The following is a 72,089-nucleotide window of genomic DNA, read 5'->3' as shown; positions in this document are numbered from 1 at the left end:
TTTTGTACGCCTTTTAAATGATGAGAAGACATTATACTTGGATTATGATTTTTAAACAACTAACTTTTACTTTTTATAGTTAACATAAAATCTCTTCATATTCTATATACATGAATACAATTAAAAATATTAAACTTCACTAAATTCGTTTAGTTTTTCTAGATTTAAATAATAAATATGCAAAGACTACACTTTTTAGATTCCTAAATTTAAACTTTTAAAATTCTTAATTCAAATATTTTTTTCTTTCTTATAAAAATACTCTCTAAAATAATAAATATTTTTTTCTCAATACTAAATATATGCATTTATAGAAGTTTTACCATACTAACTAATAAATATAAGAGTTAGACAACAAAACTCTTGTTGGACATAGTTGCTGTCGGCCAAGGGCTAATTTTGGTATATTCAAAATTAATAGCTTTGACTGCCTTGTTCCAATTGTTGTTATGGTTATACTATTGGTTTGTTGGCCATAAATGTGGAAGCAAGTTTGTTTATTTATTTATTAAGGCATTTGTCCTCTTAAAAAAGTAGTATTATTTTTCTGACCTTCTGGACTGCACTGGTGAAGATTTCACATCTATGCCATACGTTTAATGGCTGAAAGTGTGTTATGACACGCGTTTTATCTGCAACTCTTTTATATTAATTCATTCAAAAAAGTAGGCCTTTTTAAACTTTAGTTACTGCATACTAGTACAATAGTAATTTTTAAGTGTTTTACATTGCTTTTAAAAAGTTACAACTAATCAAATGTTTTGATAATTAAGGAATAATAGCTTAAGAAACAAGTATAATTAAGTAATGTCATGATCAAATTAATTAATTATGTTTATGTTGATCTTTATTGCAATTTTTAATATTTTAAAAAGTTAATATATGTATTATATTATCAAAAAATATATTTTTCAATGTATCATTACTTTTTTTGTCTTTTCTATATTTAAAAATTACGTAAAAGTACTATAAATCATAATAATTCACTGCTTAAAATATTTTTTAAAATATATAAAGAATTTGGTTGACTCTCAAATTTTATTTGTGCCATATAAATTGAGAGTGATATATTATGTGCAAATTACATAAAAAGTAGTATAAATCACAATAATCAATAATTTAAAATATTTTTAAAAAAACATATAAAAATTTGATTGACTTTCTAAATTTCATCTGTATCACATAAATTGAGACAAAACGAGTGACATATATTGGGTCCGTGCTGACACAGATAACTTTTATCTAGTACTATATATAAGAGTCTACACAAGCAGCTCATGATCGACATGGTTGCTTGCCGACCAAAGGGCAATTTCTATATATTCAAAATTATTCGCTTTGACTACATTGTACCAAATGTTGCTTTTCCTCTGTTGGACAAAAATGGTAGAGCATATTTATTTAGTTATTTACTTAGTCATCTGATGTAATGATTCTGAAGGTTATTTTTAAAACTTCATGAAAAAATATTATTTTATTCATCTGATAGTTGTCCTGAGGCATGTTTGATCAGTTTATGAGATTATAATTAAAATCAGATCGAAAAGTTGAGATTTTTGAAAGTTTTAGGGTTTTGGAGATTTTTGAGTTGGAATAAGTGATTTTCGTCGTCATCCGAATCTATAAGTCTCGAAATAGATTTTAATCAATTTCATCAACTCCAGAATGCGGAATTTGGTCTAGGATTGTTGTCGTTTTTAGTTCCAGGTTTGTCTGGTGATTTGAGACCTTGAGTTGTGGTTTTAGTAAAAGTAAGGTCAACATTAGACTTTGGTCAACATTCAGAGTTTGAACGCTCGAATTGGAATTCCATTAGATTCACGAGGTAATTTTAAGCCTAGTTAGAGTTTTTGTGTATTTTTCAGTGGTTTCAAGGGTATTTTAGTCTTTTTGGTGAAAGTTAGTTAGTAGTAACTTTAATGGGTGCCAGATTAAGGAGACCTCAAATACGTATTTTGAAGGTTTTATTGAGTCCGGAATGTTGAATTTAGTACAATAGCATGTTTTGTTTGTGTGCTCAGAATTCCGAACAAATCTCGAGGGTTCATTCGGGAGATTTTGAGTCTTGGTGTTTAATTTTACTGTTGTTGTTATCTAGTTTCTTTCTTCACGTTTGCAGTGTCTTGACCGCGTTCGCGGAGGGTTAAGTTGTTGACCTTCGCAATCGCGAGGTACTGTCTACGTTTGCGAAGGATCCTGGCGGTCAGTATTTGCGTTCGTGGGGACTGGTCTGCATTTGAGAAGAGTTGGGCCATCTTCGCATTTGCGGGATGTTGATCGTGTTCGCAAAGAGTAAATACCTGACAAATTAATTAATTTCTCACATTGGGATTTCTTTCCTATTCCTCCATTTTACAGCCTAAGAATTTGATATAGGCGATCAAAGATGTTTTTCGAGAATAAATATTTGGGTAAGTGATTTGGAACCCAATCCTTCATTATCCGTTTATTATTTCATGATTTTATCACCAAATCATTATTTTTGAGTTCAAAATTTGAGGAGTTTTTCATGAACTCGAGTTTTAAATAAATTAGAGTTTAAGCATTGATTCCAACTCATCTTTCAATGTAACTTCGCATGTGAGTTTCTAAAACTTCGGGTTACATATTTTTTTTTAAAAAAATTCAGAGTTATCATTAACCCTTGGGATTGACATTTGGGTCAGTTTGGACCTGATTTTAAAAAATGACAAAATGGGTATAACAGTTCATGTTTTCTTATGAGAATTCTATATTTGTATAGATTGTGTGGATTTGAAAGCTCAACGTAAAGGAAAAGCCCAAATCTCGAGTTGATTTCTTCACTTTAAGGCAATGGGCCTCTTTGACTCTCTTACAAAGTATGTTGGATCTTGTATGCCTTATTTTTGTGATTGAGAGTAATGGAAAATGATAAGGTTATATGTATGTCTAACTTGTTAATGAGTACCATCCGAGCACTAGGGTTGAACATGCGGGGTTAATTTTACTTATTGAACTACTAATGTGTGTTATGCCTTGGACGACTATCATGATTCCTTATTGATGATGTGCACATGACTGATATGGTTTATTTATTAATGTGAACTTGACTTCCTCTTATTATGAGTATGATCTTGTTACTTGCATTAGTACTGAAGGATCTAATATGGAATAATACTATGAGAATTAATGAAAAACAAAAATAAAGAGGATATGATTTCGAGGGACATGCCCCACGCCAGAAATAATATGATATGATTTTGAGGGACATAACCCACATCGAGGATGATATGATATGGAGGGACATGCCCCACACCGGAATAGGTACATAGATAGATATTTTTCCATGTGTCCCGACTTGCTATAAAGCAGCAGGTGTGTATCAGCAAGACAGACATGCATCACTTTTTGTGATATTTGCTTTGCATTGCACCTCTTTGTCTTTGGTTGATATCTATGAGTGAATTTGTTGTTATTGTGACTATTGAATCAATATGTTGAGTTGATATGGTTGGAAACCTGATGGTGTTGTTTAATGACTGAGTTATCTATTTTGCATTACATTCCTTGTTACTATTGAAATTGCTAGGATGGGCTAGTTTCTAATATATGTGCAGGTTCTAGTATTTGAAAGTTTGGATGGTGTGTCGGGGTGTAATGTGTTCGACATTTCTTTGTTTGGGATAAGCTAGGTATCCTTGTTGATTATCATTGTTGTTTTGGTACTCACTTCCTTGCTTTTCTATACTTGTGTAGGTCACGAGCCCGGTACATCCTGATCTCCTCGTGCATCAAATTTCGAGGATTACATCTTGGAGTACGTGCGGTAGCTGCTAGTTGCTTCGACAAGTGTCATATACTCTTACTTTATGTCCTTGATCTATTCTAGATATGAAGACATTCAGACTTGTATTTCTTTGAATATGTATTACTAACTAGTGGCTTGTACACGTGACATTAGGTTTTGGGGATGTTTTATATCTATGATTTTGGATTGTGCACAATGTTCCTTAGTTACTTGATTTCTTTTCTTATTTTCGGATTTACCCTTATTGAGGATTGTTTAGACTTACCTATTTAGCTGGCATAAGACAAGTGCCATCATACTTGATTTTTGGATCGTGATATCTATCCTCTAGAGAAGTGCTATTTTTCTGACCTTATGGACCCTATCCGATACAGATATTACATCTATGCTACGTGCCTCATTCCTTTTTAATGGCTGAAAGTGTGATTTTCGATTGAATTTATTTGTCACGCGCTTGATATTCAACTCTTTTAAATTGACTCATCCAAAAAAGTGGGCTTCATTAACCTTTACGTGACAACTTACGGTTCTTCATCTCTCTCTCCTTAACATATTTAGAAAAAAGAGATGTTGCATAATAGTATTGTCTCTCAGTTTTAGTACAGTAATAATTTAATTTGAAATAGAGAAACATGATTTTTCAAAGTTACAAGTTACAACTAATCAAATTTAATGATAAATACAAGTACAATTAAGTATTGTTACTAATTGTAATTGTGTGATCCAAATAATTAAATATATTTATGATTGATGAAATAAATTATGCTGATTTTTATTATAATTTTTAATATTAATAAAAAATAAAATAAGTTTTATATTATCAGAAAGCCCCTTTTTCAATGCATTGTTATTTTTTTTAGTTTGTTATATTTAAAAAGTACTATAAATCATAAAAATTAACTTCTTAAATATTTTAAGTAAAATTTTATTTTGTACCACATAAATTGGAACAAATCGAGTAATATATGTCATGTGAAAATTACGTAAAAAGTATAATAAATCATTATAGTCAACAACTTAAAATATTTAAATATATATATATAAACAAAATTGATTGGCTCTCTAAATTTCTGTGTAACGTAAATTAAAATAAAACGAGCAACACATATTGGGTTCGTGCTGGCATGGACTCCTATAACTAGTACATATATAATAATCTAGCAAGATTTGTGTTTATTTATCTTTTCTTTGCAAAGTTATATAGTTGCTTCTATACATGCATTTATATATAGTTACATTGAAGAGGGTTCCATGAGAGTTCTTGAGTGATTAAAGTGTACTTTTAGTGATTCTATCATTAAGTTTGTTTTTATGTCTAGAAGCGCGGTATCTATGCGTGACAATTATTTCCCCCTTTGATTAGCCACATGGAGCTAGTTTTAAAAGATAAAACTTGATAATTCTTTAATCTTTATACTTCGTTTGCTAAGGTAACCATCTTGGGGCTCTTTCATGATTATTTTTACGAAGTTCTACAAATGTTTCCTTAAGTTATGATCCTATGGCAAATCTATCAATTTTAGTTAAATTATAAATTATTTATAGATGCGTATAAATTGCGTATATATAGTGTTTGTGAAGCTTAGGACGTAAGGAATAAGTTCTGTGATGAACTACGAGCATTTGAACGTTCATTGAAAAGGTATGTTAAGGCTGAGTTTCGATTTGCCTTTGAGCACGAATTTTAGAAAACTCCTAAATCGTCAAGTGCGATATTTTACTATTCTATTGCTGGAAATATCTTATGTGAAAGACATTGGGATTGCAACTGAAGTATTTTTGTGATTCTATTATGTTGATAGTCCACTCATTTGGTTATATCGGGTATTCAATATTTCTTTGTCATTTTGTCAACTTCCTTGACAATATGTCCATGTATGAATTCTTATTCTTCTTTGAGTGTTGTGACTTAAAAATATTATGAAGTATCATTACAAATTTGCAATCAGTCCTCCTTCCTCGCTAAAGTGTATTTTCGAGAACTTTAAAATAATACACTAATTTTCAATACTCTCAAATATAACTTGTATGTTTAAATTACTAAAGGATATGAATTTTTAAATACTTTCTTTCATAAACTATTAAGAAAACATGTATAGAAACTAAGTGAAGAACCATAAGCTCTTTATGAACATCTACATGTTTAAGTTACCTTTCTAAATTTGAGTTAAGTGTTCAAGTTTATTCTAAAAACATATGAAGTTCTACAAGGCATTTGCATGTTGTACGGAAGTAATTATGAGATTATGAGAATATGAGTACCAACAGTCAAAGATTGGCAACATGATTATGATGACATAGATGCATTACGAATTCATAACATGTTCATTCCACTCTCGAGCTATAATTAGGAGGTATGAGGCCAATTTCCTATATTTATATGTATGAGATACAAATGACCACAAATCGACAAATATGATGTTGATTAGCTACCGGAAGACATCATCATTGCTAACATTTATTTGGTATATATATATGACATACGATTACATGAACATATCATGTATATTTGGCTACTATGAGGTTAAATTTCGGCCGTGGAAGCTATTAGAGTTTCAGTTTCATTTGTATTTCTATTACCTTTTTTTTATAATATATATTTATGATTTTACTTTCCGTCTTACATACAACATATTTTCATTCGCATTATGTTCCGTTGTCTGGGGATGTTTCTTTTTTTATTTTGTGCCAGCAGGTCCAGGTAGAAATTTTGATTGACGCATCCGCTATGATTTGGGGTTTAGCTGTGAGTTGTAATCTCCACCTTTTTCTAGGGCTATCAGAGGATATATATTTTTGTTGTGCAGTTTGATTATAGTCAAGGCCTTGTACCGATCAATTCTTATAACACTCTTAGACGTTATTATGGACTAAATATTCTAGGTCTATTTCTGTAGCTTCTAGTCTCCAGCCCCATAGACTTTGCATGTATATATACGTATGTATGTCTTCAGTTGCGGCTTGATCGTCCAACAAGTACTTTATGATTTTTAGATTGTCTACCTTTGTTTATATGACTTATTTTATTCAGTTTATAACCTTAACGGTCCACATTAAGTATTTTACATGCCTGCCCTTACGGGCCCATAATTTAGTGTTAGTATATTTAAGTGGCAAACTCGATCGAATAAGATATTGAGTATCGAATGCCATCCCCTAATTTGGGGCATGAAAATTAGCATATACATTAGAGTCATATTATTACTTCTATTTAAAAATTTTAATCATACATAGGCTTGTTGAGTTCTTGGCTCGATTCATTCATCCGAATTCAAATAATTCTTCTTCTTTTTATGTGCGTAGCCTGAAGAGCTCATCTTGAGTTAGCGTTTGCCCAAATCTTGAACTGCAAAGAAAATGTGAAAAAAAATGAGTAAAAAAAATGTTTGACATAAATGAATTAAAAAACATGCTTGATGAGAAATACTGGTGAAAAATAGTTGATAGAGAAAAGGGCTGAAAATATTGATGGAATGAAAGAAAGTAAAGTTATAAAATAATGGATGATCAAGTCTAAAATAATGCAAGTGCTTAGGAAAGTGTAAGTCACTATTATATAATTTTTCATCCCATTCCCCAGACAACATTATAACCCATTAAAGTCCTACTTGATTCTGTCTGATCAATGCTTAAATTATTAGAGATGTACCTAATGAAAAAGTCTATGATTCTTTGTGCATACATGTGAACTCAATCGTGAATGCGAGAGTTGTGCTTTGTTGATGAGTCCTTAAAGTATATTCAATTCATAAATTGAGTGTATGAATTATTTCTTCTTATGAGGGCACTTATTTCATAATAGATAGGGGATACCATTAGCTTTCTATGAGAAGATAGATAAGCAAACTTAACTTTATGAGTTTAAGTCAAACTTGAAGGTTAAAAGGTCAATTATTTGTTAATTAAAGTATATCTTATATAATGATTAAGAAGGATGCTTGTATAAATTATACTGACCTAAATCATTTGTATTATCCAAGATAATGGTAGTCTACTGAGCTATAATGATTTGTTCGAGAACGAACAAAGATTTATGTGTCAGATTGTGATCTGGCTAATTTATATGTCCATTTTATCACTTTTTATCCATGTTTTACTTTATTTCAAGGACAATAATTATCTAATTACCTTGTATTTTATGCATAATCATAACATTATTTATAATTAGTTAATAAATTTGATTATATATATTTCAGGTAAAAAAAAGAGCCCCAAAAATTAAAAATTGCAAATTTAAAACTTAGGATCAAAGTTGGGAGGAGATCTGGATGGAACACCTTGGGGGTATGGTTGGCACCACGCGTCAGGCCAAAAAATTCATATAATATTGCACCTCCTTGGTGCACTGATTGGACCCCACAACATAGATCAAACTTTAGAGATAAAAATCCACACCCTTGGCACGATGCTTGGCGCCTAGCGCCATAGCACTGTTAGTCAGGTGTGTCACGATCTAAATCGTTGTGAGAAGTATCCATACTAAAACTCAGGTGGGAGAACCAATTACCCAAGCCAACCTGTAAAAAACTAAATAATAATTTAAATAATTAAAATCAAGTTTCATAACTAAAACCATTATCAGAAACATTTGCAGAAATATTCCCTCTAGAATCTAAAAGTTGTGGACCAAAATATCTACATAGTCTAGAATACGGGGATGCAACCTCAAAATATCTACATAGTTTAGAATACAGGGGTGCAACCTTAAAATATAAAGAAGTCTAAGTTCGAAGTAATGGAATAGAAGGAATAGATAAATCCACGACAGTCTAGAAGAAGAAGATCACCCTTGAATTTAGAGAATGTGGAAGTCACAACTGAGGTCATGTAGCAGCCGCCTAAATATATCATGTACTCAACAAAGAAAGAGAAAGTGCAGTATCAGTATACAAAATTATATTGTATCCGTAGGATCATCAGCCAACTCCAAAATACAAAATATGAACACATAACTATAACATTATAAATATAGGACAACCCATGCATAAACCAAGTCGGCACTATAATAAGACTCTGAGTCACCAACCTGACTTAATAACAACATGGAGCATGCCTAACATCATCATAAGAAATCATCTGGTTCACTCATAGAACCAATACACAGGAAACATTCAAACATGTATTAGGCGTGGTATTCGAACCAACCATATAGTAATCTATACTAGACATAGCACCCGATCCAAATAATAAGTATCACGTATTAGGTGTGGTACCCAAGTCAACCAAAAATTTATACAAGGCGTGGTATACGAGCCAACCGATAATCACAGATATCACACACAATCACAATCATAATGAATACAATCATACTTGTAAACCATAAACAATCAAGACAAGTTCATTTCATGAGATTAACCATAAGATATCATTCCACATTATCCCTTATTCCCTAACACATATTGTACAATCCATATAAATGAAACAATTAACATGCATACATAACGTAAATTAGGAAATAATTCAACCATCACCTACCTCAAATCAAGCCTAAATATTCTATTGAACCTGAGCTTTCCCCTTTAGTAATGTCTTAGCTTGATCTTGATCTAAAATAATAACACAAACACAAAATCATTCCCAAATAGCCTAAATATTCAAGGATTATACACTAATTCCAAACTCCGAGCCAATTTCATGATCTTTTCATCCAACCCATGGTTTTACCATAAATAATTCACCTAAAACTACTAGTTTTACGATTACACTAGTGAAATATGGTACTAAAATCAAGAACAAACGACTTTTATAACCAGTCCAAGGTTTTACACCTCAAAATTCTTATTACACCAATTTTCCGACTATATGTCAACCCAAACTCTCTTGTAGGTCACAAATACCACCTCTAAGGTAGAGAAATATAAGTATAAAGTTAAGAAAATAAATTGCTTATCTTTATGAAGATTTTTGATGAAAAACTAATGAAATTCACCCTAAGTCGCCTCTACACTTCCCCAAAATGTTCTTGTGAAATAATAAGCAATTTTGGAGAATTTTTTGCATTTACTGTGACTAATCCCACTATAGCAACACCATCGTAGCAGAACTGCCTACATTAGTGGGAATTTCCCTGACCGCTGTAGCAGCATGTCAACTGCTATGGTGATTGACATAAGACAAAATTTCAAAAATTCTCCCAAAATTAATTAGTTCACAACACACTCTAACGTTCTAGACCAATCCCTTCACGTCAAATTCGATATTAACAGTTCTACTCATCTAAATTTAGTTCCAAAAGGTCTTACAGATCCCCTAACATCTTAGTTAAAAGGAATACCTACTCCAACTTGGATATTTTAGCCAATTATTTTTCGAATTGTCCTAGACTTCACCTTGCTATGATTTCGTTTGAGCCTAGCCTAGCCTAAAAATTCTGTCACGACCCAAAATCTAGTGTGATGACACTTGTCCTATCTCACCAGGACAAGTCAGCCTAAACTCAACAATTATAAGAAACAATGTGGAAATATTAAATATATCAAATAAATAAAAGCGAAAGTCTTTAATAAATTAGAATAACCCCAAACATATGACTGTCATGTGTACAAGCCACTAATTAAATATGAAATGAAGATAATACTAGTCTCAAATATCTTTGTATCTCAAATAGAATAAAACATAAAATAAAAAGGGACGAAGGAGATCGCCAAGCGTCAATCAACTACCTCTCTAAGTCCCTCAAAGGATAATGGATAACTCAAACTCACTGTCCGGACTTAGAACCTACACAAGTGTACAAGCAAAAAGTGAGTATCAAACAACACAGTACTCAACAAGTCAACTAACAAAATCAGACAAATCTAAAGAATATAAAAACTCCTTTCATCTCAACCGAACGTCCATAACTACAACCTGCAAAGAAAATCATCCCAATCTAGATTTCAAAATATACAGTTCAAATATGCTCTACAATCACAGTTAAGTCATCACAAATCAGAAATCACAAGTATCATATAAATCAAACACAAGAGTCAATACACCACAAATAAGTATGCTAGGATGCTCATACAAAATCAACAATCGAGCATCAATCAGCTTTATCGGTAATGACATCGATATTACACTCTCGATGAAAATAGCCTCAGAATCACACTCTCATCGGAAATGACCTTGGCATCACACTCTTGCTAAAAATGACCTCGGCATCACACTCGCGCCGAAAATGACTTGGCATAATACTCCCACTAAAAATGACCTCACCATCATATTCTCACTAGAAATAACCTTGGCATCACACTTGCCGAAAATGATCTCGGCATCAGACTTCTAACGTAATTTACCTTGGCATCACACTCTCGCCAGAAATGACCTCGACATCACACATGTCCAAGAATAAAATGCAATTTGGTATGTTCACACAATAATGAGAAAATAAAAAGTTCAAGCAATTCACAACCATATTGGGACTACCAAAGCATATCATAATATCCACATCAGTGTCAATATCAAGCATTTCACACTTTTCAATCACAATTAAACAAATTACCTTTTTATTTGCCTCGTTCATTTATTAAGGTCAACTCAAGTGAATAAATAACTCATCACCTCATTCACATTACTTCCCAACACACACAATAAAGGAACTTCGAGGATTATAAAGATTTATGAAATTTTAAAAGTTCAGTTGCCTCAAATAATCGAACAATCACTCTAGAACTTGAGCCTTCCCCTTTCGTTGGGCGTCCAAAGCAATGCAAGATATTCAAATAAATAATTATGATATGATTTTGACATTCATATTACTATATGTCTAGTTTAGACCCAAAAATTACCTAAATCTACAATCAAGCTCCTAATCTTGATGCCAATGAATAGGTTAAAATCTTATATTTTCTAAATTTTAAGCCTAGAATTAAGTCTCAATTCCTCCAAATAATTTAAGTCTAATGGTGTTTATATAATACAGAAGAAATCTTAAAAATCGGAGAAAATACACCTAAGATATAACTACTTATATCAATATATCAGAACTTGAATCATAATGTAATAATAATAAAACAAATCTAGAAAAACCACGAAGACAAATTATGAAACATTCACAGGAAAACAACCATTTCAGAACCTCAACCCTACGCCCTATATATATATATATATATATATATATATATATCAATCCACAAACCGTTACCCAATCATAGACTAATTATTAGTTAATGATGGAAACTAAACCTTGTTCCCCTCAACCCCCCCCCCCCTCAAAAAATAAAATAAAATGTTATAGTGACTATATAAACTTTGCACTTCCAATTTTTCATCCCACCTCAATTTTAATATAATAATGGTATCATCATCTATGTATATATAAAAATCACAAGGATTAGGCTTTGGTTATATCTTTTCTTGATTCCTTATATTTCTTGTTTTTTGTCAGACGTTGCAGCTGGTTTTGAATTATGACTCAAAACATCTATCGTTATTTTTTAAAATAAAAATAGGAAAATAGTATAGGGTATCAAAATAATTATCAATTTATCCCACCAATTAAATTAGTTATCTAAAATAACCCTCAACTAATTAACCGTAGTTATTGCGTAGTCCAAAATACTCAATTTTAAATTATAGAAATGGTCTTTTATTAAAGAGAGATGGCTCATTCCCAAAATGGCCTAACGGGCTGTTACATTATCCACCACTAAAAATCATGTTCGTCCTTGTACAAGTGCCTCCGTCTCCAAAGTCGCCTATTCGTCTGAATGGTGTTTCCATTGTACCTTCTCTGAAGCTATTTTCTTGGTTCTAAGCTTACAGATTTGTCTATCTAGAATAGTTATAAGTTCCTCTTCAAATGTTAAATCTAGGTCCAACTCCACTAAATCAAGTGATAACACATGAGACTTATCCGAAACGTATTTTCGGAGCATGAAAATATGAAAAACAGAATGCACAGCCAATAAGCTAGGTGACAAGGCTAATATTTTGAGCCACCTCTCCAACTCATCCCAAAAATCACAAATGGGACAATGAATCAAGGGTTGAGCTTACCCTTCTTCCCAAACTCCATCTTGCCCTTCATGGGCGACACTCGGAGTGATACACGATCACTCTCCATAAACTCTAAGGGTTGAACTCTCCAATTTGCATAACTCTTCTACTGACTCTGGGCTATCAATAACCTACCCTAAATCATCTGGACTTGCTCCATTGAATCTCTAAGCAAGTATGTATCTAAAGAATCCATCTTAGCCAAATCAAACCATCCAATCGGAGATCATTGTCTGCCATATAATGCCTCAAATAGGGCCATTTGAATACTAGAATGATAACTGTTGTTGTAGGCAAACTGTGCTAAGGGCAACTGCTGGTCTCATCTAGCACCAAAGTCTATCACACATGCTTGAAGCATTTCCTCTAGCACTTGAATCATCTACTAAGACTGGCCACTAGTCTGAAGGTGGAAGGCTGTATTTATATCTAATTGAGTACCTAACCCATGTTGTAAAGTGCTCCAAAAGTGAGAAGTGAAAAATGAACCTCAATCAGAGACGATGAAAATAGGCACCCCATGAAGTTGGACTGTCTGATTAATGTATAATTGGGCTAACTTCTCCACCATATACTTTACTCAAACTGGAATGAAATGGGTAGACTTGGTCATTCTATCAATGACTACCCAAATAGAATCCTAACCACCCACAGTGGTAGGTAGACCCACAATGAAATTCATAGCAATTTGCTCCCACTTCCATGTAGGAATGAGCATCTTCTAAGACACACCTCCGGGATGTGGGTTCTTAAACTTGAACTGTTGAAAAGTCAAACATCTAGAAACAAAATTTGTGATGTCTTTCTTCATACCACACTACCAATAAAGTTGGCTCAGGTCATGATACATCTTCTCCAATCCTGGATGAATAGAATATCAAGAACAATGAGCCTCCTTTAGAATCAAGATGATGAATTCGTGCACCTTGGGCACACAAATTCTTCCTTCAATCCTCAAAATACCATTAGAATCAAGTACAACCTCCTTAGCCTCACCTCTCAACACCTTGTCTTGAATGAGACATAACTTTCCATTCTTGAACTGGTGCTTTTGTATCTACTCAACTAAGGAAAAATGATCCTCAATAAAAGCAATCAAACCACGACTCTCCTACGAAATCTGCAATCGAACAAGGTTGTTGGCTAGTCTTTGAGTATCTCTAGCTAATGGTCTCCTATCAAAACTGATCACGGTGAGACTCCCAATACTAAAAGTCATTCTACTCAAAGAATCGGCCACCACATTGGCCTTTACAGAATGATATACGATGGTCATATCATAGTCTTTAGGCAACTTAATCTATCTAGGCTGCCTTAAGTTCATTTCTCTCTGACTGAAAACATACTAAAGACACTGATGATAGATGAAAAAATCACAATGCGCTCTATACAAGTAATGTCGCCATATCTTAAGTATAAATACCACCGCCGCCAACTTTAAATCAAGAGTGGGATAGTTTTTCTCATGGGCCTTTAACTATCTAGAAGAGTAGAGAATAACCTTCCCTTTTTACATCAGCACACCTCCCAGACCAATACCAAAAGCATCATAATACACGGTAAAACCCACACACTCCTTGGGTAGAGTCAAAATAGGAGTCAATGCCAACAAAGTCTTGAGCTTTTAAAAGTTCACCTCACACTCATTGAACCAATAAAAATCCACAATCTTCTAAGTCAATCTAGTCAATAGAGCTTCAATAGTGGAGAAACCCAAACATGAACCGTTTGTAGTAACCAACCAACCCCACAAAGCTCTACATCTCGGTAGGAGAAGTGGGCCTTATCCAGCCCTTAACTGCCTTAATCTTGGCTGGATCAACACTAATACCCTCTTTGGACACCACGCATCCCAAGAATGCCATTGAATTAAGCCAAAACTCGCACTTGGAGAAATTTGCATACAATTTCTCCTCTTTCAATTTATATAACACCATCCTCAAGTGACAAACATGATCCTTCTTAGTCTTGGAATGTATTAAAATATCATCAATGAATACAATCACAAAGGAATCCATGTAAGGTTGGAACACTTGATTCATCAACTTCATAAATGTCGCGGGGGCGTTAATCAGCCCAAAAGACATCACCAAAAACTCATAGTGGCCACTACGAGTTCGAAAAGTTGTCTTAAGGATATCAGATGCCCTAATCTTCAACTAATGATAGCCTGACTCAAATCAATCTTAAAGAAAAATGTTGCTCCCTGAAGATGATCAAACAAGTCATCAATATGGGGAAGAGGATACTTGTTTTTAATAGTTTCCTTGTTCAACTCTCTATAATCAATACACATCCTCATGGACCCATCAATCTTCTTTACAAATAAGACCGGGGCACCCCAAGATGACACACTAGGGCGAATAAACCCTTTTCTCAACATGTCTTATAACTAATCTTTCAACTCTTTCAACTCAGCCAGAGCCAAACAATATGGAGAAACATAAATGGGCTTAGTGCCCGGCTCCAAATCAATAGAAAGTCAATGTCTCTATTCGGGGGAACACCTGGAAGGTCAGTAGGGAATACATTTGTATACTCCTGAACTACGGGAATAGACTCCATAGAAGGCAACTCAACATTAATGTCCCCGATAAAGGCTAAATAAGACAAACACTCTCTATCAATCAACCTCTCAGCTCGAATGAAGAAAATAATTCTACTAGGGTAAGAATTACTGGTACCCTTCCACTCAATCTTCAGGACACCAAGCATCACTAAGGTAACTGTCTTAGCATAATAGTGAAAAATTGCACGATAAAGAGAGAGCTAGTCCATACCCAAAATAACATCAAAATCTACCATCTCCAAGATAATCATGTCTACCCAAGTGTCATACTTAGCCAAAGAAATAACACATGATCGATACACTCGATCCATCACTAAAGGTTTACCCATGGGTGTAGAAACATGTATAGGAACAGGCATAAGATCATATATCAAATCAAACCCACAAGAAAAATAAGTAGATACATAGGAGAAGGTAGACCCTAGATCAAATAACATTGACTTAGGTTAATGACAGACGGGGATGATACTTGTAATGATAACATATGAAGCCTCGACCTTTGGTCTCCTCGAAAAATCATAAATCTAGTCACCTTTACCACCTCCAGTCTGAACAATACCTCTACCTCTATGCTGCACAATAACACAAATACTAGAAGCTCTACCACCTCTACATGTCTGACCTCTGCCCCAACCCCTGGAGGGAGGCACTACATCTTTATCTAGAGTAGCTGAATAAGTAATATAGAGTCTTGAATAAGTCTACAAAGGGCACTAATGGATCATGTGTCTTAGATCTCCACACCCAAAACAAGACCTCGATATAGATGACTATTATTGTGCACCAAATAAGTTACCATGGCCACCTCAGCCTGAACTATAAGATCCATGGGACATCTTCCCATTATTAGTCGCTGGCATAGATATATGTACGGGTATATAACACTGGGAAGAACCACCACGTCTGTGTGAACCCTTGTCTCCAGATGAGGCATCAGAAAATTAACTGAAAGTATGATCCTTTTTGAGGTCCCCAAACTCCTCTCGAACTATCAACTATGCCTCATTAGCGGTGCTCATAATGGATTGGAAGGATGCGCCCTCATGGCTAGTCTAAACACATAGGACCTAACAGGTAAAGTCAATTCTCTCACAAACCCACGGACCCTCGCTACCTCATCTGGAATCAAAGCCATAGCATGTCAAGATAGCTGACATAAACGTGCCTCATACATAGTGATAGACATACCACTCTGTGTTAAGTCCTCAAACCTGAATCGAATCGTCTCAAGCACGCTCCAAGGGATGAACCAATCCTGAAAAGCACCGAAAATCATATCCCACTTTACTAGAGGGGATCCAAATCATATAGACCTCAAATAAGTCCTCTAGTACTCTCTGGCAGATTCATAGAGCTGGAGTGTAACAAAACAAACACCATGGACATCAACCATACTCACCGCCTCTGGCATGACATGGCATAAAGTAAGAAACTCATAAGTACCCTCGTTGTTACCTTCTTGAAACTGAGGTAGTTTCATCTTCTGAAACCTCTCATAGCAATGTTGATTGCCCACTGTCAAGACTATCTCTAGAGCAACCTGTATATCGACAGCCGGTGCGGGTACTGCTTATGGCTGACCCAGCTAATCTCGAATAACTGGACCATAAGAAAGAATCCAGTACACCTAACACCCTTATCAAAGTATCCTAAAATGAGGGAGCTTGTCATGACCCGACCTAGGACCTAGTTGTAACACGGCAATCGAAATATGAGGGACCCCAACCATAAGCCATCTTAGCATTCATTGCATACATAAGGTAAAGAACAATATAAAAATAAGCGGAAGTAATCATAAGTGGGATAAGGGACTTAGGAAAATCCAACTCCATAAATATCCAAATCGAACTACACCAATACATCATCTAAACATGCCTCTAGTTTAACCTTCGATGGGGGCTTAGGATAAGCTCCTAGCTCACCCTAGAAATAAAAGAAATGTCTAAGCAATAGAAACATGAAATAAAGTCTTGTCCTTGGTATAATGAGGACTCACCAAATCCTTAGAAATCTAAATAAAACTCTAGCCACGAGTATGGTAGTCGTGAGTGTCATTCGTCCCTACATTATGAGACAATATAGGCAAAATATGCGGTAGTACGTTTGAATGTACTAAGTATGTGAGGTATTCATGACAAGTAAGAGAACATAATCAATATGCCATAAGATGCACGACCAATCATAAAATGCATGAGTATAGCTTAAAAGCAATTTTTTAAACATAAGAAATTCTTGGTCAATGCATATCATAAAACTTCAAATTTCAACTCATAACTTGATATCTTAAAGATTAACTTGAACTTGTGTGGGATAAGACCTTTAACCAAAAACTAAGACCATGCGAGCTACTACGTGGAATCTAGTGACTCTTGCATTGAGACAAGCTGATGACTACTGCATCAAAATAGGGGAGGCTATATAGCCAGGGCATACTCTAATAATAACTCAACTTAACTCAACTGGGCTATGTGGATCCACTAACTATGCCATGAAGGCAACCTACGTAAGCAATGTAGTTTGAGACTTTAGGTTGCTTCTAGGATTTTCTTGGATCACCAACTGCGCTATCCGAGATCCCCACCTAGAAGTCTTCTCAGTGCTTAGTCAATATCCTAATGGAAACTCATAAACATACTCATAACATAGTAGGGAAAGATAGTAACCACCTATAAATCCATCTTTAAAACATTTAAGAATAGCTCTTCTAACTTGGTGATTCATAAGAATTTATAACTTCGATGAGAATTATCTTTATCACCATCTTTAAACATCTAATGATCTTAACTCTGATCATTATCTCAAAATATCTAATTATCTTAACTCTGATTATTATCTCAACTTTAACTTCAAAAATATAATCTTAGTTGTAGCTCATTTGAAACTATCTTTATAAATCTTTTAACTCATGATTAACTCATAAAAAATATTTTTAACTCATGATCATAGCTTGAAAATAACTCTTATGCATGGTCATCTATAATTCAACTTGAAATCATGCAATTCATATGAAAACATGCATATAAATATCATTGATAACATCTAAAAATGAAATCAACTCAGCCTAATGCAATTCATCAAAACTAGGATTCATAATCAATTGTAAATTAAATGAAACTTTGAGAAAACCTAGGGACTTCATGGGTGAAAGAAACCCATGAATCAATCCCCACATATCTTGCTTGAAAACCTTGGGACTTGATGGGTGAAAGAAACCCATGAATCAATCTCCACATACCTTGCTTGAATTCATTAGGAATTGAAGAAGAACCTTGAAAAAATATGGAAACCCTAGCTTGGAGATTGGAGAGAAACCTTGAGAGACCTTTTGAGTCCTTACCTTGGCAATTTTGAGAGAATGAATTGAATAGGAGGGGATTTTGAAAAAAAAATATTTATAAACATTGAACTTGGCAATAAAAATATCTAGATTCATTGAACCAAACTTTGGAAAAGACACAATTGCCCTTCATTAATTCTAGAAAATTGACTCTACGGAACCTATTATACGGGCCATCTTGTCAACGATGAGTTATCTAAATGACTCATCTTGCAGGTCTAAGAAAAGGTCTGAAAATAGAGTCTCTGAAGTTTGGGAACGAGCAGGCTTTACGAATCTGTCGTCAAGGAAATGACCCATCTTTTAGACTCATCTTGTAGGCCCCAAAACCCTATAAAATTCAAGTCTTTGAAGGTTTTTGATGGGTGGTCTTTACGAACGGTCCTTACTTCTATGATTCATCTTATCAAGTCATCATCTTAGATTGAGGGATCCTTGAAACTTGGCATCTGAACTTGGTTTATAAAGGCTTTCTACGACCTGTCATCTTAAGGACGACCCATCCTAACAAGCCGTAGAACCTCTCCTGAGGAAAACATCAAACTTTGCTCGAAAGGTCACTCTACGACCCAACCTTACGAGTAGTGGAAAACCCTACAAGCCATAGAGGGACTTGTTCATACGGATGGATTTGTGTAATGACCATTTAGGTCGTTTTAATTACTAGGGCTTTTTATTTCATAAAAGACTCACCCCATAAATTTTTAATGGATATTTTGGACTAATTGATAACTTCGGTTAATTAGTTAAGGGGTAAATTTAATAACTAATTTAATTAGTGGGTTAAGTTGATAATTTATTTAATACTCTATACCAATTATTAGAATAAAAGGATAGGGTTTATGAATTGTAATATACAATTACTTTTATCAGAAAAGAAAAGAGAAGAGAAGGGTTTGAGAAAGAACTTACCTACGGCGACGGACGAAGAGACGATCGAAGACTTCTCTAAGAACAAAAATGTTTCAGGTAATGACTTGCTTTGTGGATCACTTGTTAGGATATGCACTTATATATTAGTATATTGCTAGCATGATTAGATTATAAGTGGGGGCGGATAAATATATAAATGGTTTTGGTTAATGTTCATTGGGCCAAAAAGAAAAAAAAGAAAAAAAAAAGGAAAGAAAACAAAGTGTTACTTCCTGTCTCATATTTGTATATAAAATATCTCAATTTTGTTTCTTTGCAAACCTGCAACTGATCAAGTTTTGCTGTCCGTTAATATTTCTTGTTGTAACCGTAGAGGCAAAACATAAGGTTCCTTATAATATGCTCGTTAGTTTCTTAGAAGTCCGTAAGTGTTTCATAGTTAATTTGGTTTTGACATGCTGGTATATATTGAAATAGTAGGGATATTGTATTATATGAATACCATTAAATTTATGTTATTTAGAGGAATTAAGACTTGACCCTAGGCTTGAAATTTTAAGAAATTGATTATAAAATTAGGTGAGTTATTGGGTCTAGGTTAAACATATAAATAATATTGGTGTCTACGGACTAGTTACTTATAAATATTATATAATTGATAGATTGGAAACGTGAGGCTTTGAAGAAAGGAAAGACATTCGTGAATTAGCTTGCTTGGATTCGGTTCTTCGATTGATGTAGGTTATGGTTTTTATTCTATATCATAGATAGACTCTTAATAGTGATTGATATTCATTGAGTAATGTGTGAAGTTAACTATGCATTTAATTATTATAGTTTGGATGGTTGATATGTTGTTGTGATTGGTCTGAAATTTCGAGGCCATGAAATCCATAATCTTGAACTTGCCCTATCAAAAATGGTGCCTTGAATAAAGAAGGCTTGATGAAATATTGTTAATGAAGTGGAATGTAATCATGAAGAATGATAAATTAATTATATTTGGATCGGGTGTCATATTCCGACATGGTATTATTGGATCGAGTATCACGTTCCGACATGATATTATTGGATCGGGTGTCACATTCCAACACAGTATTATTGGATCAGGTGTCACATTTCGACATGATATATTTGAATCGGGTATCATATTCTGGTATGGTAAAATTAAAGGAAAATAAAATAAAATAACTTAATACTACCCAATCTCCAATAACTCATTTTCCAAAAGAGTGTGATGTGGAGGCTTGAGTCCTTACGTGTGATCTTAACATTGTTGATTGGCTATAAAAATATTCATTGTGTTGTCACTTGATCTTGTTGATTGCTACCTGTTAAGTGCTACGGTTGATTTCCCGCTATTACTTATGCATATTGATTTTTATTTTGAGTTGGCCGATGATACCTACTTAGTACATGTTATTCTGTACTGACCCTACTTGTATCTTTTCTTGTTTTATTTTGTGGAGTGCAGCGAGTATTTCACCGACTTTGACTCAACCTCAGCTCTAATCAGTCCTAAGATCATCGGATTTTAGGGTGAGCTATCCTTCTAGCTCGTGATGGATTCTCTCGGTTATGGCATGGTGTCTTTAGTTTTCGGACACATTTTGTTATTTTTTTATTCTGGTGTTTGTTATTTTCAGACTTAGTTTTAGAATTTATATGTCCTTCATGTGATGACTTTCAGATTTTAGGAAACGTCAAGTAATAGATTTTAATGGCTTTTATTATTTCTAACTTTAATAAGATTGAGCTTCCACAATATTGTTGTGATTTATAAGTTAAATCGTTAATGTAAGTTGGGGTTTGTATCGTTGGTTCTTCTACCTAGGAGATTAAGTGTGGGTGCCACTCATGACCTATTTTGGGTCATGACAAACTTGGTATCATAGCTTTAGGTTCTACGATCTCATCACACAAGGAAAGGTCTAGTAGAGTCTTGCGGAACAGTATGGGGATACCTTTACTTTTCTTCAAGAGGATATGGGACTTTAGGAAAACTCTATTCCTTCTTTCTTTCATGCTATTACTTGAATTCAATTGGTATCTAGGTGATACAAATTGGTATCTGACCTTCTTCACTTTACTTTCGCATATGGTTAGAACTAGAGCAACAAGAGCACCTGAGCCAGCCATTGGGGCTGTAGGTAGAGGAAGAGTAGCAATGAGAGGCCGTGGTAGAGGTCGTAGGAGAAAGCCCACCAAAGGCAGGGTCCAGACAGCTAGGCCAGCTAGGGAGAGAGCAACGACCCCTCCATCGGCTGATGAGTAGTTAGAAATGATGTTGAGGTGGAGGAGGAGCAGGTTCATAAGAGAGAAGCACCACCCTAGCCTACTCCAGAGATGATCCACCAGGTTCTTACCTATCTCAGTGGGTTATCTGATCAAGGATAAACTCCCCCAGCACCTCATATACAAAGGTTCAACATGCAGCTATTATGGCTCTCTACATGACTGCTTCTTTGGGAACAAGCATGTTTCCTCGATTGACTACAGGTTCAGTAATGACTAGTGACTAGCATGATCTTTTTGTTAAGTTCTTGAAGTTGAAACCCCTAGTCTTTAGGGGTACTGAATCTGAGGATTCCTATGATTTCCTTGTTGATTGTCATGAGCTGCTTTGTAAAATGGATATAGTAGAGCAATTTGGATGTTGAGTTTGTGACATACCAATTTCAAAGAGACGCCAAAATATGGTGGCGGTCTCATATTGAGTGTCGACCAGCAGAGGCACCACCTATGACCTGGGAAACCTTTTTTAACTATTTCATGGAGAAGTATATTCCCCGGACCTTGAGGGACAGGAGGAAAGACAAGTTTCTAAATATAGAGCAGGGGAGGATGTCTATTGCAGCTTATGAGGCCAAGTTTCATGCCTTATTCAGATATGCTACTCAGCTTTGCTTCAGTATAGAAGAGCGAATTCGCCGCTTTGTAAAGGGATTGAGGTCAGATTTACGGATTCTAGCTTTACAAGTTGCTGCTTCAGCAAAATCTTTTCAGGAAGTGGTTGATTTATGATAGAGGTTGAGGGGGTGAAGCCAGGTAACTTCGCTAAAGAGACAACGTTCAAGAAGTTTCGTAAAGAAGATAAGTTTAGTGGTTCTTACTCTAGAGGACAAAGTTCTGGGGATTATTCAACCCATCCTATTCATTCTTCATTGCAGGTTTTAGATGGAGGTCCGTTAAAGACTAGTCAGCCCTTTTCTAATTTTAGGCATTATCTTCAGTCTTCTTCGTCTTCATAAAGACCCACTCTTGACCCTAAGACTTGTTACAGATGTGGTGAGCCTGGACATATCAGAAAATATTATCTGAGGTAGAGTCAGGCTTGGTATGATCAGGGTTATAGAGCCCTAGTGGCTAGAGGTGAAGGCGACAACTATGTTAGGGGCCATCATTCTAGAGGATGTGGTGGCCAAGGTCGTGGTGGTCGCCACTTCGGCCAGGGTGGAGGGCAGGTTGGAACTACTGGAGTACAGCCCGACAAGGGAAATGGTCAGACAGGCGATAGAGCCCATTGTTTTTCTTTCCCTGAGAGGTTAAAGGCAGAGGCATCCGATGCTGTTATCACAAGTACTCTTCTGGTCTGCGATAGCTTGGCTTTCGTATTGTTTGATCCTGGATCCACATTTTCTTATATATCTTCCGCATTTGCTGATGGACTTAATTTACATTATGACTTACTTGACATTCTTATTCGTGTTTTTACACCTGTTGGTGAGTCTGTGCTAGTTGAGAAAGTATATAGGTCTTGCCTTGTGATTTTTGTGGGGAGAAGAACTTATGTAGATTTGATTATTCTGGAGATGGTTGACTTTGATGTAATCTTGGGTATGACTTGGCTCTCTCTAAATTTTTCTATCTTAGATTACAATGCTAAGACTATGACATTAGCCAAGCCTAGGATGGATCCGTTGGTATGGGAGGGTGACTATCTTCCCGCCCCAGTTTAGATTATCTCTTTTCTTCATGCTAAGAGGTTGGTGAGTAAGTGTTGTTTAGCCTTTCTAGCACATCTCAGGGATGATAGTTCTGAAGTGCCATCGATTGAGTCTATTTCGATCGTGCATGAGTTTATGGATGTTTTCCCCGCAAACTTACCTGATATGCCACCTGATAGGGATATAGATTTTTGTATCGATCTGGAGCTCGGCACTTGCCTTATTTCCATTCCACTTTATAGAATGGCCCCGGCTGAGTTGAAGGAGTTGAAGACCCAACTTCAGGAGTTGTTGGGTAAAGTTTTTATTAGACCGAGTGCCTCTCCTTGGCGTGCTCCAGTTTTATTTGTAAAGAAGAAAGATGGTAGCCTTCGTATGTTCATTGACTACAGATAGCTGAACAAGGTAACTATTAAAAATAGGTATCCCCTTCCTCGCATTAATAACTTATTCGATCAGTTGGAGGGTGCTTGTGTCTTCTCAAAAATTTATTTGAGGTCCGGTTACCATCAGCTGAAAATACGGGCAGCAGATGTACCGAAGGCTGCTTTTTAAATCAGGTATGGACACTATGAATTCTTAGTAATGTCTTTTGGGCTTACAAATGCGCCTGCTATTTTCACGAGTCTGATGAATGGAATATTTAAGCCATATTTGGATCTCTTTGTTATTATTTTTATTGATGATATATTGATCTACTCAAAGAGCAAAAAAGAACATGAAGAGCATCTGAGAATTGTCTTGGGATTGTTAAGGGAGAAAAGACTATATACCAAATTCTCCAAGTGTGAGTTCTGGCTTGATTCAGTGTCTTTCTTAGGGAACGTGGTATCTAGTGAGGGAGTGATGGTGGATCCTCAGAAGATTAAAGTAGTGAAGAGTTGGGCAAGGCCTACTAATGTCTTAGAGGTAAGGAGTTTTGTTGGTTTGGCTAGCTACTACCGCCGGTTCGTCAAGGAATTTTCTTCCATTGCTTCCTAGCTGCCCAACCTGACCAAGCAGAATATTCCATTTATGTGGTCGGACGGGTGTGAAGAGAGCTTTCTAAAACTCAAGACCTTATTGACTACTGCACCGATTCTTGCCTTGCCAGTAGAAGGTAAGAATTTCATTGTTTATTGTGATGCATCATATTTTGGTTTAGGCGCAGTGCTAATGCAGAAGAAGAATATAATTGCTTATGCTTCAAGGCAATTGAAGGTGCATGAACGTAATTACCCCACTCATAGTTTAGAATTAACTGCGATTATATTTGCATTGAAGCAGTTGAGACATTATCTATATGGGGTAAAGTGTGAAGTGTATATAGATCATCACAGCTTATAATATGTGTTCACTCAGGAAAATTGAATTTGAGGCAAAGGAGGTGGATGGAATTGCTAAAGTACTATGATATCACTATTCTTTATCACCTAGGAAAAGCTAATGTAGTGGCCGATACCTTGAGAAGAAAAGCAGGGAGCATTGGAAGTTTAGCCCATTTGCAGTTTTTCAGACGTCCATTGGCTAGAGAGGTTCAAACTATGGCTAATGACTTTATGAGGCTGGAAGTAACCGAGAAAGGAGGGTTCTTGGCCTATGTGGAGGCAAGATCTTCTTTCCTCGACAAGATTAAAGAAAAGCAGTTTGATGATGAGAAGCTGAGCCGGATTCGTGATATGGTCTTGTAGGGAGAGGCCAAAGAGGTTATGATCGATGAGGAAGGCATCTTGAGGATTAAGGGGCGGGTATGTGTGCCCTGTATAGATAATTTGATTCAGACTATTCTTGTAGAGGCTCACAGTTCGAGGTACTCTATATATCCTAGTGCAACCAAGATGTATCGTGATTTGAGACAGCATTATTGGTGGAGCAGAATGAAGCGTGACATTGTTAATTTTTTTTTCCTATTGTCCAAATTATCAGCAGGTAAAATATGAGCACCAAAGGCCTGGAGGGACACTTCAAAGAATGCCCATTCCTGAATGGAAGTGGGAAAGGATTGCAATGGATTTTGTGGTCGGCCTTCCAAAGACCTTGGGTAAGTTTGATTCGATATGGTGATTGTTGATAGGTTAACTAAGTCTGCTCACTTTATTCCAGTCAAGGTGACTTATGATGCTAAGAAGTTAGCCAAACTCTATATCCGCGAGGTTGTTCGATTACATGGAGTTCCAGTTTCTATCATATCAGATAGGAGTACGCAATTTACTTCTAACTTTTGGAGGACCTTGCATGCTGAGTTAGGTACTAGATTGGATCTTAGTATTGCATTTCACCCTCAGACCGATGGACAGTCTGAGAGGATAATTCAAGTGCTGGAGGATATGCTTTGTGCATGCGTGATAGATTTTGGCGATCATTGGGATTAGTTCCTACCCTTGGCAGAGTTTTTGTATAATAATAGCTATCACTCGAGTATTGATATGACTCCATTTGAGGCATTTTATGGGAGGAGATGTAGGTCTCCTATTGGTTGGTTTGATGCGTTTGAGGTGAGACCTTGGGGAACTAATCGTTTGCGGGAATCACTAGAGAAGGTGAAATTTATTCAGGAGAAGCTTCTAGTAGCTCAAAGCAGGCAGAAGGAGTATGCAGACCAAAAGGTCAGGGACATGGAGTTTATGGAGGGAGAGCAAGTGTTGTTGAAGGTTTTACCTATGAAGGGTGTGGTGAAATTCGGTAAGCGAGGTAAGCTCAGTCCGAGGTATATTGGGTCATTTGAAGTTCTTAAGTGTGTTGGAGAGGTGGCCTATGAATTGGCTTTACCTCCAGGTTTGTCTGGAGTGCACCCAGTGTTTCATGTGTCTATGCTAAAGAAATATCATGGGGATGAAACCTATATTATTCGCTGGGATTTGGTCTTGCTTGATGAGAATTTGTCTTACGAGGAGGAGCTTGTAGCTATTCTTGATAGGGAGGTCCACAAGTTGAGGTCAAGTGAGATTGAGTCTGTGAAGGTCCAGTGGAGGAATTGCCCTGTTGAGGAGTCCACATTGAGACTGATATGCATGAAAGATATCCACATTTGTTCATCGAGTCAGGTACCCTTTTCAACCCTCGCTCTTTTTTTGACCATTTAGGGATGAACGGTGAGTAAATTGGTACCTTTTTTAACCACCATTTAGGTCGTTTTGAATACTAGGACTTTTTATTTCATAAAAGACTCATGCCATAAATTTTTAATGGGTACTTTAGACTAATTGATAAGTTCGGTTAATTAGTTAAGGGGTAAATTTAATAACTAATTTAATTAGTGGGTTAAGTTGATAATTTATTTAATACTCTATACTAATTATTAGAATAAAAGGATAGGTTTTATGAATTGTAATATACAATTATTTTTATCAGAAAAGAAAAGAGAAGAGAAAGGTTTGAGAAAGAACTTACCTGCGGCGACGGACGAAGAGATGATCGAAGGCTTCTCTAAGAAAAAAAAATGTTCCAGGTAATGACTTGCTTTGTGGATCACTTGTTAGTATAGGCAGCTATATATTAGTATATTGCTACCATGATTAGATTATAAGTGGGGGCGGATAAATATATAAATGGTTTTGGTTAATGTTCATTGGGCCAAAAAGAAAAAAAAAAGAAAAAAAAAGAAAAAAAGGAAAGAAAACAAAGTGTTACTTCCTGTTTCATATTTGTATATAAGAAATCTCAATTTTTTTTCTTTGCAAACCTGCAACTGATCAAGTTTTGCTGTCCGTTAATATTTCTTGTTGTAACCGTAGGGGCAAAACATAAGGTTCCTTATAATATGCTCGTTAGTTTCTTAGAAGTTCGTGAGTGTTTCATAGTTAATTTGGTTTTGACATGCTGGTATATATTGAAATAGTAGGGATATTTTATTATATGAATACCATTAAATTTATGTTATTTAGAGGAATTAAGACTTGACCCTAGGCTTGAAATTTTAAGAAATTGATTATAGAATTGGGTGAGTTATTGGGTCTAGGTTAAACATATAAATAATATTGGTGTCTACGGACTAGTTACTTATAAATATTGTATAATTGATAGATTGGAAACGTGAGGCTTTGAAGAAAGGAAAGACATTCGTGAATTAGCTTGCTTGGATTCGGTTCTTCGATTGATGTAGGTTATGGTTTTTATTCTATATCATAGATAGACTCTTAATAGTGATTGATATTCATTGAGTAATGTGTGAAGTTAACTACGCATTTAATTATTATGGTTTGGATGGTTGATATGTTGTTGTGATTGGTCTGAAATTTCGAGGCCATGAAATCCATAATCTTGAACTTGCCCTATCAAAAATGGTGCCTTGAATAAAGAAGGCTTGATGAAATATTGTTAATGAAGTGGAATGTAATCATGAAGAATGATAAATTAATTATATTTGGATCGGGTGTCATATTCCGACATGGTATTATTGGATCGAGTATCACGTTCCGACATGATATTATTGGATCGGGTGTCACATTCCAACACAGTATTATTGGATCAGGTGTCACATTTCGACATGATATATTTGAATCGGATATCATATTCTGGTATGGTAAAATTAAAGGAAAATAAAATAAAATAACTTAATACTACCCAATCTCCAATAACTCATTTTCCAAAAGAGTGTGATGTGGAGGCTTGAGTCCTTATGTGTGATCTTAACATTGTTGATTGGCTATAAAAATATTCATTGTGTTGTCACTTGATCTTGTTGGTTGCTACCTGTTAAGTGCTACGGTTGATTTCCCGCTATTACTTATGCATATTGATTTTTATTTTGAGTCGGCCGATGATACCTACTCAGTACATGCTATTCTGTACTGACCCTACTTATATCTTTTCTTGTTTTATTTTGTGGAGTGCAGTGAGTATATCACCGACTTCGACTCGACCTCAGCTCTAATCAGTCCCAAGATCATCGGATTTCAGGGTGAGCTATCCTTCTAGCTCGTGATGGATTCTCTCGGTTATGGCATGGTGTCTTTAGTTTTGGACACATTTTGTTATTTTTTTATTCTGGTGTTTGCTATTTTCAGACTTAGTTTTAGAATTTATATGTCCTTCATGTGATGACTTTCAGATTTTAGGGAACGACAAGTAATAGATTTTAATGGCTTTTATTATTTCTAACTTTAATAAGATTGAGCTTCCACAATATTGTTGTGATTTATAAGTTAAATCATTAATGTAAGTTGGGATTTATATCATTGGTTCTCCTACCTAGGAGATTAAGTATGGGTGCCACTCTCACCGAAAATGACCTCGGCATCACAGTTTCATCGAAAATGACCTCGGCATCACACTTTCATCGAAAATGACTTCAACATCACACTCTCCTCGAAAATTACCTCGGCATTACACTCACACCGTAGATAAACTTGGCATCTGTTAGGGAGTTAACTCATAATGATCTAACCCACTTCTGCTGCTTAACTCTTAGACTCAACCTTTCTTTATTTTCCCTCAATCTTGTTTCACACTTAGACAATGCCTATAAAATCAAAAACACATAAGCACATACAAGAATAAGTCCTAACTTTGTATTAAACTCGTGCGACAAAGAAGTACATAAAAATCCATCTTATAAAATTTGACCCAATGACTCTCTCCCTGTGACTGATTTGTTTGTGCCAATAAATAGGCCACAACACCCAGTGACATACCAGTCATGTGCCTGCAAAGTCAGTCGACATCTCCAACTGATAGGACAATTCAAAATTTGAATTTACAAGCTTATCTAAAATGCTGACAAAGGCCAAAATGGATAGAAACTGCCAAACCGCCGAACTAACCACGCATATTCAAGGCATACGCGGGCAACCTTCATTTTTGGTGCCAAAATCTGCCTCTGGCCGCCCAAACTGGCGTCTTCCCACGTGCTTGTACTGTGCCCAAGTCCTGTCTCGCACAGCTTGCCATTGTGGTCCAGTCTCTAGAGCTTTTGCCTCCTTTGTCCAACACTTATACCACACTTGTTTAGACATGACCTTGCCACGATCATAACCTTGCCTTGCCTTAGCTTTGCCCAACCCTTGTCATGCCTTAGCCACATCTTTTCTTGTATGCCTTAGCCACGACATTGTCAATGTCTTGTCAATTGAACTTAATCTTGACTGATTGCATTGTTCCTTGACTAGGTTCATCATTTAAATCCCTCGCCATACCCGAGCCACTTGAACCATCAAGATGAGGGTCTAACAAACTTGTCATCCCAAACGGCATTACAAGTAATTCATAGCTACCATATCTAGTGACACAAGTGGTCTTTGAGGCATCCCCCTCAGCAATATGCACTTACCAATAGCCAGACCTCAAATCTAACTTAGAAAATAAACTAGCCTTAGACAACCTATCCAGCAATTCTTGAATCAACGGCACCGGATACTTGTTCTTCACAGTTACTTTGTTCAATGCCCTGTAATCAACACACATCCTAAGATATCCATCTTGTCTTTTTGGAACAGGATAGGCTCACCAAATGGAGCCTTTGAAGGCTGAATCATTCCAGCATCAAGAAACTCAGACAATTCTTAAGAAGTTCAGTCAACTCCAATGGAGACATGCGGTAAGAAGGTCATGCCGGTGGCACTGATCCAAGAATTAGTTCAATCCTGTGATCAATTTCTCTCCTTGGAGGCAACTCTTTAGGCAGTTCCAGAGGCATCACATATTTGTACTCAGTCAACACTTAGCAAAAACATCTGGAACTTCAATCTACATATCCAACTTCACTTTAACCAAGGCAGTAAGATAAGTCGGTTCACCCTTTTTCAAGCCCTTCTCAAAAGCCATAGCAGACAGTAGTGCAATAATTCCAGTATTCTTCTTACTTCCCTCGTCAAAAGGGTGGATTTTTTTCATAAATATAGGGTCCTTCTCACCCATAAACATCAGACCATTTAAATGAGGAAAAGGAACAACTTTGAACTTCCTCATAAAGTCGATTCCCAAGAGCAAGTTGAAATCATCAAGTGGTACAATAGTCAGATTATTATAACACCCCTCAAAATTTTTCTAAGATTCGGACCCTTGTTGTATACAAGTAGGGTCGAAACCGAGTATTGAGGGGCGTATGCATGAGCTAGGATGAGTTCCCGAGAAATTTAAGGATGTTGGAGGCGATGTTGGGTCATAAGGGTCCCCTAAGACCAAATTAAATCCAAGAGATTCGTCATGGCTAAGTCTTGGGATGAGTTCATACAAGGGGTCAACTTCTAACGACCCTATCTTTTGAAAGACGACAATCTGGGTGGCCCATGACCTATCAAATTAAGGGTCATCGAGTCTTCTTTCCAACGCCACCAAGAATGTACATTTTGGAGTTTGGATTCAAAGGATATGGCGATCCTAAGACAAACTAGCATGGTAGGGATTTCAGGCCTGGGTTGCAATCGCTGGAAAACTGGGCTTGGCGCTATAGAGGTGCGACGCGCCACTATCGCACCAGGAACATGCCTCGGTAGTTTGGTCCTTGGCGCGACGCGCCACTAAAAGTTGTGCAGGGTTTTCCAAGCCAAATTTCTAGAACTCAGGAACAATGGCATTGGCGCCGTAAGGGCGCGATACGCCACTATCGCGCTAGAAACATGCCTCATTAGTTTGGGCATAATCGGTCTGGCGCTGCAATGGCGCGACGCGCCACTATCGCGCCAGGTGCATTTTTGCCTATTTTTCAGAACTTTTAAGAAGGGGGCAATTTGGGAATTCACCCAAATTATATATGTATCACTCTTGGGCATTTTGGGGTCACAATTTACAGCCCCTCTCTCTCTCTCTAGAAAAGCCCTAGAAAACTCTCTCTTCTTTATCTTCTTCTTCTTCTCCATTTCCAACAAGAGATTATTCCAAGAGCTTCAAGACTTCAAGCTTTCCATTTAATACCCAACACCAAGGTTTTCTTCAAGTCTTCACTAAGGTATGTAAGGCTATCTAAAACCTGGGTTGAGTCCACCCATGTGCCCTATACCTTCTTTGAGGATAAATGCCCTTAGAAATGGAGTTTTTTGCTAGGGTTGTGTTCAAATGAGTTTTGTTGTCTATTAGAGTAATTTTTGCTATGTTGATGAGGTTTAGTCAAGAACTTCCAAAAGAGTCTTTGTGTGAGTATGAGTTGATGAAGATGACTTGTTAAATATGGTTTTATTGATTTTCTTAGCTATGTGGATTATGATAAAGGATGCTATTTTCTTTAAAATGATGTTTATCTTGAATTGTAGATTTAAAGCCTTGAAATTATGATGAGATTCAAAGATTGATTAAATGGATAGAGGAAATGATTGGTTATGTTTACATATTGCTATAAACGTGCCTTTAAATTTCTCTTAAAAGATGTGATTTAGAGATGATTGATTGAGCTAGAGTGGATGAGTTGACAAGGTTTAAATGAGACTTGTCGATATGATTTGATTGAGTCGATTGGATGGAGTTTTATGAGCATTGAGTCTTGGGAGGAGTATCGAGCACCGAATTGGGTAAGAGTAAAGTCCATACTCGAACCCAATAACTACGTCGCCAAACGTAGGAGGGGATTGAACCATTAAAGTCGGATGTTTCCCCAAATGTATATCTTGACATTATAGGACTTGGTTGGATTGGATCCATGATTGGTTGACTCGTTTATGCCCTGGCAAAGTATGAACGGATGCGGCAACAACGTCGGCTTGTTGTACTGTCACTGGCTCATAAGTGACGGTTGTCGGATAAGAGAAACTCCTACATAAGTCTTGATAATACTCTGAGTCGGATTGAGTTGAATGGTATGTGATTGGTCCCGTCTAAACCGTATTCTTGTTTAGATATAGGATGCTTGATTGAGTTGTTATTTCTCTTGAGTTGAGTTCTGATAGAATTGATGTTTCCTTTATGTCCTTCCATTTGGCCATTTTACATACCAGTACATTCTACGTACTGATGCCATTTGGCCTGCAGCGTTTCATGATGCAGAAACAGATACCAGAGATCATCCACCGGCGCTCCGTTGAAGATCCCCACCCCCTCTCAGCTAGTGGTGAATCCTCCTAGTTTCAGAGGATGTTGAGCTCTTCTTGTATAGTTCTAATGTTGTTTGTTTTATTTTGATTGTTGGTAGCCATGGGCTTGTCATGGGCACCTTCCAAATTGTAGGTAGAGGCTTCATAGACCGGAGTGTAGAAATGTTGAATTGTCCTTTTGAGTAGCCCTTTTTAAAATTTCTTGTTGAGTTGATGATTGTTTGGCCTTTGGCCCTAAACTTATGAACAGTATACCCTTAATTGAGTTTTCCGCTAAGAGAATGTGATTGAATGAACGTGTGACTGGACCAAGTGGTTCGCTCGGAGGTCAAAAATGGCCTTTGAGTGTCGGCCACGCCTAGGGTACCCTTCCGAGGCGTGACAATTATACATACTGACCAGTTCCCTATTATTAGAGGCACATCAAGAGCCATGCCATAACCTGGATGTACGGCAGAATTGACTGCATTCATCCTCTTGTACAATCAGTCACCTTCAAACCATACTTTTTGACAATTTTTGAGGCAACAAAAGTATGAGTTGCACCAGTATCCACCATCATAATCACACTCTTGTCCCCGATATTCATGTTAGTGTACATTCGAGTCCTATAGGTATCTGATAAATCATCCACCATTTCAGTAGTATTTATGTAGGCAACATCAACAATAACATCTTCATCACTTTACATTTCACTAACACTAGACAAAGAGTTTAGCAAACACAAAGGATTAACATAACCAACAATTTCCTGTCCCTTTCCCTTTACTTGTTTCTCCTATTTGGACAGTAGAGCATTGATTTTTCTCTGTTTTCATCAGTGGGCTTGCTTAGATTGGACAATGCAACATCCATCTTCCCCTTTTCTTTGTCATTTCCTTCTTGCCTTTGGTTGTCTTTATTTCGAACTTTACACTTCTCCTTCCTCTTAGTCTTAGATGAAAGAGTTGGGTCAGTAGTGGCACTATTAGACCAGAAATCAATTAAGGCATCCGCTGCAGCAATTGCACTTGGCAAATCTTGGACTTTTTGCTTACGTAATTCATTTTGTGCCCACCCTTGTATGCCAGAAAAAAGTTGTGCAACTTATCTTCATTAGACATGTTCTGAATATCCAATAACACTGATGTGAATTCCTTCACATACTCATGAATGGATCTCACTTGTTTCAAATGTTTTAACTTGTCCCTAGCAATCCATGATGAGTTACTTGGCAGGAATTTCTCACGAAGTGCATCCCTAAGTTTTTCCTATGTATCAACCTTGGGCCTATTTGCACTCTCATCATTGGTATTCTTCGTCCACCACCATAGAATAGCATCACCACAAAAGTAACGAACTACAATAGTCAACTTGTTGTTTGTAGGGACATGAGCACTAGCAAAGAAATGCTCTAGATCCCACAATTCTTTTTTCAATTCTTTGGTACCACGAACACCATCAAATGACTTAGGTTCAGGAACTTTGAACTTAGCATATTCTTCGCCTCCTCTGGGAAGATTTGCAACAGCCAGACGAAGGACTGTCACCTCCATCTTCAAATGTTCCTTTTCCTTCTTAATGCCCTTAATTTGTGTACCCAAAAACTCATGAAAAGCCTGCATCTCGGCTAACTAGCCATCAATATTCCCACGATAAGTTTGCATCACTACATTGATGCCCTGAATTTGAGTCAGAACATCAACCGTGCCTTCATCGCCTATTGTCATGCCCAGAATGGCCTCTAATCGTGCAACCTTGTTCCGTAAGTCATTGTAACTGTTTCCGCCAGCCATTGTTAGTGTCGAAATCCTTTGCTCTGATATCAGTTGTTAAGGGGTCAACTAATGATAATCTAACCCACTTTGATAGCCTAACTCTAAGACTCAGCCTTTCTTTCTTTTTTCTCAATCTCGTTTCACACTTAGACAATGCCTACGAAATCAGAAACACACAAGCACATACAAGAATAAGTCTCAACTTTGTATTAAACTCATGCGATAAAGAAGTACATAAAAATCCATCTTACAAAATTTGATCCAATGACTCTCTGCCTGTGACTGATTTGCTTGTGCTAATAAATAGGCCAAAAAACCCAGTGACATGCCAGTCATATGCCTGTAAAGTCAATTGACATATCCAATTGATAGGCTAATTCAAAATTCAAATTTACAAGCTTATCTAAAATGCTGACAAAGGCCTAAATGGTTAAAAACTACCCAACCGCCTAACTGCCCACGGATGTGCGAGGCACATGTGGGCAACCTTTACTTTTGGCACCAAAATCTGCCTCTGGCCGCCCAAACTTGCGTTTGCCCACATGCCTGTACTGTGCCTAGGTCCTGCCTCACACATCTTGCCATTGTGGTCCAGTCTCCTCAGTCTTTGCCTCCTTTGTCTAGCACTTAACCCATTCTTGTTTTGCCCAGCCCTTGTCATTCCTTAGCCACGTCTTGCCTTGCATGCCTTAGCCACGACATTGCCAAGGTTTTGTCAATTGAACTTAATCTTGATTGATTGCATTGGGCCATGACTAGGTTCATCAGTAAATCCCTAGCCTTGCCCAGCCACTCGAACCATCTAGCTGAGGGTCTAACAGCATCACACTCTTATTGAAATTGACCTCGATATCACACTCTCACCAAAAATGACCTCGACATCACACTTTCTCTAAAAATGACCTCGACATCAGACATGTCCTTCCCATCACAATGTCTAAGAACAAAATGTAATTTGACATGTTCACACAATAATGAGGAAATGACAAGTTCAAGCAATTCACAATTATAATGGGATTATCAATTCATATCATAAGATCCACATCAATGTCAATATCAAGTATTTCACACTTTCCAATCACAACCATAATAACACATTGCCTTTTTATTTACCCTGTTCATTTATTAAGATTAACTCATATAAATAAATAATTCATCACCTTATTCCATTACTTCCCAACACATAAAAGAAAGGAGATTCGATGATTCTAAATATTTACAGAATTTTAGAAGCATACAAATAGCTTTTATCAAATATAGACATATTAAAGATGTGATGCTTATCACTAGTGAGTGCCTTGACACTAGAAGGAGACAAGAGAAGCCGTACAATGTCCAGTGAAATAGAAAAAAATACAACGTTCTGAAGAGTCTAACAAAATGTTAATTTGAAAATTCATCACAATCTTGAAATGAACTTGGCTCTAATAAACTGCTCGAAAATAGCTTTCTTCTCATCAATGCACCTTTTTCTCCGCGGGATCTTTTGGCTTAAGTTTTCTTTTTTCAATCATGTCCATGCATTAGATTTGGTATCCCCTTTTCTAAGTCACATTTGATCTATCTTGCCTATCACGTGTCATGTTCTAATTTGTCCAGCCATCTAGTTCGATTTTTACCCCATATAATGATATTCTACTAAAATAGGGTTCCTTTTATTGAGGAAGCAGATGTAGAGAAGAAGAATAGAGGGAGGCGGGCGGCCAAGGGGAAGAGAGAGGAGATCATGAAGGGATTACTATTTTTTAATTTTAGGGTTTAGAATTACAATCATGCACATTTTGCATATATAAATTATCATCTTGCATACATCATGAATTATTCTATCAAGTGGCATATATCAAGGATCAAATAATCTAACCTCCATATATAAATTATCATTTTGATATTTTTGCACAAAAATGTTGATGTAAGGTCGGCTGGTGCAAGAGAGATAAACTTAGGGGAACTGATCACATTTTATAGAACTTATGAGGATATTTCTGCAATTTTCGGAAAGTATTATTCCTCACGAGTAAAATTTCCTAGTATCGAGGAGCTCGTAATAAGTAGTAGAGTAGTACTCAAAGCAGAAAGTTCACGTTGAGCAGGGGAAAATGGAAGTCGGAAAACTGGTTTTGGTGTTGAGTTATTTACAATATGTATACCCTCTATTTATCCTTTACCTCTTTTACCTTCCATTGGACAGAACTCCACAGCCACAGTTTGATGTATCAACTTCTTCCGTCAAGTATTTGCCTGGCTTCGGTTTTCTTCCTTTTAAACTTGATACTGGGTAACAATCTCTTTTTTTTTTCTTTTTTTTTCTTTTCTTTCTTTTTCTACAAGATATTTTATCAAAATTTGTTCTGTTACTGTGAGTCTATGATAGATATATAGGGGTTGGTGAAGGTGAACAAGTGCAGCTGTTCTATTATTTTGTGAAGTCAGAGTCGGATCCTGAAACCGACCCGCTTATACTATGGATCACCGGTGGACCCGGTTGCTCTTCACTTGAAGGATTGACTATGGAATTTGGTAATCTACTTGATCATAATACGTAGTAGTAGTTGTAGTATTCACTTAATTTTTATGTTTACTTGGAAAATCTTTTAGCCCTTTTCTCCGGTGGTTGGAGAGATTTGATTTTGTAATCCTTTATAAATTTGTTTTTAGTCTCTCCGGTCTTAGATAAGAAGCTGTGGAGAATACGAATTAGGGTACAAGGTTAGTCGGTAAGAGTGTGTCATGCTAGTAGGTAGGAGTGCATTGTCTTGGTGCCTGTTCCTAGTAGTCATACTGCTATGCTTGTAGTTTCTTGTTCAATGATTTTGTTGATATCTGTTGTTTCGTGTAGTTCAATGGTAGTATTATTTGGTTGTAGTACGATTCTGCTACTATCTATTGTTTTGTTTACTATCTATCGTCTCTTGTACTTCCATTACATCCTTTTTAGTCTGTTTTTGTCTTGAGCCGAGGGTCAAGAGAAGGTCTTCATATACTCTACTCTCCCCAGACCCTACTTTGTAGGAATACACTGGGTATGTTGTTGTTGTTTCTTTCTACGACTACGAGATATGTTCATTTTTACACATGAGACATACTCATTATTATGTTAATAATTGAAAATCTAGAGCCGTGTGGACTAATCAATCCAATTTGGTAAAACATCCAGGTCCTCTGCACTTTGATGATATGGAGTATAATGGTAGTTTACCTACTCTATCATTGAATCCCCATTCATGGACAAAGGTGAACATTTACTTTACTCTTTAAGAAAATGTATATAAAATTTTGAATGATTCTAGATTGTTGAAATGTCAATAAATGAAATGGTTTAGGTGGCAAGCATAATCTTTCTAGATTTGCCAGTGAAGACTGGATTCTCTTATGCAACAACTGAAAAGGCAAATCATACAGATAATTTACAAACTGGTGAACATGCTTACCAATTTCTTCAAAAGGTAATTTCTCTCATTTCCTTTTTGTTTCTTTGTGCTCTTTTATTTGGATTTTCAGTCATCCTGCTGCTTCTTTATCAGTGAGATGAATGACAATTTGGTCTTGAAAATTTCCATTATAGTTGAAATTAAATAGCTTTTGCTTTAATCATGCACAATTTGATTTTCTAACAGTTTTCATCTCTTCTACATTACTGTTCTTCTACATTTTGCATTAGTTTGCTAATATTTGTATTGCCATTTTGTAGTGGTTGGCTAATCATTCAAAGTTCCTTCAAAGTCCAATATATATTGGCGGTGACTCGTACTCTGGGACAACTATTCCAATTGTTGTTCAAACAATATCAAATGGTAAGGTTCTGATGCATAAACACTTGACTTCACCATCAAGAATTTAGTTTAATCTTATTCTTTTCTTCATTGCTGTAATTTCATTCTAGATTTGATTTCGTATAATAATTATATGCTATGACATTTCTCCTAAAATTTGAAGTTCACAACTGAATGAAGTCTTACAATTATGAACTGCATTTCTCTAAATGCTATAGGATTTCTGTGTTAGTTTGGACCTATAAAAAAAGGGATCTCTATGTTGTTTGGATCAATTGTTATATTGCCAGAGTTTATATCAGATACTAAGATATGGTTAATGATTAGTTCACGTGTGCTCAATTGTAGTGTCATTCACGCACTTGTTAATTGATTGTGAAACAGAGGAGGAGTTTTGATCAATGCGTGGATACTATCTTCTAAGCCCTCTGTTTCATGTGCTCTAAAAAGGATTGGTGAGACAATAACAATGACTAGGATAGGTATAAAGGACTCTTATCTACTCCATACCAAGGAATGCAAGCACATCCACTTGATTTGGACAGAATATCATAGTTTAAGAAGGTGTTTGTTGGCTAAAGTGACTTTGAGACTTTTGTTTGCAATACGGCTTTATTCCTTTCCTTTTGAGAAGTTTCTGCATCTGATTTAATAGTAAGACATGGTTTGCAAAGTGAGATTGATACTGCAAATGCTCTATTATCAGGCTGCAAAAAATGTACTTTTGCCTCTTTTAGGAAGACAAAGCTTGAATGTGACAAAACATGCAAGAGGGGGAGGGTGAATTGAGTATTTAATATATTTTCAACTTCTTTTATGGAATTAACTACTTTCAACAATGGTCCTTACAATTTTAACACTAGCAGAACTTTGAGCGAACCAAGCAAATAAGTTACTAGCAATTAATAATTAGAATTAAGAATTCAAAGAGCAACAAACTCAGATTTTATAGTAGTTCCATTTAACAGTGTGGCTCTAATCCAGTCTCCCTTCAACTTGAAGCGGTTCCACTCTGGTGAACTTCTTGTTTTACTTGAGTACAAGCAACAAGTGGTTGTACACGCACATCACAGACATATGGATTTAGATTCTCGATCAACACAAACAAATCTGCACCTGTGTGGTTTAATACTTGCACTCAGATTTTTGCTCAACTCTTCTCAACAGTTGAGAGCTTAGGACTTCAAGTTTTTCTAAGTACAAAGAGGTAAAGTATCCTGCAACTGTTGAGATAGTTGTCTATTTACAGTAGAGTGCTCAGTAATGAAAACAATAATGATTGACAGTAGAGAGCTTTGAAGTGAAGAGGGAGTGGTTCAGAATTGCTATGATCCAGTGCTTCAGTTCTGCTTCTTCCTTCAGTGTCTCATTTTATAGTTGAGTCTTCAAGAATTGATCTATCTTCTAGACTTTGAGATTTTCAGGTGAATCCAGCTTCAATTGTGGGCTTTTCAATCCTTGATGATTCTTCTTTTCCTTGTATAGTTCTGCTAGCAGTTTTCAAATCTTAAGCTAGTAGACTTGCATGACTTTTCAGCTTCCTTTGTATTGCTTGACTAGCCGCTGCATTTGGATTTCTTCTTTCCATATATACTCGGTCGATTAGGTTAGTTTGCAGTTAACTTCATGCCTTGCTCGAGTAACATTCATAGTGGGTACTTTAAATAATTACTTCTCAGTCCTTCCGTTGATGAATCTTTTTGGTACTGTCTTTCATCGTAAAGATCCAGTCTTGATTTATTGCTTGAATCTCTTCTGTGATGGTCATTTTTTTCTTTAGATTCGACTGTTTGGCAGCTTATTCCAGTCTTCAGTCGCTGCTGATCTTTTCCATATTTAGTTCCTTCCTCAATATTCTCGACTGTTGTGACCCTTTCCTTTTATATCTCAAGTTGGGTGTATCCCTTGTATCTTTTTGTTCACATTGCCCTTCTCCAAATATAACTTCCTTGTATTTCGTTCGAGAATCTGTCTATGTGCCTCAATATTGACACTTACTTTTGATTGAATTGCATAAATGGCCTTTTCAGATATATCCCGTTTTAGTTCCTGTCATAAGTTAGAAATTTAATTAAAATTTGTTTTCTCAATTGTTGTTATCATCAAAAGTAACTGATAAATTATGAACCCTTGGGCTAACAAAATACATAATTATCTGCTATTTATTGCTTGACCGACAGACCGAGATATTTGTCAGTCAGTTAAACTTTGCTACTTCAATTTTTTTTAGGTAAATAATAAGAATGAAAAAAATCATAGAGTTGTCACAAAATATTATGTTGCTGCATTGCATTTGCAGATGTCGTGTTACACTTTCATTTCATAGCTTTCATGAATTTTAGCTTTTACAACATTTAACTTAAAAAGTTATAGTAGTAACCGTTAGCGGTGGAATCAAGATGTGGTCTCTTCGTTTCTTTTATGTATCATATTTTGATGTAGGTTCTTCATCCCAGAAATTTTGCACAATGGCTTGCTATTAAGAATTATGCTCCTTTCAAATGTTTGTCTATGTATATGCATGTATTATAAAGAGCTCAATGCTCCCTCTTCACTGTGCAAGTATTCGATTTGCAGTCAATTAGAAGGATTTCAATGCACTTCGACTCTACAAATAATTCTACTTTGACATTCATTAGAAGTTTTAATCATGTAGGGAATGATGCGAAGACCAAGCCAATGATTAATCTTAAGGTTTGTGATTTTGAAGTCTTTCTACTGCATTAAACATATGTTGTGTGTTACATATCCTTTTCATACAAAAAGTGTGCACATGTACATTGACGAGGGTGCCAAATAGGAGACTTAGATAGGCATATTTTCCTACCACATGGATGTGGCTGATCAAAAATCTCTTTTTTGCCAAATTTTCTCCCTTAACTTGTGCAATCAAACAAGCTTGGGCACTAGAGTTATCGTAGGAAAATAGACAGGGAGCAAATCATGGGGCAAAAGAAGAACGAAATGAATATTTAATCATATGAACAAGCAAAATAAAAGATTTATGTGGTTCACCAATATGCCTGTTAAGAATGTTGTAAATGAGACTATTATTTAGTATTAGTCAGAATTAATTAGATTGATTCTTTCCTGTGTAGTCAAAATACTTATTTCCTATTTTTGCACTTGTGTATATTCACTATTCAAACCAGTGGCTTGAGGGTATAATAAAGCTTAGTGTCTCTCAATTCTCTTCTCTGTCTTATTTACTCACACGTCGTCAGATCCCTTCTGTTAAAACTCTTGCTGTGCAATCACCACAGACGTCAGGGAGAAAGATAAGATTGTCAGCATGCATTTTTTGGTGACCATAGAAGTTGTCCGACTCAACTTCAGTTTCTAGAAATGTTAGAATGAAAACCAGCACTACCACTATGCTCTCTTTAACAACTTAAACTTTTAGATGAGATGGTCACAAACTTCAACAGTTACCACTAAGACAGCTTATAACAAGAATGAAAACCAACAATACCACAATGCTCTCTTTAACAACTTAAACTTTTAGATGAGATGGTCACACACTTCAACAGTTACCACTAAGACAGCTTATAACAACCACTTAGTATGACACCACAATCACCTGTATAATAGGTCATCATATTTAGTACTTTAAATGTACAGTAACAACACGAGGTCCTGGATGATTGCTGCCTACTTCAGCCATTTGTGTGTATGCCATTAATTTCTTGAGGCATGCTTTCAGTGTATGCATCTTATACAACAACAACATACCCAGTAAAATCCCACAAGTGGGATCTGAGGAGGGTATAATATATGCAGACCTTACCACCACCTCGTGGAGGTAGAGAGGTTGTTCCCGACTCGGTTCAAATGCAAAAAATCGAGGTATAAAGAAGGAGACAGTGAAGAAAATATAGCAAGTAATAAGGAAATAGTACAAAGTCTAGCAGAAGGGAGCAAAAACAACAAGAAAATAGTGTGATAGCAAAATAAACAACACATGAGGATAGATTATTGAAAACAATAATAAACAATGATAAATATCAAAAACAAGAACTGCAATATTACAACTAGTACAATGGCAAACACCAATCCCCCCAAATAAGACAACACTATACTACCTACTAACCTTCTGCCCTGATACGTGTCCTCCACACCTTCCTATCTAAGGTCATGTCCTCGGTAATGTGAAACTGCGTCATATCCTGTCTTATTACCTCTCCCCTAAACTACTTTGGCCTACCTCTGCCTCCTAATTTTGTTGTCTCATTAGTAAGAGAAGGAACTTACTTTTCTAATAACTTCTTCATGTTATGTGGTTAATGAATTTTATTTGGATGTAGCACCCTGTAATTCGCATGAGATAAGTAAACCACTCCACTTGCATGCACAAAATATTACAATTGACTATATCCAAGGCAAGCTTATGTGCATATGATAAGGCAATGAAGTAAGAAAACACCAAGGACGATAGAATTGTATGTGATGGACTCTTCGTCTGTGTTACCACAAATGGTATTTGTGAATTGCACTAAACCACAAATGGGCATAGTATTGTGAATTGCACTATCTAATATTCTTATAAAGCATATAACATGAGATGAGTTATATTAAAGATGTCCATTCATACTTGAAAAATTTGTAGGGTTACATACTTGGAAATCCTTTGACGATTAATCCAGATGAATTAAACTATAGGATCCCATATGCTCATGGTATGGGACTTTTATCTGATGACCTGTACAAGGTAACCTATTCCTTCTTTTGCTTTGATCTTCCCACTGCAATTTCTTCATCACTTTCATTGTTGTTATTGCATTTCCCTTTAACTCTTTTAACTTTTTGTGTTCTTTGTAGGCATTAGTGTCCAACTGTAGAGGAGAATATCAGAATATATCTACAAACAATTCAGCTTGTTCTAATGGAGTTCAGACATTCAATAAGGTTCGTTTTGTTTCATTTTACGTGCTTCCACCATTTTCCTCATTTCAAATGAAAATTAATACAAGCCATGTACTTGTAGTTATGTGAGGGAATAAATAAAGAACACATTCTAGAGCCTCTTTGTGATCGTGTTTCGTTAAAGAGATACAGATCAGTTGGCCGGAGAACATCCCTTTATGCGAAGCTTCCCAACCTTGAGAATTCAATGGTGCTTCCTGGAGTTAAATGTCTTGTAAGTGTTCATACTCCATTCTTACATTTATATATACTAAACTACATTCTAAAATCCTTTTCTATAGTTTTAGATATTAATAATTTTTGGTTGGGTTTCTTACACATTCAATGTTGCAGACAAATGTAGTGGAGGTATACAAATCTTCCACATGAATATTTTATTTCTACAATAATAACTTGAATCATATTTGTCCATGTAGGAGGACTGGCGCAAGCTTTCTATTCATTGGGCCAATGATGATAGTGTTCAAGAGGCTCTTCATGTCCGAAAGGTTTCTCAATTGTCTTGATAAAAGCATACAAGTTAAACGAAATGATAAGTAATTCAAAAGTTCAATTTTAGGAAACCATTCAAAATTGGACACGATGCAGGGGAGACTTATCTTTCACATACAATGTCTACAATGTAGTACCATATCATGCCAATCTTAGCGCTAAAGGTTATAGGTCACTTATATACAGGTATGACTACTACATTTTATGTTGTTATATTTGCAAAAACAAATCTCAAGATCTTATCTATTGCTGGGCATTGTCATGCCATTATCATGTACTGAATCACAAGCATATGGAATTGCAGTGGTGATCATGATTTGACTATTCCTTTTATTTCAACTGAAGCATGGATTGGATCACTAAACTACTCAGTTATTGATGATTGGCGGAAATGGATTGTAAATGGCCAAGTTGCTGGGTAGGTAACCAAATGTTTTTTCCTTTGTTTCTGACCTTAAATGGGGAGGCTTAAGTTGTTTCATCTTTTATTTCCATTGTTCTGTAGCTACACGAAGACTTACTCTAATAATTTGACATTTGCCACTGTGAAGGTAAGTTAGTTGACTTTACTTTCACTTCAATTCTTCTCATAAATTCCCTTTATTTTTACAAGTACTTTTTGATTTCCTTAGTGGTAGTCGGTGTATTAAGAGTGTGAAGTTGTACTGTATGCCATCTTCTTCAGGGATCAGGCCATGTGGCTCCTCTTTGGAAACCTTTAGAATGTTTAACCATGCTTACAAAGTGGATATCTTACAAACAACTTTAGGTCTTCTCAAGGTCTGGAATGCTGATAACTGAAATAGATGATGCTGTTTCTTTACTGGTCAGTTGCTTGATCTTCCTCTCTTGTCTTTTTGGAAATTTTTGATGTTTATTGAGCTTTTGACGCACCACCTATGCTTTATAACTCCAGATTTCGGTTTCTAGGAAGCTTGTATCACCATTGGATCACTAGAAGAAAGGAACTTCTCTGTTATAGACTCTTAATCTTTCTTCAATAATTTGTGTTCAAAATTATATTTCACTGTTTCAAAATGAAAATTCTCAAATGCATCAACTCATTACATAAGATTCACATATAACCAGTGTTGGAGCTGCAGTAGTTGGAAGGGTGGGGGACCATCCTTTGCAGAAAAATTATAGGCCAAAAAGTTCTCTTTAGTGGATAAATAGTTAATCTTGAACACCATTGACACCATAAACAGTGACAGTGGTAGTTGTTTCCATTCTATTAAGACAAAATTAGGACCAATCGCCAGCTGTTTTAAGGCCCATATTTCAAACCAATAAATTTAATTTTAGACGGAATAATTTTTCTTTTATTTATTATTTTATCATTTGAAATATCTTTATCCTCTTTTATAATTTTCATTTTCCTTAACAAAATAATTCTACCATGTAATGTTATTTTTGTTAAGGGCTCTTTGTATAATTGTCACAAGAATAATTTATGGGAAAATGGGAAGAATATATAGTTTAAGACTTTTATTAACAATATATAAATATACTCTTATTTATTTACAAAGTAAGATTTTTAATTACAACTACATAACAATATCATATTATTCCATTAATTTAAGTCGTTTTTTTCCTTTTTTAATTTGCATGATGATTTTTTGAGAACTAAGAATTTTTCCTAATTTTTATATTCCCAATCACACTTTTAAGAATATATACGTTTTCTTTTCAAACCTTTTTTTTTGTTCTCTCTCTTAAACTTCTTTCACATACCTTTACAACGTAAGAAAATTAATGGCAAGAACAGGGAAGAATAGAAGCATATATTTCTACATTTTCATTCGTTTTCATCTCCATTTGCATAAATTCCTTGCACATTCAACTCAATTTCAGTTAATATTTGTAGAATTTTCATGAAGAAGACTCCACGAAAAAGCCCTAGGTCAATATTTCGAGAAGCAACACCAACAACTCAGTTCAATGTTTTCGACCAAGTTTTGAACTAAATGCGTTCACTCCATCTCCTGTTAAAGGAATTCATAAAGTTGTTGAAATTAGTTTAACCAAATTCAAGATTAACTTTGCCTTCTTTACACCAAAACAAACAAAATGAAACGGTAAGGAAAAATTTCTTTCAACTTTCACTACCGAATGATAGTAATTTTGAGGACGAAATTCCAATAGCCAAAAGGATTTGGGTGAACATACCATAGACATCAACAATCAAACCAAGATCGAAGGTATTCAATCATTTATTTCTATTTTTAATGTGTTTTTGTTCTACTTTTGAAATTGCATTTTTATATTAATATAATTTTTTTAATTTAGAAATTTGATTTTGTTGATATGAGAAAAAGCCCTAATTAGAAAGGGGTTAAATGTGTTGATAAAAAAGGATAAATTTGACACTACCATCCAATGTACCTTATTTTTTTGATTCTTCATATTTTTTTTTGTTCATACAATATAAATTGCATTGTAATTGCTAACATCTAGTTAATTTGTTTTTAGCCTAAGAAGAAACACACCAATGGGAATGTGTTTGATGAGATAATCGAACGTTAATCCAAAGTGAATATGCTAAGGGCTCTCCATTTGTATATTTTCTTGATTTGCCAAAAATGAAGGTTGAACCTCAAATAATCAGAAACTTGATTTATATTGAGACTATTAATAATGGTGATGATATGTTCATTATCAAATTGAATGGGAAAGAGCTTCATTTTTGGCATTAGAGAATTCCGAATCATAACTGGTTACAAATGTGATGGTGATATTGATTTTGTTTTCCATCCCGACACACCATCTAAGTTTATTGATCGTTACTTCCCGAATTCCAGCAATAAAGTGCTAAAGGCTGATTTGTTAGAGTTTGGAAGAAAGATGGTTTGATTAAGTATGAATATCTCTTTAGTATGACAATGATTTATTTCATTAGCACATACATTTTTTCCTCCCTGCTAAAGATATCGTATGTTCCTAAAGCTCATTTTGATTTGGTGGAATCTGGCCAATACAATAGTTACCCTTGGAATAATTTGTCATTTTTTGAGCTGGTAAAATCAAACTCTCGTCAATTGGGTGATGATCCAAGTTATGTTAAGTTCTCTGGTTTTCCACTTGCTTTGCAAATCTGGTTCTACGAATGTGCATCCAAAGTTGATTAGTCTATTGCAGTTTGTTCAACAAAATTTGTTACTCCTCACATTTTTAATTGGAAAATTTCCAAGGACAACATTTATTTTGAATTTCTCAAGACTGAAATGTTAAAAAAATATGGCAATCAAGTAATTTTTATGTTCACATTTCATAATGACTTAATTATAACATGTATATTCTTAACCATATCTTTAATTTTATTTTCCTGAACATGCAAGTATAAATACAAAGACATTTGATTTGACTGTAGATGAGTTGAATACCATTGAGTTGGAAGATCTTGTCGATATCAATTAATCACAGATGCACCTGACAGTTTTGTACGATAAAATGTCAACGAAATGCTTCAGGTTATAGAACGTCAAATCGAAAAGAAGTTGCCTCATATTGATGCAAATTAGAATGTTGAAGATGACAGTAAATTCACAAGTTTAAAAGATTTTGAAAAACTTTTTGAAGAAGTTTTTTTGGTGAATATTATTATATTAATATTAGTGTATATATATATATTTTTAAAATATTTTTTATATTAGTTTGACTTTGTTTCCATAAGATTGAGCAAGGTCACCTCTTGTCACAACCTAAGCCTAGAGCCTAGATGTGACACGGCGAATGAGACACTTGGAGGTACCTCACCCAAGTCTCTTAGCATTCATTAAGCATTTCATTGGTAATGATAAACAAATCAAGCATAAAACAAAAGGAATGTAGGGATTAAGGGGCTTCACATTTAATAAGAGTCAAAGACAACATAACATCTTTTTCTATGTCCAACCATACCTTCTACATTAAAGATTTGACGGGGGCTAAGACATATCCCTAACTCACCCTCAAAATAAGTGTCAAGAAATGTCTTAATAAAAGTCTTAATGTTCTACATAACATAAGCTTAGAATAATAAGGATGTTGTTCCCGAACCATGAGAATTCACCACAAGCAATCTTCAAACTAATTCGAGCTAGCCACGTGAAGGAGGTCGAGGAGAGACGTCGGTTCCTACATGGTGATATCATATAGGTACTTTGAATATACTAAGTATGTGAGTATGCTCTGAAATGAAGAACATAAGAGAGACATGAGTAAGCAATATGCATAAGTGAATGTATGAATTAGACATCATCATATGAAACCCTAAAATATTTATTTTGTGGAAAAGTGATCATAACCGACATTTAAGACCATGCGAGCTATTACATGGAATTCAACATAAGCCCCTACATTGGCACGGGAAGACTATTTTCTGGGTAGAATTCCGTTAACTTCAACATTCTTTAACTTTCACTTTATTGGCTAATTGTGGATCCACTATCCTAAATAGCCTACAAGGGCTCCTATGGTGGCACATAGTTAATGCAACATGAGGCTTTACTTAAGAACCCCTTAGGTCGAGTCCCCATCTACATGCTACATTCGGTGTTAGGTCAAATCCCACGGAATAACATTTATATATCGTAATGACATAAGCATTGTATAACTTTAGACATCAAATCATCATTAGTGGAATAGCTCATTAAAACCTTTAGTTTATAATATCATCATGACTACCATGCCTTATTTACCGTTTTACTAATGAACCTTGATTTATAAGAAAATTAGGTCTACAATCAGTGATGGCATTCCGAGTACCATGCTAATCGGACCTTCTATTTTGAAAAAATATTCAAAAGCATTGACGGCCTATAGGGAGGTCAAACATGTCATATCATAACGTTAAACATTTCATTTGATTCAATGTGAGAATTGTCCTTTCACATTGAAACCTTACTTTGGCTAAGAAGCTCTTTCATCAATCAATCATTTCATAAAGACTCCCCTTCACAAGCATTTACTTCATAACATTTATTGGAGTCAAACTTCATTTCAACTTTACTTTATCATAGGAAACTAGGTAGGTTCATTTCAAAAAGGCTTTCAAATACATTTAAAGGATACTTGTATGCATGAGAGTGATATGAATGCATCCAATCAAACATCTTAAAAACAATCCACCATATGCACTTTAAAACTACCTTTCAAACCTTCATATAAGAACATTGATAATCCATCCATTTCATGTAAATAAGAATCAACATAAGTCAATATAAGTAAATAAACTTCAAATATTCAAGAATCTATGCATTTGGAATCGTAGTATGAAAATCCATAAAAACTCATCACTTGAAATTAAGAGTCAATATACATATAAATCAATAGGAGTAAATAAACTTAAAATATACCATAATCTATGCATTTGGAACCATCATGTGAAATCCCATAAGATTTCAACATTTAAAATTGATATACTAAGTTGAGAAAATATTTGGGCTCCATGGGTGGAAGAACCCATGAATGAAAACCCACATATCTTAGATTGAAACTTTAAGAAAGTTTGATTCTTGGTCTTATATGAGGAGCCTTGAATTCTTTGAGTTTGAGAGAAAATTGGAGGGGATGATTTGAGAGAGAGGAGGATGAAGTTTAGGATTTTGGGAAGGTGAAAGACTGAAAAGAAATGACCCAAAACGCGTCCAAGTTCGTATATATAAATATTAGGTAATTTTCCCAAAATGTTCCTACAAAATCTGGAAAACTGGATAAGTCTGTGACAGGTCCGCGACGCGGACGTGTCGCACACCTTTCTGGTTGACAAAAAATGAAATTTGGAAAAATTGTTCAACTTCGTTGCAGGTCCGCGACGCGGACTTGTCGCGGACCTCTCTGGTCAACCAAGAATAACTTTTGACTCCGAACTCAAAAAAATGCAATCTTGGTGGCGTTGAAAAGAAGACTCAAAGACCTTTAATTTGATAGGTTATGGGCCACCCAATTTGTTATATTCTAGGATATATGGTCGTTTGAAGTTGACCCTTATACGAACTCGTTCGAAAACTTAACCGATAAAAATTCTTTGGAATCGGCTTGGTGTTAGAGATCCCTTATGGCCCTAAAACACATCTAATATTCTTAAAATGCTTAGAAATTGATCCTAACTCATATATACAACTAAAAGTCACCGAGTTTGATCCTATACGCCTAAAAAGAATGGTTCGAGTCTTGGCATAGAAATTTTCCAGATGTTACACCTCTCAGCAGCTTCAAAGCCATTTGCTTACTTTTCCATTTTTGCATGTAGGTCAGTGAAATTTCATGTGCTTTTTTCAGGTCCACTTGTATGTCTCTTGGTATGTAAATGATTTTCGTATCACTATACTTTCCAATTAACATTACACCAAGCACACCAGAAGTAGATTGACATTTTGAATAAATTATATCCTTCAATGGACATATGTATAGTGATACGAAAATCATTTACACAGCAAGAAAATGGACCTGAAAAAAGCACAGAAAATTTTATTGACGTACATGCAAGCATGGAGAGGTAAGCAAATGGCTTTGAAGCTGCTAAGAGGTGACCTTGTTCAATCTTATGAAAACAAAGGCAAATTAATATAAAAAAAATCAAAAGAATGATATATGCAGTAATATTAATATATAATACTCACCAAAAGAACTTTAAAAAGCTTTTCAAAATCTTGTGAATTTACTACCATCTTCAACATTTTGATCTGCATCAATATGAGGTAACTTCTTTTCGATTTGACGTTCTATAACTTGAGGCATTTCATTGACATTTTGTCGTACAGAACTCTCAGGTTCTTGGTTCTCGGGTAGCTGTGATTTATTGGTATCAATAAGATCTTCCAACTTAATGGTATTCAACTCATCAACAGATAAAACAATGTCTTTGTATTTATGTATATTTGGAAAAAAAAATTAAAGGCCAAACCCATCGGTGGCCATGTAAAGTTGGCGTCAAATTTCACTTAGACACCTTAATTAAGTTTTTTCATTTTAGACAACTTATGTCATGTCTCGCTGTGTCATTTTGACACTTTTCGCTGACTCAGCTTAGCATGTATGCTGCACGAATTTTGAGCACGTAAGAAACTTTTTTTTTTTATAAATATTTTTTTCTCCTTCTTCTTCATCACTCTTTCTCCCTCCCATCTTCTCCACTTCCCATCACACTCCATCACCACACAACTTTTTAAAAAATTCTACAAATTTTACAAGTTACATTCTTTGATTCTTTCATCTTCTTTGAAAATCAAATTTACATCTTCTCTTCATTTTAAGAAACTAAACTGATTTCAAGGATACAAAAAAAAGAAATCAACTTCTTTCAAATGATTTATATTTTTACCTTCTTCATTGAAATTAAGAAATAAAACTGATTTCAAGGGAACAAAAAAAGAAATAAGAAACCTCCACTTGAAAAAAAAATAAATTCTTTTACATATTTGTCATTGTAAATCCTAATCAAAGCATCATAAGAAATCAACTTATTTCAAATGTCATACAAAAACTTCTCGGTTTGATAGAATTTAACTTATTCTTCCAATTTATTTTATTTTGTGAACTAACCCCTGTTCTTGCCTTTTTGGTAGACAAGAACAGATGAGAAGGGAAGAGGGCATAAGAAGAAGAAAAGGGGTGGGGGCATGAGGTTTGATATTGATCGAAGGGAAAAAATTAAAGTAAAAGTATGTTAGTTTTCTTTTTTTTAAAAAAAAAAAAAAAAATTCACGTGTCACATAGTGATTTATTTATTTTTTCACACAGGTGACGTTTGAATGTACGCGCTTAGATTGATTTTGAAAATATGAAAAAAAATGTCAAAATGATACAGCGGGATCTGACATAGGGTGTCTAAAATGAATAAAGCTTAGTTGAGGTATCTAAGTGAAAGTTGGTGCCAATTTTAGGGGGTCATCAATGGATTTGACCAAAATTAAATATATAGTTAGAAACATACATGTTATAATTAAGTCATTATTAAATGTGAATATAAAAAAATTACATGATTACCATATTTTCTTTACATTCCATTCTTGAGAAATTCAAAATAAACTGTCCTTGAAAACTTTTCCATTAAAAATGCTAGGAGAACAATTTTTGATGAACAAACTGCAATAGACTGATCGACTTTGGATGCACATTCGTAGAACCAAATTTGCAAAGCAAGTGAATGTTGGGGGGAGGAATCACCACAACTAAAGTTTGATATGATGAAAATAATGAAAATAAATTGGACACGAGAATTTTACGTGGAAACCCCTCTAACTGATAGAAGGGAAAAACCACGGGGTAGAAGGATCTCACTATAAAATATGGAGTACACTATTCTCAAATACAAGGAGAAAACAACAATTAACACTTCTCTCTTGTAAAAGGAACAACTACTAAAGAGGACACTCAAGACTACAATATTTATCTTGGTGTATAACTCTCTTTGTATTCTTACTCTCTCTTTTTGGGATGGGATAAATGAGGGCAAGAGGTCTTCTATTTATAGGAAACTAGAAACGCGTAAAATCCGCGTATTGAACCTTCTTTTTTTGACTACGCGTTCAAAATGCGTTTTGTTCATTTTTTGACTACGCGTTCAAAATGCGTTTTGTTCTTTTTTTGACTACGCGTTCAAAACGCGTTTTGACTATCTTGCATTCTCCCACTTGAAGATTTAATTGAGAATCAATTAATTCTTCACACCATCCTTTTTACCCAATTACTGCAATGTTACGTTTCTGCTAGGCCAATAGAAGATCGACACCATATGAACTTGTTACTGTTGATCGGCTTCGTAAACATATCTGCCAGGTTGTCATTAGTGTGAATTTTCTGAATATCCACACTACCTTCTTCCACCTTCTCACGAACAAAGTGATACTGAACTCGTATGTGCTTTGTTCTTGAATGAAATGCCGGATTCTTTGCAAGATGCAAAGCACTCTGACTGTCACAAAATAGAGCAATCTTCTCTTGTTTGTGCCCGAGCTCCTCCAGTAACATCTGCATCCATATTGCTTCTTTGCTAGCTTGTGTAGCTGCTACATATTCTGCTTCCGTCGTAGATGTTGCCACGATAGATTGCAGTTTTGAAACCCAGCTTACAGCTCCTCCAGCAAGAGTAAACACATAACCTGTGGTGAACTTACTTTTATCAAGATCACCTGCATAATCTGAATCAACATAACCTTTAACAGTAAAGTATGATCCTCCATAACACATTGTAACATTTGAGGTACCCTTGATGTATCTCAGGATCCTCTTAACAGTATTCCAATGCTCTCTACCAGGATTAGCCATGTATCGACTAACCACTCCCACTGCTTGTGCAATGTCAGGTCTTGTACATACCATAGCGAACATTAAACTTCCCACTGCTGATGCATACGGTACTCGAGACATCTCCATCCTCTCTGTTTCATTGCTAGGACACATACTTGAGGATAACTTGAAATTAATAGGAAGTGGGGAAGAAATTGACTTACAGTCTTGCATCTTGAAGCGTCTCAAGATTTTCTTCAAGTAGTTCTTTTGAGAAAGCCAAATCTTCCTATTATTTCTGTCTCGGTGAATTTGCATCCCTAGAATCTTGTTTGCTGGTCCAAGTCCTTCATTTCAAACTCCCTAGCCAACTGTGCCTTTAAATTTGTGAGATGATCTTTGTTGAGGCTTGCTACCAACATGTCGTCAACATACAATAGCAAAATAACAAAATCGTTATCACCAAATCTCTTGTAATAAACACAAGGATCTGAACTATGTCTGTTGTATCCAAGACTTATAATGAAGGAATCAAATCTCTTATACCAACATCTCGGCGCCTGTTTGAGACCGTATAGAGATTTGTTCAACCTGCAAACCAAGTTCTCTTTTCCCTGTTCTTCAAAACCTTCTGGTTGGAGCATATAAATTTCTTCTTCAAGTTCTCCATGAAGAAATGCAGTTTTGACATCCAACTGCTCCAAGTACAAGTCAAATGTAGCACACATCGCTAGGACCACTCGAATTGTTGTGAGTCGAACCACCAGAGAAAATATCTCATTGAAGTCTATACCTTCTTTCTGAGCGAATCCTTTCACCACCAATCTTGCACGATACTTCTCCACTTGATCATTACCATTGCGTTTGATCTTGTAGACCCATTTATTTCCAATGGCCTTCCTTCCTTGTGGTAATTGAACAAGATCCCATGTTTTATTTTTATGAAGAGCTTCAATTTCTTCTTGCATTGCTGCCACCCATAGAGATGATTCTTGGCCTTTCATAGCCTCGTGAAAAGTTGAAGGCTCTCCATCTTCTGTTAGTAGACAGTATGCAATATTACTCTCCATAGAATAATCTGAGTGCCAAGCTGGTTCTCTTCTCTCCCTAGTTGACCGTTGAACTTGTGGAGTTTCGATCTCAGCTTGCTTTTGTTCTTCGTGCTTTGGTGCTGCTTCAGAAGAAACTGGAACTTCTTCTATTTCTTCAACTTCAACTGTAGTAGTCTCTGATTTTTCTTTTGAAGTGCTACCTTCTTTTACTTGTATCTTGTTTTCAACAAATACAACATCCCTGCTGATTACCACCTTGCGGGCTGTGGGATCCCACAAGCGATACCCCTTGACTCCATCAGCATACCCTAAGAAAATGCATTCTCTGGATTTTGGATCCAACTTCAATTTTTCTTGGGTGTTGTACATAACATAAGCAGGACTTCTGAATATATGTAAGCGAGAATAATCAGCTGGTTTTTCTGTCCACATCTCCATTGGCGTTTTCAGATCAATTGCGGTTGATGGTGACCGATTGATCACATAACAGACGGTTTTGACTGCTTCTGCCCAGAATGATTTTTCCAAACCTGCAGTTGCCAACATAGCTCTTGTCCGTTCCAACAAGGTTCTGTTCATCCGCTCTGCTACTCCATTTTGTTGTGGAGTATATGCCACCGTGAACTGCCGTTTAATATCTTCTTGTTTACAGAAGTTATTAAATTCATCACCAGTGTATTCTCCTCCATTATCTGTCCTCAAACACTTGATCTTTTTCTCAGATTCAAGTTCCACCCGCGCTTTGAATTCTTTGAAAACCGAAAAAACATCTGCCTTCCTCTTGATTGGATACACCCAACTTCTCCTGGAGTAATTATCGATAAATGACACGAAATATTTCGCTCCTCCTAGAGACTCCACCGGTGCTTGCCAGACATCAGAGTGAACCAGATCTAGTATTTCCTTGCTTTTAGCAGAGGAATTGCTAAACTTCAGTCTATTTTGCTTACTGGTAACACAATGCTCACAAAAGGGTAGTGAAACCTTTTTGAGCCCTGAAAGAAGTTTTTGCTCAGCAAGAATCTTCAAACCTTGTTCCGACATATGGCCAAGTTTACGATGCCACATCATCGTTGATTCTTCAAATGAACTTGCTGACGCGGTTGATGCTTCTCCTTCTTGGTGTGTTTCACCTTTAAGCACATATAGGTTTGCCGCAAGTTTTTCCGCTTTCATCACTACAAGCGCTCCTTTGGATATTCTCATGACTCCAACATGAGTCTTATATGAACATCCATTATCATCTAGTTGTCCTAAAGACAATAGATTCTTCTTCAAGTCTTTTACATGTCGTACCTCCTGGATGGTGCGAACCGTGCCATCATACATCTTTATTTTGATGGACCCAATACCAATAACATCCAAAGCATGATCGTTTCCCATGAACACAGACCCTCCTGAGATAGGATTATATTGATGGAACCATTCTCTCCTGGAAGTCATGTGCCATGTTGCTCCTGTGTCCATGATCCAGACATCAGCGAAACGTTTTCTGCCTTCATTATTTGATATTGCCTCACTACATAAAATATCGCCATCATCCGAGGTACATGCAATATTCCCTTGAGCATTTGATGGCTCAGGGTTTTCATTCTTCTTCTTGAACCGACAATCTTTCTTGAAGTGCCCTTTCTTGCCACAGTTGTAGCACTTGATATTCTTCTTACTTCTTGATTGAGATCTGCCATGATTGTGACTCCCACTGGGGCCACGTTCCGTTGGTCTTCCTCTCACCATCATCAAAGCTTCAGCTTGCTGCGAACTTGCTTGTCTGTCTTCCTTATTTTTGCGCCTATTTTCTTCTTCCAAGACAGCGGCTGCAATTTCATCAAAAACTAGACTGTCTGTATTGTTCGTCAGGTTGATGATGAGTTGATCATACGAGTCAGGCAGACTTTGAAGTAGAAGCTCCGCACGTTCAGTACCCTCTATTTTGCAACCCATTATTGTAAGTTGCAAAAATAGAGTATTCAAAGTATTGATGTGTTCAGTAACTGACATGGACTCTGCCATTCGAAGAGTATACAATCTTCTTTTTAAAAAGATTTTATTATGCAAAGACTTGGCCTCATACAACCCTGTAAGAGTATCCCATATTTCCTTCGCCGTCCGCTTTTCCGCCACACTAGACAACACTTGATCAGCTAGTGCCAAGTGTAGATCAGCAACTGCGTTGCTGTCTATGTCGTTCCACTTGCTGTCATCAACAAAGTCTGTGGGCCTGCCTTCAATTGCAGCTAAGCAATTGTCTTTTCTCAATATCGCTTTTATTTTCATTTTCCACAATGAGAAATTCGTCTCATTGAATTTTTCAACATCAAACTTTGTTGTACTCGACATTGTTATTTGCTTCACATCCTTCTAGATCGTTTCTGAATATTTTTGCGAACAATCGTGACAAACTGTACCGTCACCGAAATTTACTATTCACGTGAATAGTACTATTCACCGAATTTTACTATTCATGAAAAGTTACTATTCACAGATAGTACCTTCGCATAAAATAGACAGAATAACCGAGGGCTCTGATACCACTGTTGGGGGGAGGAATCACCACAACTAAAGTTTGATATGATGAAAATAATGAAAATAAATTGGACACGAGAATTTTACGTGGAAACCCCTCTAACTGATAGAAGGGAAAAACCACGGGGTAGAAGGATCTCACTATAAAATATGGAGTACACTATTCTCAAATACAAGGAGAAAACAACAATTAACACTTCTCTCTTGTAAAAGGAACAACTACTAAAGAGGACACTCAAGACTACAATATTTATCTTGGTGTATAACTCTCTTTGTATTCTTACTCTCTCTTTTTGGGATGGGATAAATGAGGGCAAGAGGTCTTGTATTTATAGGAAACTAGAAACGCGTGAAATCCGCGTATTGAACCTTCCTTTTTTGACTACGCGTTCAAAATGCGTTTTGTTCCTTTTTTGACTACGCGTTCAAAACGCGTTTTGTTCTTTTTTTGACTATGCGTTCAAAACGCGTTTTGACTATCTTGCAGTGAAAAATCAGAGAACTTAACATAACTTGGGTCATCAGCCAATTGACGAGAGGCTGATTTTCTCAGCTCAAAAAATAATGAATTACTCCAAGGTTAACTACTGTATTGACTAGATTCTACCAAATCAAAATGAGCTTTAGGAACGTATGAAGCTTTGGCGGAGAGGAAAGAATGTATGTACTCATAAAACAAACCATTGTCATACTAAAGAGATCTTCAGACTTAATCAAACCATCTTGCTTCCAAAGTCTAATGAAATCAGCCTACTGGAATTCGAGAAGTAGCGATCAATAAACTTAGATGGTGTGTTGGGATTGAAAACAAAATCAGAATCACCATCACATTTGAATCCAGTTATGATTCAGAATTCTCTAATGTCAAAATGAAGCTCTTTCCTATTCAATTTGACAATGAATATTTATCCCGATCATTAATAGTCTTAGCATAAATCAAGTTTTTGATTACTTAAGGTTAGACCTTCATATTTGGCAAATCAAGAAATAATGTTTGCAAAATCACTATCATTCAGTAATAAAGTTGAAATAATGTTTTTCTTACCCTTTTGTTATGTTTGTTTTGGTGTAATGACAAAGTTAATCTTGATTTTGGTCAAACTAATATCAGCAACTTTATGAAATCCTTTAACAAGAGATGGAGTGGATGCATGTAGTTCAAAACTTGAGCGAGAACATTGAACTGAACTGTTGGTATTGCTTCTCGAAATATTGAGCTTATTTTTCGTGATGACTTCTCCATAAAAATTCTATAAATATTGAATGAAATTGAGATGAACATGCAAGAAATTTATGTGAATGGAGATGAAAACAAACAAAAATGTAGAAATATAAGAGTTTTATCCAGAATATATGCTTCGATTCTTTCCTTTTTTGCCATTGGAAACATATATTCTTAAAAGTGTGATTGAGAATATAAAAAATAGGGTTATTTTAAGTTTCAAAAAAATCAGCATGCAAATTAAAAAAGGAAAAAAAGAGAGTAAATACATCAAATTTCTTTGAACTTGACACCAAAATTTATTTTAGCACTTTAATTACACGAATGTTTAAATACTCTCTTTAACATCTTTTAAGTGAATTAAATATCTCCTTAAAGGTTGACGGGACAGAGTGAGTGCACTTTCCTAAAAGGGCGTGAAGAAAATTAAAAAAAAAAACTGAATTATAAAATTGTATACATGACATTTTTCTATTGGTCAATTAATATTTTAAATATTTTTTTATATATTAACTTTTTAAAAATCATATGAAAAATTTCTTATTTAGAAGTAATGAAATTTGTGGGTCCCATTTTTTTAGAAAAATATTTAATTTTTTCCCTCTCTTTATTTGTTGTCTTCCCCAAATACTTTCTTCCCCGTTGAAGCACTCCTTATACCTTTCTTCTTTCAAATTAGTCATTTTTTCCTTAATCTTCATTCCCCACCTCCGTCTACTACTTCCATTCAACTAACCCGTCAATTTTACAAATATAAACTTTCTTGAATTGACCCATTTTAATTTCTATTAGTTGTGATGTAAAAAATTTGGATTTATCAACTTTCTTATACAACATCCACTTTTTATTTACATTGTTAAAAAAAAAGACTTTCAAAAACATCCTCATTCCAAGGAGAAAAGTTATGGGGTTGGGGTGGGCGAGGGAGAGGGTTCAAATATGGTGAATGGCAAAGAAAAAAAATCACTGAAGGTTGGAAATGGTCGGAAAGAAAATTACTGAAGGTTGGGAATGGTGAAAATCAAGGAAGAAGAAGGGTGGGGTGGGGTGGGAGGGGGCGTAGAAGAGAAGAAATTTAAAAAGGTGGGTCACTTGTTAAAAATATTTAAAATTAATGATAATGAAAATTTAATGTATTTACTCATAAAAAAATAATTTAAATTAAGGGATAATATGATATTGTTATGTAGTTGTAATTAAAAACCATACTTTGTAAATAAATAAGAGCATAAATATTGTTAATAAAAGTCTTAAAGGGTATATTCTTTCAATTTTCTTATAAAGCTTATTCTTAAACTTGGACAATGAAAAACACATTCACAATTAGGTAGGGATTGGAATGGCTAACTAAAATGAATAGTCAAATGGAGAACGGAGAGAAACCCACGAGCAATATCAATCTTTTGATTACAAGTAAACTAGATAATTGAAATAGCTAACAAAATTAGAGAATTCTACCGTAACCGTAGAATATCTTCTATCTGAAACGTAAAACATGAGTTAATTTAATAGCTCGTTAATTGACGTACCACACTTCAAATTACCCTTCTTTTAGTAATACATAGATACAAAAAGTTTATCTTTCAATTCAAATTCTGACAAAAAAATTATATACCAAACTCAAAAACTTTATATATAGATTTTTAAATTTTATTTATTCATATTCAATGTTATTTATAAACTTTATAAATGTAATCAAAGCTAAATAGTTCAATGGATAGGCTTCAGAATCAATAAGAGTCCCTTTGATTAGAACTCTCCAACCGTGATACATCTGATTTCATTTAAAAACTTTAATTTTTATTTTTTTAAAAGGGAAATTATCTTTCAATTCAAACTCAAATATTTACTTTTAAATTTAAAATATTATCTTTGAATTTAAATTAAATGTTACTACATAATTTAGTAAATTGTATTAGGTAAAAGGTGGCTTGAGTATGCGACAGTATAAGGGACGAACATGAGACATTTAAGAAGAAGACTCAAGAAAATTGATACAGAAATGACCAATCTTGACGAGTTTTCGAATACATCAGAATGATTATCATCAAGAGTGCGTGGTCGAAGGAAGAAAAGGATTAGTGTCCTGAGGACATGGCGAAAAGGACAAAAGGATGTATACACCAAATAGTATCATACAAATATCCTGATTGGTTGGTACCACTATGTGGAGAGAAACTAATTGTAAGAGTACTTTAAACTTTTTTTTGATTAATGTATTATCTTTTGTAACCTATAAATAGTATTTTGTTTACACAATTATAAGACACGTGATTTCAAAGAATACAATAACACATTTTTATTTTTGAGCTTCAAGCTTCTCATTTTTCACTAAGTCTTTATCTTATTGCATTTATTTACGATATCTTTTTCGAATTTGAGACTTAGAGTCCTCGAACATCGGATCCAATGCAAACGTTCAATCATCGAAACTCTAATGCTCTATAATGCCTTCTTTTGCATACTTCATTATCTTTATTTCATTTTTATTTAAATTCATTGATATATTCAACTACCAACAAACTGAATCTAATAAGTTAAGCTAAAAAGTGTTTTCTTGACCTCGCATATATACAACTATATCATTTTCTCGAGTAAAACCCCGAAAAGGTGGAATGTCCTAAACCAAGGAACAAAAGAGGAAATCTAAGAAAGTTGCAGAACTGGCACCAGGTGTCGACCATGGAAGGCCATCACGAGCCGTGGTACGCACCACGCCTCGTGGTGAGCCACCATGGTGGTGATTTAGAGGCCCAAACATGCAGGGAAGGGACCATGATGAGGACCACAGACCATGGTGATCACCACGGGCGTGAAGCCCTCCGCGGAGACCCCTCCCCAAAGGCCTCAAAAAACATTCCAAGTCAAGGACCACGGACGACCACCACAGTCTGTGGAGCTCTTCACGGGCCGTGGTGTGATCCGTGATGGTCACTCCTACAAGTCTTTCTGTAGGACTTGTACCATGACCACATTTCACGGGCCGTGATGCCATTCACGGACCATTAAGGTTTCCGAGAAGAAACTTCAGAGCCCTCCCTGCAAACTCCTAAAAACTTTTGCTAAGTCAAACACCATGGGACCTCACCACGGGCCGTGGTGAACTCCACGGACAGTGAAGGGTCCCAGTGAATCCAGTTCCGGCCAGATTTTAAAATAGACATCTTGGTCTTTTCCTGCATTCTAATTCATAATGAAGTCGTTTTGAGGGCAAAATTCACCTATTTAAAGACCCTAAACCCTTCCAAAGCCCTCATTTCTTCACACTAACTTCCCAAACAAAAACCCCTCCCTCTCAAGGTCTCCACCATCTTCAAGAAAGGTTCTTAGGGTTTCACTCCAAAAATATCAAACCTCTATTTTTTTTCAAGTTTTGCGTTAAGGGTTTCATTCCTCAAGGTATGTGGGTTTCATCCATGGGTTCTTTGTCACGCCCCGGGAGGGTACCCTAGACGTAACCGGCACTCAGAAACCATTTCTGGCTCCCAAGCGAACCACATAGCCTGATCACACATCCGTTCATTCATTCGATCAGCGGAAGACAAAAGAATAAAGAGAATATTCAGTGGGCAACTCAAACCTCAGTCTAACTCAAAGAATAAAGGTCATGGGCCAACAAATTCAACTCTAATATTTGTCATTATAAATAGTTTGACAAGAATAACTCGATCGACTCATCACTATCTAGTCTATGAAGCCTCTATCACTACTATCTAATTGGTGCCAATGACATGTTCATGGCTACCTTGAATCAAAATGAAAAGAGCTAACTCGATGCAAGAATACACAGACGGTGTCCTCCGAATGTAGGGGAGGACTCACCACCACACTGAGTGCGAATAGATCCCCAATGATGCTCCTATTGACGATCTCTCAAACCTGTCTCTGCATCATGAAACGATGCAGGCCAAATGGCGTCAGTACGTGGAATGTACTGGTATGTAAAATGGCAGAATGAACATACCTCAAGGAAGAATAGCAACGGTCCAAATATCTCAAATTGAAAAGATAAGAGAGACTCAACAAGGCGTCATAAGTCTAAAGTAATAATACATTTTTAGACAAAGATCAATCATATACCATACAGTCCAATCCAATCATACACAATACCGTTCAATCAACTCATTTACAATTCGATCCCTTTCAATCATGTACAATCCGATTATATACACTCAACTCAACAATTAACTCAATAATCAAATCCAATCTAGTCACATACCATTCCATTCATTCCAATCACATATTCATCTACTCCAATCCAACCGTATACAATCTACTCAACATTCAACTAATACAATCAGCTCAAAGGACTCAACTCAGTAAATATGCAAATTAAATTATGCAACGTTTTACAATTCAACTCAAAGGACTCAACTCAATAAATATGTAACAACTCACTCAAGTGTCCTAAGTCTAACAAGAAATTGTGTAGACCGGACTAACTCATAAGCATATAGCGACTCACTCAACTCAACTGACTCAGAGTACTATCAAGACCTAAATGGGAGTTTCTCTTAACCGACAACCAACACTTATGAGCCAGTGAAGGTACAACGAAATGACGTCGTTGCCACGCCCGTTCATACCTTGCCAGGGCATGAACGACGAACCTCATGGATCCAATCCAACCAAGTCCTATAATGTCAGGACAAATCTCTCGGGGAAGCATCCGACTTAACGGTTCAATCCCCCCTACGTTTGGCAACACAGGTATTGGGTTCGAGTATGGACTGTACTCTTGCTCAATTCGGTGCTCGATACTCCTCCCATGACTCCATGCTCATAAAACTCCTTCAATCATCTCAAACAAGCCCTCACGGCTAGTTTCATGTGGAACATTGCCACCTCATCAACTCTGTTCTCATTTCAACTCAATTAACTCATAATGACAAGTCTCATTGGACCTTCTTTCAAATCGACTCATCTCAAATCATCAAACTCTTCTCTTTAAAAATTTATACAATCTCGACTCAATGAATGTAGAAAATGTTATGTACATCAAAATATAATTTTAACTCCTCAACTCAAACTCAAAATAAATACTTTAATGTAAAAATACTCAACTCATTTAAAGGCTCCTCTTACTCAACTCATACTTAAACTCTTTTCTAAATCAAAGATAAAACTATTAATTCTTTAGACTCAAAATAGTGTATAAGTAGTTTATGCAAAAAGGTTCACAATTAATTTATTTAAAGCTCCTCCTCAAAAGATCATTTATTTTCAAAACATTCCTAAGACTCCAATCAACTCAAATTATGCACATCACATACCACAAACTCACATTAGACTCCAATCTACTTCATCACATAACATCCTCATCAATATACCTCTTCGTCAACCATTCTACATATATTAAATAAGCACCATTCACATCATCACTCACATCGTCACCAAAACATCATCATTACATCATCACCATATATTATCATTTACATCATCATCAAACATTATCATCACATCATTGTCAAGTATCATCATCACATCAATCATCAAACATCTACTCCAAAATCCTCTTTTTTGTCCTATGTTCATTTTATAGAAGCAAAGGGACATTCTTAACTAATCAATTCATTTTTTTCATTCCAATCAATACATATATATACATACAACTATCCATCTCAACCTCAAGACATTTAGGACAAGAAATCTCATCTTGAGTTCATGTGAATGAAACATGGACCCATACTCTCAACAAAACTCAACTCAAGAATATCGTCAATACCTATAAATCTATATACAAAGATACATTTGTAGCCAAAAATATGAAAGATAACTATTTAGTAACTCAAGTCATTAAAAACATCAATCAACTAATAGTACTTAAAAACATTCCATAGTTTAGGAAAACTTTCAAGAAAACCTTCTTAGAAGGTTCAACTCTTTCACAACTTCTATCCAACACATATATGGGCATATGGAAGAACTAAATCCATATTTTAGGTTAGCCTTACATACCTTGTTTGAAGACTTTGAAGGAACTTGATGTTAGGTCTTCAATGGAAGACTTGAATCCTTGAAACTCTTGAAGGCACCCTTTGTTGGAGATGGATTTGGAGAAGAAGAAGAAGAAGAGAGGGAAAAATATTTAGGGCTTTTTAGAGAGAGAGAGAGGACTGAAAAATGGTCCAAAAACGTCCAAGAATGGTGTATATATAATTTGGAAAAAGTCCAAGTTGCCCCTCTTCAAAAATCTGAAAATTGGGCAAAAACTCTTGTTGGTGCTATAGTGACGCGTCGCGCCACTGCAGCGCCAAGCCAAAATAGGCCTAAAACCCTGCACATCTAATAGTGGCGCGTCGCGTCAAGGATCAAACTACTGAGGCTGTTTTCTGGCTCTATAGTGGCGCATCGCGCCACTGGGGCGCCAAGCCTATATTTCGCCCAGGCCTGAATATTCCTGCAGTGCTAGTTCATAGTAAAATGGCCATAACTTTTGACTCCGAACTCCAAAAATTGCAATCTTGGTGGCGTTGGAAAGAAGACTCAAAGACCTTTAATTTTGTAGGTCGTGGTCCACCCAGTTATTTATATACTAGGAGATATGGTCGTTTGAATTTGACCCTTATACTAACTCGTCCAAAAACTTAATCGATTGGAGTTCTTTGGACTCGACTTGGTGTTAGAGATCCCTTATGACCCCTAAACACATCTAAAACACTTCAAATACTTAGGAATTAATCCTAACTCATATGTAGAATTACAAGTCCTCCGGTCTGAGTCTACCCACACGTGAAGAAATATTTGATTCTTCGCGAAAAATTTTCCGGGGTGTCACATTCTTCCACCCATTTAGACCAAATGTTTTCTCAACTTCGTATTTCAAATTTTAAATGATGAACTCTTATGAGATTTTACATGATGATTCTAAATGCCTAGATTATGTCTTATTTGAAGCTTATTTACTTATATTGATATGTATTGACTTTCAATTTCATGAAATGAATGATTTTTCAAGGTTCTTCTATGAAGGCTTGAAAGTAGTTTAAAGTCTAAATGGTGGGTTATTTTAAAATGTTGTTAATCGACGCTTTTCCATCAACCTCATGCATGCTTGCATTGTTTTTAAATGTATAAAAGTTGAATGAAATGAACCCACCTAGTTTCCTTATGTTGAAATGACGTTGAATTGAAAGCTTTGACTCCAAATGAAGTTATGAATGCAAATGTTTATGTTTAAAGGGAATCTTGTGAAATGAAAGAATGATTTAATGATGATAAAGGGCTTTTTAGCCAAAGAATGGATTCTATGTGAAAGGGCAATTCTCACATATTTGAATCAAATGAAAGGTTTTAATGAGCTATTCCACTGATTGATGAATTGATGTATAAAGTTATACAAATGCTTATGTGTAACATCCCCTAAAAACATTGTATACGATGTTTAAATTCTCGCCTAAAAATGATACAGTCTCTGTATTTTGGGCATAACGTTTTATAGGTTTGTCTAAATTGGGTGATTCAAATTTCTGAGTAACCACAAGATGTTTACCTACAACTCTTGTGAAGACCATATTTTAAGTTTCGGAGGTTAAGTAGGTCAAATAAATTAATTTTTGTAAGACAGAATGTTGTGACGGAAAGGAGTGTTTATAGAAGAAAAATCATATCTTACTGTAGGATTATCCAAATTGGTTGATTCTTGAACGACATAAAACTAGACTTCTATATCTACAATTCTTATGAAGACACCAAATCCTAATAAGGAATTTATCCTATTCAAACGCAGCTCCGAAAAGGAGTATTCTGTCAAAGATAACTCATTTCACCTACCATGGAAAAATCTAGATACATTTGACATCACTCATGACATAAATTGTCCTCCATTTAACATCATCCATGACATCAATATATTCTATTAAATTTTCAGATTTTTTTTATAATTATTTTATTTATTGTTAGGTCCCTCTTTCCCACCTATAAATACCCACCTTATTTTCTCATTTTATTCATCAAGCTTTCTCAAGAAAGTCTTCTCTCTATACACTTCTTTACTCATTCTCAAATATAGTTTTAGCTCTTAGTAGTGAAGAAATACTATTCCGGTGATTCATATACTCCGGATAGTACACAAAACGTTCCGGCGAGGAGAAAAGCTAGGACTCAAGAGTATTCATTAAGTCTTTCGGTTCCGACTAAAGCTTTGGATTCCAGGTATGTAAGGCTTCAATGAGAGTATTCCTTCCACTCTCATGTCTAAATTATTTTGATTATATGATAAATTATATTTATTTTTTTTAAGCTCTACTCTAAGTTATGTGGGTGTTTATCTGAGTTCTTTCACCCATGTAGTCCAAAAACTCTTTCAATTAAGTCTTTTGATTTCAAATAATATTTTCTTATGGTAATTCTTATTTTTACTTAATAGTATGAATCATGGTTAAACTAATGATTATTGGTCTATTTTGATGCAACATAATTTTATATGTATGAATTGATGGTTTACAAGTAATTCCTCTATTTATCTATTTAAAGGTTCTTGAAATTCATGGTGGGTTGTTTAAAGCATGATTTTTAATTAATGGATTTCAAAGTATTTATGTATATTTATTTACATACATATTTGCAAGTTGAAGTGATTTGAACCCACCTAGTTTTATTATGTTTTTAATAAAATTTGACTTGAAAGCTTTGACTCCAAATAAATGTTTATGAAAGCAATATCTATGATAAAAAAAGGGAGTCTTATGAAATGAAAAAAAATGATGAAATGATATGAATGATGGATTCTTTATGCAATAAGGACAATTCTTGCATATTTGAATTGTCAAATATTTTAATGAGCTATTCTACCGAATATGATGTTTGAATTCTCAAGTTATATGCTACGAATATTTTGAAGTATTAAACTATTCCGTGGGATTGACTTAGCACCGAATGAGGCATTGAGGTAGGATTCGGTAAGGGAATCCTAGTAGCAACCCCTTGTCTCATTAACTATGTGCCAACATAGGAGCCCTTGTAGGCTTAGGCTAATGGATCCATAAATAGCCCTTAAAGTTAAAGTTAAAGAAATGAATGAAGTTGACGGAGTTCTACCCGGCAAGTAGTCTCCCCGGCCAACGTAGGGGGTTATGTTGGATTCTATGTAATAGCTCGCATGGTCTTAAATATCGGTTATGGTTATTTTCCCACAAAATGAATATTTTAAAGGATATCCATATGATTTATTATACATGCATTACATTTTGTTCCATATTACATAAATGTTATAATGTTTTCTCAATGTTCATGCATCCTTACATACTTAATACATTCAAAGTACTAACGCATACTCTTTTGCCTACATGATATCACCATGTAGGGATCGGTGCTCCTCCTCGTTCTCCTCCACGTGTCTAGTTGAGACTTCGTTTGAAGACTACTTTTGGTGAGTTCCCATGTTCCGGGAACAATACTCCTTTATATTTCTAGCTTATGATATGTTGAGATATTTTACTATGATATTTCTTCTATTATGATTAAGGGTGAGCTAGGGACTTGTCTTAGCCCCGTTAAATCTAATACTTAGAGGTATTATTGGACATATGTAAGTTGAATATTTACTATTATGATTTCCGCTTCTTCATTTATCGTCATTACCTATGAAAGGCTAAAAAAAATGCTAAGAGGCTTGTTTGAGGTACTTTTGGGTTCCTTATTCGCCATGTCACGTCTAGGCCCTAGGCTTGGGTCATGACATTATGTTACTATGATATTTAAATGTTATTCCGTGGGATTGACCTAGCACTGAATATAGCATGTAGATGGGGACTCGACCTAAGGTGTCCTTAAGTAAAGTCTCATATTGCATTAACTATGAGCCAACATAGGAGCCCTTGTAGGCTAATTAGGCTAGTGGATCCACAATTAGTCCTTAAAGTTAAAGTTAAAGAAATGATTAAAGTTGATGGAGTTTTACTCGACAAGTAGTCTCCCTGTGCCAACGTAGGAGGTTATGTTGAATTTCATGTAGTAGCTCGCATGGTCTTAAATGTTGGTTACGATCATATTTCCACAAAATGAATGTTTTAAGGTTTCATATGATGATTCCTCATGCATGCATTCATTTGTGCATATTGCTTATAAATGTCTTAATGTTCTTTATTGTATAGAATGATCAAATACTTAGTACATTTAAAGTACTAACACATATTTTTGCCTACATGATATCACCATGTAGGGACTGATATTTCTCCACACTCTCCTCCCCATGGCTAATTTCGATCGTTGAAGGCTACTACTATTTGGTGAGTTCCCATGTTCTGGGAATAACACTCCTATCTTTTCTAGCTTATGTTATGTATAGACTATTGGGTTGCTTTTGACACTTTGACTTTTATCTTAAGGGTGAGCTAGGGACGTATCTTAGCCCCCGACAAGTCTTTAATGTAGAAGATATCATTGGACATAATGTATGATATTTAATTCAACTCCTATTCTATGTTGAATCCCTTAGTCCCATTACCCCTCTTATTTTCGCTTGATTGAATGACAATATTGATAAAAATCTTAATGAATGCTAAGAGGCTTGGGTGAGGTACCTCCGGGTGTCTCATTCGATGTGTCACATCTAGGGCCTAGGCTTGGGTCATGACAAACTTGGTATTAGAACTCGAGGTTTTGAAATGATTCTCGGAGTCCAACATACCGCATCGAATATGATCTTGTTCATAGTTGTGAAGCGCACCATCACTATGAATAGGAGACTATGAGACGTTTAGGAAAGTTTTCACTTCTTTCAAATTCATGACGTGACCTAGAGTGTCGTAAGACTTCCTTTAACTAACAAACCATTTTGTGTTCTTTAGATAATTCCTCAAGGAAGAGAACCTCCAAGATCAAGGGTTGATGATGAGGACCAAGGTCCTCCGGTACCCGATGCTCCACATCATGAGGAAGGGGTAACTCATGCGGAATTTTGAAATATCATCACATTATTGGCTTAAGCCGTAGCCAATCAAGGGAATCAAGGCATTTCTCCTCTTCAAGTGCAAAATATGGCTTCTAGGATTCAGGTTTTCCAAAGGATGAATCCGCCTGAGTTTGATGGTTTTAAAATAGACGAGGACCCTGTGGAGTTCATTGATGAGGTGTACCGAATTGTGGCTATCATAGGTGTGCCTTCACATGAGAAAGCCGAGATAGTGACCTATCAACTCAAGGGTGTGGCCCGAGTTTGGTATGAATAATGGGTTGTTGAGAGAGATGAAAAAATAGGCCGATTGAGTGGAAGAGTTCAAAGGTGCCTTCCTTAGATCGCTTCTTCCCTTTGGAGCTAGGGGAGGCCAAGATCCAAAATTTCATCAACTTTCATCAAGGGAGTATAAGTGTGAGTGAGCATGCCCTCAAATTCACTAAGTTGTCTAAGTATGCTCCTTTCATGGTCTCCGACCCAAGGGCAAGGATGAGCAAGTTCATTTTTGGTGTCTCAATCTTGGTGTCCAAAGAATGCAAAACAACCTTGTTGGTTAAAGATATGGACATCTCCCGGCTAATGACATATGTCGAACACATTGAAGAAGATAAGATGAGGGAGAGGTCAAAAGCATTTAAGAAGGCTAGAGTGGATGGTGGAGGGTTCAACCCTCAAAATTCCGGATATAGTAACAATGGAAAAAGCCAAGGTTCAACTAGTTCTCCTCCTCCAAGGTTCAACAAGGAAAAGGGTGCTAAACCAATGGTCCCAAGAGAGAATGTTGGTACCCAAGCTTTCCCTGTTTGCAAGAAGTGTGGAAGGACTCACAAAGGAGAGTGCTTGGCCGGCTCCAATGCATGCTTCAAGTGTAGCAAACCGGGTCATCATGCTCGAGATTGTAGAGGTGGTGGTGGTTGTAGGTCTTAAGGACAAATTGCTCATGGTAAACAATCTCAAGGAGGCGACCAATGCACCAACCACTTCTTTTCTTTATATGAGAGGAAAGAGGTTAAAGAAGCACCCAATGTTTTTATCGATATCTTAAAGGTCTTTGTTTTTGATGTGTATGCATTGTTAGATCTAGGTGCAAATTTGTCGTTTGTTACTCCATTCTTACCTAATAGGGTTGATGTATTTCCCAAAATATTAGTACAGTCTTATTTGGTATCTACCCCCGTTGGTAAGTCGGTTGTTGCTAGAAAAGTCTATAAGGGTTGTCCCGTGTCTATCTTGCATAAAGTTGTTTCGTGTGATCTCATAGAGCTTGACATGGTGGAATTTGACGTTATACTTAGGATGGATTAGTTACATGCATCATACGCTTCCATAAATTGTAGGACTCGTCGAGTCAAGTTCCAATTCCCAAATGAGTGTATTCTTGAGTGGAAGGGTCATGATTCGGTGGTGAAGGGTAGGTTCATTTCCCATCTTAAGGCTCGAAAGTTGATTTATAAGGGTTTCATTTATCACATTGTAAAGGTTAGGGTTGTCGATTCCAAAAGTCCTCCTCTTGAGGTGGTCCCTTAGTTAATGAGTTTTCCGATGTCTTCCCCAATGACCTTCCTGGTATCTCCCCCCGAAAGGGAAGTTGATTTTGGTATCGATCTTCTCCCCGATATGCAACCTATCTCTATTCCCCCTTATTGAATGACCCTAGCAGAATTAAATGAGTTGAAGGAACAAATTAAAGGACTTGTTAGAAAAAGATTTCATAAGGACAAGTATTTCACCATGGGGTGCTCTCGTGTTATTTGTGCGAAAGAAGGATGGATCACTTTGGATGTGCATAGATTAACGCTAATTGAACAAGATGACTATTAAGAACAAGTACCCAATCCCTAGAATAAATGATTTATTTGATCAATAGCAAGGGGAAAGTCACTTCTCCAAGATCGCTCTTAGGTCCGATTGTCACTAACTAAGGGTGAGGGAGTGTGACATCTCCAAAATGGCATTCCAAACAAGGTATGGTCACTTCGAGTTGTGGTGATGTCGTTTGGGTTGACGAATGCATCGGCGGTGTTAATGGATCTAATGAATAGGGTGTTCAAACCATACCTTGATATTTTTATTTTGGTCTTGATTGATGACATCTTGATTTACTTTCTGGGTAAGGAAGAATATAAGAATCACTTGAGAATTGTGCTTCAAACGTTGAGGGATAGACAATTGTTTGCAAAATTTAGTAAATGTAAATTTTGGTTGAAAGAGGTGACATTTCTTGGTCACATAGTGTCCGATGATGGGATCAAGGTTGATCCTAAGAAAACAGAGGCGGTTAAGAATTGGCCTAAACTATTGTCTCCTTCAGACATTAGGAGCTTCTTGGGTCTAGCCGGATATTATAGAAGGTTCATTGAAGGGTTCTCTACTATCTCATCTCCTATGACAAAGTTGACTCAAAAGAAGACAATGTTCATATGGACAGATGAGTGTGAAGGGAGTTTTTAGACCTTGAAGGATTAACTTACCTCCGCTCCTATTTTGACCTTACAGGAGGGATTAGAAGGGTTTGTAGTTTATTGTGATGCTTCGAAGATTGGTTTGGGTTGTGTCTTGATGCAAAACGGAAAGGTTATAATCTATGCTTCTAGGCAATTGAAAGTGCACGAGCGTAACTACCTTACCTATGATCTTGAGTTGGCGATTGTTGTTTTTATTTTAAAGATTTGGTGGCATTACCTCTATGGGGAACACGTAGATATGTTCATCGACCATAAAAGTCTTCAATATGTGTTCACCCAAAAGGACCTCAATCTAAGGCAAACGAGGTGGCTAGAACTCCTCAAGGACTACGACATGAGTGTGCATTATCATCCGAATAAAGCCAATGTGGTTGCTCATACACTTAGTAGAGTGTCTATGAAGAGTGTATCCCATGTTGATGAAGGGAAGAGAGAGTTGGTAAAAGATGTGCACCAATTGACTAGATTAGGGGTAAAGTTGAGGGATACCGATGATGATGGTATGGTTATTCATAATGGGTCGAAATCCTCTTTGGTGGCGGATGTTTAGTTAAAACAAAGCCCTGGCCCAATTTTTGTAGCATTAAAGAGGTTGTTGAAAGTAAAGAAGGTAGAAGTCTTTTCACAAAAGGGAGATGGGGTATTACACTACCAAGGTCGGTTATGTGTTCCGGATGTTGATGACCTTAGGAGTTTGATTTTGAAAGAGGCTCATAATTCTTCATACTCCATTTATCCTGGTTCGATGAAAATGTACCGAGACTTAAAGAAACTCTATTGGTGGAATGACATAAAAAAGGACATAGTAAGGTCTGTGTCCGAATGTTCGAATTGCCAATAAGTGAAGGCCGAACATCAAAGGCTGGGTGGCCTAGCACAAGATATTGAAATACCTACTTGGAAGTGAGAAGATGTGAATATGAATTTTGTAGCGGGTTTGACTTATACTTGAAAACGTCTTGATTCGATTTGGGTAATTATTGATAAAATGACTAAGTCGGCTCACTTTCTACTGGTCAAGACCTCTCATAGTGCCGAAGATTATGCTAAGTTATATATTTGGGAGTTGGTATGGTTGCACGGTGTGCTGTTGTCAATTATTTTGAATCATGGCGACTTCATAACTCTTTTAGGCTATTATTTTGTATTTCGTTAAACTTCCATATGTTATAACCGTTTTAAGGATCGAGGGTTCTCCTACTTAGGTGTTAGAGTAGGTACTCGCACTATCCGATGGGGTGGGTCGTGACAACTATTTTAGTATTTCATGTTACTGCATATCTCAGTTGTAAATCTTTACTTGTTTTCATTGCATTTACATGCTTTACTTTCATTTGAGTTACTTCCAATTCCATTCAACAT

General features: G+C 35.9%; 1 protein-coding gene across 5 annotated transcripts; it reads left to right on the top strand.

The window, feature by feature from the left end:
• Positions 1-35,848: 35,848 nt before the first annotated feature.
• Positions 35,849-59,526, top strand: LOC129870086 (serine carboxypeptidase-like 7). 5 transcript variants are annotated; one of them, XR_008762036.1, is made up of 15 exons: positions 35,849-36,445; positions 36,542-36,687; positions 37,325-37,401; positions 37,491-37,613; positions 37,859-37,961; positions 40,597-40,634; positions 42,547-42,648; positions 42,759-42,845; positions 42,925-43,077; positions 43,280-43,351; positions 43,423-43,541; positions 43,660-43,773; positions 43,861-43,906; positions 44,041-44,181; positions 59,285-59,526. XR_008762036.1 is itself a non-coding variant. In XM_055944674.1 (14 exons), the coding sequence occupies exons 1-14, from the start codon at positions 36,267-36,269 to the stop codon at positions 44,122-44,124; spliced, it is 1,443 nt and encodes a 480-aa protein (XP_055800649.1). In that variant the 5' UTR covers positions 35,850-36,266; the 3' UTR covers positions 44,125-44,336. The 5 variants fall into 5 exon arrangements, 1 of the variants encoding a protein (XP_055800649.1); XR_008762035.1 differs by lacking the exon at positions 59,285-59,526 and adding an exon at positions 44,286-44,560; XR_008762034.1 differs by lacking the exon at positions 59,285-59,526 and adding an exon at positions 45,828-46,353 and having other exon boundaries at positions 35,850-36,445.
• Positions 59,527-72,089: the final 12,563 nt, after the last annotated feature.

The sequence above is a fragment of the Solanum dulcamara genome, chromosome 10, assembly GCF_947179165.1.
Source record: "Solanum dulcamara chromosome 10, daSolDulc1.2, whole genome shotgun sequence".
NCBI classification, from domain to species: Eukaryota; Viridiplantae; Streptophyta; class Magnoliopsida; order Solanales; family Solanaceae; genus Solanum; species Solanum dulcamara.
This window is presented reverse-complemented; position numbering and strand designations above follow the sequence as displayed.

Excerpts from the sequence above, each read along its gene's own strand:
- LOC129870086 (XM_055944674.1), top strand. The coding sequence starts at position 36,267 with ATGGAAGTCGGAAAACTGGTTTTGGTGTTGAGTTATTTACAATATGTA. Across the intron at positions 37,614-37,858 it reads CTTACCAATTTCTTCAAAAG|TGGTTGGCTAATCATTCAAA; the intron begins GTAATTTCTCTC and ends GCCATTTTGTAG. Across the intron at positions 43,352-43,422 it reads AGGCTCTTCATGTCCGAAAG|GAAACCATTCAAAATTGGAC; the intron begins GTTTCTCAATTG and ends GTTCAATTTTAG.